Below are 69,693 nucleotides of genomic sequence, written 5' to 3' on the forward strand. Positions count from 1 at the left end.
GAGTTATGGCTTTATTTATGAGTTTCTGTTGTGCTGCTGGCTTTATTTCAGGGCTGCCCCGTCCAGCGAGGAGACAGCCTAGTCACTGTCTGCCTGCAGCAGCTTTGCTGAGCTGCTGTGGGCTCCACCCAGCTGCCGTGTGAACTTCCCTGCAGTCCTGTTTATAGGAATGTAGTTAGAATTGCCTTGGCAATGGTGGCCCACCTCTGTAATGGCAGACTCTCTGTAATGGCGGGCTGCCTGGGCAATGGCGGGCTGCCTTGGCAATGGTGGACTACCTCCGTAGTGGTGGACTGCCTTGGTAATTGCGGACGTCCCTCCCCCACAGAGCTGGACCTTCCTGGGTTCAGCTGTGCTTGCTGTGAAACTCAACCCAGAGCATTTCCAACTGCTGTTTTTTTGTTGGGGTGGAACCAGCCGAGCCTGATCACCTGGTTCCCTGAATCAGAGCTTTTTTTTCAGATGAAAGGTTGACTTTCTCCGAGGTGTTTCAGTCACCTGTTGAAAAGGCGCCGGGATCTGTGTGATTTCCCATGTGGCGACCCACTGCACTGGCTGAAACAGCGGTGCTGAGATTCATGGCGCTTTTTTGCCTGGGAATCTCCTGGCCTGGCTCCCTGTTTCAGTCCCTTTTTTAATCAGATGAATGGGTGACTGTGCCTTCTCAGAGCTCCAATCACCAGCTAAAATGGCACCCAGACCTGTGTATTTTGTACAGAGAACCTCCGCGCTGGGGCACTGGCAAAACAGCTGGGTCAGCCAAAACAGCCAGGCTGGCTCCTCTGGACCCGTGGGGCCCCTCTGCCTGGGAATCTCCTGGTCTGTGGGCAATCAAAATCCATCTGGAAATGTGGCGTCCACTCACCCTCTGCACTTTCACTGGGAGCTGCAATCCTGAGCTGCTCCTAATCGGCCATCTTCCAGATATCTAGTTTTTTTTTTTTTTTTTTTTTTTTTAAGAGAGAATCTCACTCTGTCACCCAGGCTGGAGTGCAGTGATGCATTCATAGCTTACTGTGGCTTCAAACTCCTAGGCTGAAGGGCTCCTCCTGCTTCAGCTTCCTGTGTAGTTGGGACTACAGGCACACAACACCTGACTAATTTTTTTAAAAAAAGAGATGGGATCTCACCACATTGCCCAGGCTGATCTGGAACTCTTGGGCTCAAGTAATTCTTCTGCCTTGGCCTCCCAAAACACTGGGAATACAGGGGTGTGCCACTGCACCCAGCTTAAACAGATGTGTTTGTTGAAATCATTGCCACTTACCCATAAATCATGTTTCCTTGAAATGATTCTGTCATCATAGTCACATGGAAAGAGAGGATAGAGCTTACTATAAGGGTAAGGTGGGAGGAGAATGCCTTTCTGGTACTAGAAGGAGAGAAGGTGAAGCTAGAAGTTGGGGAAGCAAGTGGTCAGGCACTGGAGCCCTAAAATACAGAAAAGGAAACAGTATGGCAGGGAACCTCTAAGATGCCTCCCAATGATCCCACCTCCTGGCACTCTTGACCTCATATAATTCCCTCTCCTTGAGTAACTTGCTTCTGACCAATAGAATATCAAAATGTTGAGTGGATATTGTTTCTATGATTCAGTAACAAAGATCCTGGCATCTCTCTTGGCAGCAAAATCTCTCTCTTGATGGCTTTGATGAAGCCAACAGCCTATTTGGAGAGGCAAGAAACTGAGCGTAGCCTATAGCCAACATCCAGTGAAGAACTGTGGCCCTTAGTCCAACAGTTTTCAAAGAACTGAATTCATGCTAAAACTACATAAGTAAACTAGGACAAGGGTCCTTACCCACTTGAGCCTTCAGATAAGACCTCAGCACTGTCCAACCTTTTGATTGCAACCTGTAAGTAGCTGCGCCCCAACTAAGATTCCTGATCTGTAGACACTTTGGGATGATAAACCTGTGTGGGTTTTTTTTTTTTTTTTTTTGAGATGGAGTCTCACCCATACTAGAGTGCAGTGACACAATCTTGGCTCAGTACAACCACCACCTCCTGCTTCAAGCAGTTCTTCTGCCTTAGCCTCCTGAGCAGCTGGGATTACAGGTGTGTGCCACCACATCCAGCTAACTTTTGTATTTTTAGTAAAGATGAGGTTTGATCAGAGGCTTCTGCTTTTCTGTCTTCCTCATTTTCTCTTGCCACCACCATGTAAGAAGTGCCTTTTGCTTCCCATCATGATTCTGAGGCCTCCCCAGCCATTGGAACTGTAAGTCCAATGAAACCTCTTTTTCTTCCCAGTCTCAGGTATGTATTTATCAACAGCATGAGAATGGACTAATGCAGGTGGCCTCTCAAAAAGTTAAACATAGATTTAGCATGTGATCTAGCAATTTTACTTCTGGGTGTACGTCCAAAAAACCTGAAAGCAAGTTCTTGAAGAGTTGTTTGTACACACACATTCAGAGAAACATTACTCACAATAGCCAAAAGTTGGAAGCAACCCAAATGCCCTGCAGTGGGTGAATGAATAAACAAAACACGGTAGAGCACATACTGCCATACAACGGAATATTATTCATTCTTTTTTCTTTTCTTTTTTTTAGAGAAGAGATTTCTCCATGTTGGTCAGGCTGGTCTTGAACTCCCAACCTCAGACAAGGGGCACAAGACATGGACATCTACAGCTCACAGATATCTGATAATAAATGACAATAAGAATGACAGCTTGGCTGGGCACGATGGCGCCCGTCTCGGCCTCCCAAAGTGCTGCCCAAAGTGCCCACCGCGGCCTCCCAAAGTGCTGGAATTACAGGCATGAGCCACCGTGCCCAGCCTTAATAATTCTTAAAAAGAAGGAAATTCTGGCACAACCTGGGTGAGCTTGGAGGATAGTATGCTAAGTGAGATAAGCCAATAAGAAAATGAGAAGTAGGCTGGGCGTGGTGGCTCATGCCGGTAATCCCAGCATTTTGGGAGGCCCAGGCAGGCAGATGTCAGGAGATTGAGGCCATCCTGGCTAACACGGTGAGACCCTGTCTCTACTAAAAATACAAAGAATTAGCCAGGTGTGGTGGCATGCGCCTGTAGTCCCAGCTACTGGGAAGGTTGAGGCAGGAGAATTGCTTGAACACGGTAGGCAGAGGTTGCAGTAAGCCGAGATCGTGCCACTGCACTTCAGCCTGGGTGACAGAGCTAGACTCTGTCTCAAAAAAAAAGAAAGAAAGAAAATAAGTACTACATAATTCTACTTCTGTAAGGTACCCAGAGCATTCAGATTCATAGAGGCAGAAAGTAGAACACTAGTTGCTATGGTCTGAGGGAGGTGAGAATGGGGGGGTGAATGTTTAATGGCTATGGAGTTTCACTTTTGCAAGATGGAAAAGTCCTGATAATGGGTGGCTGTCATGGTTACTCAACAGTGTGAAGGTACCTAATATACTGAGCTATGGACTTAAGAATGACTCTTCTGATAATGTTTATGTTATGTGAATTTTGCCACAATTAAAAATAAAAATTAAATTAAAAAAGATATGCAATGAAAGGCAGCCAGATAGCAACATTTAGTCGGCAAGAGAAGAGTTTATTTGTCTTGTAGTTATCTTGATTCTGAAATATCTGAATCACTTCCCTAAACAGGCAGAGCTAGATTAACTGACACCACTGCCAAAAGCGTCTTACAATGTACATGCAGCTCCTTTTTCTTATACACAGACATCCCTATCCAAGAGACATAGCCTAGTGACTCATCCACTCACTGGTCCAGTTTGAAATCTAAGATTCGTCCATTGAGCTCTTGTATGGTTTCTCATAGTCTGATGCCCTACAAACTTAAAAAGCTTCCTCCAGTCTACATGCAGTATAAATGGTAAAACCATAGTAAAACAAACAAACAAATCCCTACCCCCAATTTCCCAAAGAATAAAAAACCAAATTTTCCCAAACAATGAAAATTTCAATGGAACCATGGGAAACACACAAAAGCCAATCAACCACAATATGAAATTTTCATTATGCAGAAATTAACTAGGTGTGCAGTGGCTCAGGCATGTCATCCCAGCACTTTGGGAAACCGAGGTTGGAGTATTGCTTGAGGCTAGGAGTTTGTGACCAGCCTGGGCAACATAGTGAGACCCCATCTCTACAAAAGACCAAAATGTTATCTGGATGTGGTGGTGTGTGCCTGTGGTCCCAGCTACTCAGGAGGCTGAGAAGGGAGGATCGTTTGGGCCCTGGAGTTTGAGGCTGCAGTGAGCCCTAATCGTGCCGCTTCCCTGCAGCCTGGGCGACAGAGCAAGACCCAGTCTGTCAAAAACAAAACAAAACAAGAAATACAAATTTTATTTGGCAGATATTGTGAAGAGTCCTTGAAGGGCAGCCTGGCCAGAGAGTAAGTTCTTTGTCCATTGTCCTCCGTGGCCCTTGATTTTGCCCTCTCGTGGGGCCCTTCATTGTGTTCTATGCCCCAAGGGCATTTCTGAAGCGTTCTCATCTCCTTTTCTGCTGGTACAATTTTGAGGGGGCTCATTATATAAATTTGGGGATTTTTTTTTGAGACAGAGTCTTCCTCTGTCACCTAGGCTGGACCGCAGTGATGTGAACATGGCTCACTGCAGCCTCAACCTTGTGGGTTCAAGGGATCCTCCTACCTCAGACTCCCATGTAGCTGGGACCACAAGCATGCACCCCCATACTCGGCTAACTTTTTTATTTCTTGCAGAGATTTTTTATTTTCCCCAGTGGCAAGAGCTTATTGGTTTTCATTTATTTGCTTGAGTGGATGGAAATACCAGCTCCACCACCCCCTGTTATGCATTGCCTCATGCAGGTGTGGAGTCAGGAATGGCTCACCCTCATGAGTATAGTTGGAAGCCTACGTGATGCTGTCTTTGGCTCCGGGAGAGGAAAGCCAGGAATAGGGGCCTACATCAATTTCTAAGGAGCTCTGAGTGCCTTGGGATCCTTCTTAAAGGCTGTAGGAGTGTTTAGAAAGATAGGCATTTCATGCCCGCAAGAAGAAGTCAGGAGGTCTGGGAGTCAGATTAGTTCGGAATCACTTGCTGAGACTTGGAGAGATCACCCTCCTCTGTGTCTCACAAGTCATCAAAGAGAGGAATTGGCGTTGATGATCGCTTCCCTCTTTGACATTTCCAGACTCTATACCTACTTTGAAACTTATAAATGTAAGGATTGATGAGGATATGAGGGTGTGGTAAGTGCACTGTCTCCTCAGACTGGAAACACTGAACAGGAGCATTTCCTGCGTGTAACATCAAAGACACCTTTGAATTGCACAGGCAGAAACTGAGTCCCTTTTCCAGTTCTCTTTCAAACTTCTGGTGACTTTAAGGGATCACTTTGGTTTGGTGCCAGTGTGTCTTTAAACAATTCTATTTATGGACATTGTGTGTGTACATATAATGATCTATTTACACATAAATGTATAAAATTATATGTATGTAATTTTAGTTTTTAAAGGATCATGCAGTAAAATTGAACTTTTTTAGAGTTCAGTTTAATGAATTTTTTTTTTTCTTTTTGAGACGAAGTCTTGCTCTGTTGCTAGGCTGGAGTGCAGTGGTGTGATCTCAGCTCACTGCAACCTCTGCCTCTCAGGTTCAAGCAATTCTCCCACCTCAGCCTCCCAATAGCTGGGACTACAGACATGTACCACCACGCCCAGCTAATTTTTGTATTTTTAGTAGAGACAGGGTTTCACCCTGTTGGCCAGGATGGTGTCTATCTCTTGATCTTGTGATCCGCCCATGTTGGTCTCTCAAAGTGCTGGAATTACAGGCATGAGCCACTGTGCCAGGCCGAGTTCAATGTACTTTAATATAGGTAATCACTATCATAATTAGAATTTTAACACGTGCAACCACCATAATACAGAACAGTTCTATCACCCCAAAAACTTCCTTTTGATGCCCCCTTTATTCCAACACCCTTCCCTAACCTCTGGCAACACTGATCTCACCTCCCACAGTATGGTTTTGTCACTTGGAGAACAGCATATAAATGGATCATATGGTGTAACCTTTGAGACTGGCTTCTTTTTTTTTTTTTTTGAGATGGAGTTTGACGCTTGTTGCTCAGGCTCACTGCAACCTCTGTCTCCTGGGTTCAAGTGATTCTCCTGCCTCAGCCTCCTGAGTAGCTGGGATTATAGGAGCCCACCACCATACCCAGCTAATTTTTTATATTTTTAGTAGAGCCTGGGTTTTACCATGTTGGTCAGGCTGGTCTCAAACTTTCGACCTCAGGCAATTTGCCCATCTCAGCCTCCCAAAGTGCTGGGATTACAGGCGTGAGCCACCGTGCCCAGCCTATTTTGTTGTACTTTATGTTTTAAGCAAGACAGAGGGTCTTGCTCTGTCACCCATGTCACCCAGGCTGGAGTGCAGTTGCATAATCATGGCTCACTGCCACCTCGAACTCCTGGGCTCAAGGGATCTTCCCACCTCTGCCTCCAGTATCTGGGACTACAGCTGCATGCCACCGTGTATACATATATATATATATGTATATATATATATATATATATATATACACACACACACACACACACATATATATGTATATATATATATACACATAGATATGTGTGTGTGTGTATATATATATATATATATATACACACACATATATATATTTTGACATGGAGTCTTGCTCTGTCACCTAGGCTGGAGTGCAATGGCACGATCTTGGTTCACAGCAAACTCCGCCTCCTGGGTTCAGGTGATTCTCCTGCCTCAGCCTCCTGAGTAGCTGGGATTACAGGCGCCTGCCACCATGTCCAGCTAATTTTTATATTTTTAGTAGAGACGAGGTTTCACCATGTTGGCCAGTCTGGTCTCAAACTCCTGACCTCACGTAATCTACCCACTTTGGCCTCCCAAAGTGCTGGGATTACAAGCGTGAGCCACTGCACCTGGCCTGTCGAGTTTCAGTAGTTTGCCCTCTTTGTTGCTGAGCAGTGTTTCATGATGTGAGTGTCTCACAGTTTGTTTAACCATTCCTCTCTTAAGGGCTATTTCGTTTTTTTCCAGTTTTTGGCTATTGCAAATAAAGCTCCTATGAATAATCACATGCAGGTTGTGTGTGGTTGAATATTGTTCAAAATCCTCTCTGGCTTTCTAGTTCACTTAGAATAAAATTCGCAGTCCTCTTGCAGTCTGTAAAATCACACCTGCCTGTCCTTTGCCTACCCTTGGATGGGATCTCCTCCTTGCCTCCTCTTTCCTCTCTTTCTTCCAGCTATCCTGGCTTACCTGACTTTCTCTGCACATGCAAAGCCCATGCCATTTGTAATGAGTTGAATGGTGGACCCTAAAATGTCCATTCAGGACCTGCAAATGTGACCTTCCTTGGAAAATGTGCCTTTGAAGAAGTAGTTAAGTGAGGGGTCTCAAGATGAGACTCTCCTGGATTAGGGTGGTCCCTAAATGCAATGACAAGTGTAAGAGACAGAGGAGGAGGTGCAGGCACAGGCAATAAGGCTGTCTGAAGATGTAAGCAGAAACTGGAGTGATGCAGCCACATGCCAAAGGATGCCTGGATCCTCTCGTAGCTGGAGGAGGTAAGGATCGTCCCCTAGAGATCTTTAGAGATGTGTGGCCCAGTTGATGCCTTGGGGCTGAACTTCCAGCCTCCAGAAGTGTAAGAGAATTAATTCCTGTTGTTTCAAGCCAATAAGTTTGTGGTGTTGTGTTACGGCTGCTAAAGGAAATTAACAAACCACCTCAGGGCCTTTGCATGTGCCATTTCCTCTACCTGGATTACTCTTTCCCCAGATCCTTGTGGGGTCCATGCCCTCACTTTCTCCTGGTCTCTCTGATCAACTGTCACCTCCTTAGAGAGTCCTCCTGTTCATCCTAGCTAAGAAAGGCCCTTACTGTATCCCTCTAACTCTATAATTTGTTGCACTTCTCTTTAAATATCAATCAATTTAGATACTTGGTATTTGTTTCCTCCTCCCCCACCCCCTTTTTTGGAAAGAGACAGGGTCTTGTTCTGTTGTCCAAGCTGGAGTGCAATGGCATGATCACAGCTCACTATAACCTTGACCTCTTGGGTTCAAGCGATCCTTCCTCCTCAGCCTCCCAAACAGCTAATTTTTTTGCCTTTTTTTTTTTTTTTTGAGACATAGTCTCACTCTGTCACCAGGCGCCATGCTGGAGTGCAGTGGTGCGACCTCGGCTCACTGCAACCTCTGCTTCCTGGGTTCAAGCACTTCTCCTGCCTCAGCTTCCCAAGTACCTGGGACTATAGCTGCGCCCCACCATGCCCAGCTAATTTTTTTGTACTTTTAGTAGAGACTGGGTTTCATCATGTTGGCCAGGATGGTCTGGATCTCTTGACCTCATGATCCGCCCACCTCGGCCTCCCAAAGTGCTGGAATTACAGGCATGAGCCACTGCGCCCGGCCTCAGTTTTATTTATCTATTTTTTGAGAGACAGGATCTCAGTTTGTTGCCCAGGCTGGTCTCAAATTTGTGGCCTCAAGCAATCCTCCTGTCTTGGCCTCCCAAAGTGCTGGGATTACAGGCATGGACCACCATGCCAGGCTTGTTCCCCTCACCAACTTTTTAAAAAAATAACTTGTCCTTTATGTATATTTGTTTCAGGAACTGTGAATAGTCCGGATTCCGGCTGAGAAGCGTTTTGGACATTTGCCAAGTGACAATCTTTCTTCACCTGGAGAGAGAGAAGGCAGAGCCACCTTTCTATTAGTCTTGCAGTATGTTAAAGCATTCTCTCCCAAGAATCTACATCTATTACAACATCTTTCTCCTTCTCTCTGGAAACTTGTATCCTTGCTACTAAGACTTTTCTTTTTTCTTTTTTAGCCTTACAGAAAAGCTGCAAAGATAGGAAGATAATTTTTTTTTTTTTTTTTAAGACGGGGTTTCACTATGTTGGTCAGGCTGGTCTTGAACTCCCAACCTCAGGTGATCCACCCGCCTTGGCCTCCAAAGTGCTTGGATTACAGACGTGAGCCACTACACCCGGCCTGCAAGATAATTTTTGTCTACTCTTAAGCTTCCATGAATGTTAACACCTTATATAACCATGATACACTTACTGACACAAAAGATGAATGCTGGTTCATTACTATTAACTCAACTCCAGACTTTATTTGCATTTCACCAGCTTTATCCACAAATTTCTCCTTTTTTGATACCTGGATTCAGCCCAGGGTATTATATTAAACTTAGTTCTCACGTCTCCTTTCCCTCCTCTGGTCTGTGCCAGTTCCTCCGTCTTTCTTTGTTTTTCATGACCTTGACAGTTTTGGAGGTCTGGTCAGGCATTTTGTAGAATGTGCCTCAATTTGGGTTTCCTTTGCTGGCTACTATTTCTAAGCAATATACACACATACGCACACATATATACATGCATAAATATAGTGTGGAAATACACATAACATAAAATCTACCGTTTTAAGTATTATTATTATATTTTTTTGAGACAGTCTTGTTCTGTCGCCCAGGCTAGAGTGCAGTGGTCTGGCCCCACTGATGTGGAAAGCGAGCTGTGTTCGGAGGACCTGAACCTAGGGCTTGCAAACGTGGGGCCAATGGCAGGCTGTGGAAGGTGGGTCACCAAAGGTCTTCGCTCCCGAAGCCGCTGAGGGGCGTGGCCTCCTGGTTTAAAAAAAATAAAATAGCTTCGAGGCCTGCAGTGCGAGCCAATGAAAGGGGAGGGTAGGCGGGGCCTGCACTCGAGGCGGCCAGTAGAGGGAAGGCTCTTTCCGGTGGCCCCAGAGCGTGGTTCCGACTGTGCGCATGCACACCGGGCCGGACTACGGGACGCCGCTGAGCCAAGTGGGCGAAAGGGGCACGGCCGCGCGTCCGGGTCACGTGACACGGAGAAGGCCGAATCCTGCTGGAGGCAGCCCCCTATCCTGGAGGTGAAGGTGAATAACCTCGGGGGTCAAGCTGGTGACGGAGAACCGCATCCTGATGCGATGTGACCTCGACCCGTGGCCCCGGGTCGGGGGTCAGGCTTGGACTCTCCAAGAGAGAAGCGTGGCTTGCGCAGAGGGTCGTGCCTGCTAATTCAGGGGGCGTAACTGCGTGCCTCTTGGTGACGTAACGTGGGGCGGGCTCAGTACTGGGGCTGAGATTTGGGGTCCCGTTGTGAAACGAGAGGCGGGGCTTCCGCTTGTCCATTGACAAGTAGGTAAGTGGAAGATAACTCTGTTTAGTGGTGTTGTCACCGCCGTGACCTGTGCTGGCTAGTTTGGGTGGGAGTGGTGGTGACGTCAAGGACTGGGGTTAGCGCCGCGTGGGGCGTGACTTTGCCCCAGAGAGACGGGCTCACCCAGTGCCTAGGCGCACAAGGGGCGTGGCCTGCTAGGGTTGGGGGCGTGGCCGTGAATTCGGGTTCGGGGAGGGGGCGCGATTTCTTCCGGATAAGGTCCCTGTCGCGCCCCAGTCTGGGCCGTGCTCTTTCTCTATCAGGTGCCACCTCATGGAGATCCCCGAGGCTGCCACCCCTGTCGGGAGTTTCTTCCCCTTCTTTTTGCTCCTGGCCTGCGGGACGCTGGTGGCCGCCTTGCTGGGCGCCGCGCACCGCCTGGGGCTCTTCTATCAGCTGCTGCACAAGGTGCGGGGCAAGGAATGGGAGGTGGGCTGGGGGCAGCCAAAGAGGGAGGGGCCTCGTGGTGCTGCTTCCATTTCACTCCTCATTGTGCAGCGTGGGAAAGCGAGTCCCACTAGCCCAGGGGAACTGGTAAGAGGTTCTGTCCAGGACCCTATCTCCGTTGCCACGCTGCCTGCCTATGGGGGCCTGAACTTTGCCAATAGTGATAGAGAACACGGAAGCGGCCTCTGCCCCGCCTACCTCCTTCCCCAGTGGCTCTTTTCACAGACAGCACTCTGATTGTGCTCCCTAAACTGGATGGGAAAGATGGGGCTGAGGGCAGGCACCAGTGAGGGGGTGGCAGTGAGTTTTGTGACAGTTGCCCTTTGCTGAGTTCAGCACTTTAGACTTTCTTACCTACCCCTTACCTTTTCCTTGAAAGTAGGTGCTGTTCTTTCTGACCTCATTTTCTGCAGGAGGAAGCTAAGTCTCAGAGAGATTGTGTGGTAGTTTTCCCTAGGTGACCCCACATGCCTCCCCCTGAACTACTTGCACACCTGTTTGAAATTTACCCCTTCCACAGACCCCCTCCTCAACCCTTTCTCTCCTAGCAGGGACCAAGTTTGACCTCTCCCTCCCCAAACCCTTCTCTAGTCCTTCTGCTAGCCAGGAGTGATGCCACTGACCTTCGGGACTTTCGGAGATTTAAAGCAAGCCTTGGATGTGTGGAACTGTGAGGCCGCTGGGGTTGGGAGGCCTCAGTGCAGTGTGTTCCAGGAGCTAACTCCTGTGCCAGGCACATGGTGGCTGGTAGCCTGTCAACTAAGCCTGGGGCTGTTTAGCATCCATCAGGGAGGCTGGGATCAGCAGTCCAGCTGCCGGGCCCTGCAGCGATACTAGAGGGCAGGAAGGAGTCATAGCAAATGGCTCTCTGCCTTGTGCCCCTGCCAAACCTCCTGGGTTATGTAACCCTCACTTCTCTCCCTGATTGCCTTGCCATCCCCGAGGCAGGAAGTGTAACAGTAGGGCACTTGAGAGTGTGGGTTCTATTGGACTTTCAATCTTGCTTGGGCAAGTGTTGATGTCCTCAGCTATAAGAGATGTAATGACAAGGAGTTCTGATAATACGCTGTGCCTTCCTTTCAGCCTGGTGTGTAGTGTAATATATGCCTAACCAAGACCAAGCTTTCCTTGACCTCCCACCCTGTTCCTGCCCCCTTACCTGGGGCAGGGGGATTGCCCCCTCTCCCAGCTGTCATCTGGCGTGGCCTTTGACTCTATTGTTCCGCCCACTCCTTGGGCCCAGGTGGACAAGGCAAGCGTCCGGCATGGCGGAGAGAATGTGGCTGCTGTGCTGAGGGCCCATGGCGTGCGGTTCATCTTCACGCTGGTCGGTGGGCACATTTCCTCGCTGCTGGTGGCCTGTGAGAAACTGGGCATCCGTGTGGTGGACACACGCCATGAGGTCACGGCCGTCTTTGCTGCCGATGCTATGGCCCGCCTGTCTGGTGAGGGCATTGTAGAGAGGGCTGGGGACTGGTGGATAGAGTAGAGGTGGGAGGATGGCCAGGAGAGTGGGCGTGGCCGTGATGGGCTCTGTGTTCCAGGAACGGTGGGCGTGGCAGCAGTGACGGCTGGCCCTGGCCTCACCAACACAGTGACTGCAGTGAAGAATGCTCAGATGGCCCATTCCCCAGTCTTGCTTCTGGGTGGGGCTGCCAGCACTCTGCTGCAGGTACCCAGTCCATGGCAGCCAGTGGGGACCCAGGGGGTCTTAACGGGCTCATGTGGTAACCCTGCTGCACCTGTCTTTACCAGAACCGGGGTGCGCTCCAGGCTGTGGATCAGCTGTCCCTGTTCCGGCCGCTGTGTAAGTTCTGTGCGTCCGTGCGGAGGGTTCGGGACATTGTGCCCACCCTGAGGGCCGCGATGGCTGCTGCCCAGTCGGGCACCCCAGGTAGGTGGAGGATGATGGTGCTGAGCAGCACTGGGGCTGAGGGGCTGGGGATGCATGTTGCAGACTCAGTGTCATCCCTGTCCCCACAGGTCCGGTGTTTGTGGAGCTGCCCATTGACGTGCTGTACCCCTACTTCATGGTCCAGAAGGAGATGGTGCCAGCCAAGCCACCCAAGGGCCTTGTGGGCCGAGCGGTCTCCTGGTAAATAGCCCCACCCTGCCATTCCCTCCTCCATCCCCTGTCCTCTCCTGCAGCTTCCAGCTCGTGCCCATCCTCCTTTGATTCACATGTGGACTGGGAGGAGACTGCTGTGCGGAGAGCATTCCAGGTAGAAGGAACAGCATGTGCAAAGGTTCTGAGGCAGGAATGAATTGAGTGGATGGGGAAAGCAAGGTGGCCCTTGTGGAGGCAGCAGAGGGGAGAGGCTCAGAACAGCCCTCCTCCTCCTCTTCTTCCTTTTCTTCTTCTCCTCCTCCATCATCTCTTCTTCCTTTTCCTCCTCCCTCTTCCTCTTCTCCTCCCTTTCCTCCTCTCTTTCCCCTCATCCTCTCCATTTTCCTGTCCCTAAAGGATGATCCTTGAACCTCGGAAGGGAGGGTCACTTTTATATTTACAGTGGAGGAACCTCAAAACGGTGAAGTCTCTTGCCCAAAGTCACACAGCTAAGAAGTGACAGAGCCCAGACTCAAGCCCTCTCTTTCCTCCTTCTCTCCTTCCTTCACATCTTTGTCCTCCCACCTTTTTTTTTTTTTTTGAGACAGTCTTCTTCACCCAGGCTAGAGTGCAGTGGTGCCATCTCGGCTCACTGCAACCTTCATCTCCAAGGCTCAAGCAATTCTCCTGCCTCAGCCTCCCTAGTAGCTGAGACTACAGGCACACCACATGTGGCTAATTTTTGTATTTTAGTAGACTGGATTTCACCGTGTTGGCCAGGCTGGTCTTGAACTCTTGACCTCAAGTGATCCACCTTCCTTGGCCTCCCAAATTGTTGGGATTATGGATGTGAGCTACCACACCCAGCCTATTCTCTTTCTCCTTTGCTTCCTCCTTCTCTTCTTCCTCCTCCCTCCCTTCCCCTCAGTTCCTTCCCTTTGCCGGTCCTTGGCCCTTCCTTTCTGTATATTTAGTGAGTGGCAGCCATGTGCCAGGTCTCAGGACAGGTGTGGGGCATCATCAGTGGGCAAGGCAGTCAGGTTCCTGAGCTCCAGGTGTGTGTGAAGTGCCTGAGGGTCAGCTCAGGCAGTAGTGATTTTGTTGTATGGCCTCATTATTTTTTTTTGAGATGGAGTCTTGCTCTGTCGCCCAGGCTGGAGCGCAGTAGTGCAATCTTGGCTCACTGCAACCTCCACCTCCCAGGTTCAAGTGATTCTCCTGTCTCAGCCTCCCAAGTAGCTGGGACTACAGGCACGTGCCACCATGCTAATTTTTGTATTTTTAGTAGAGATGAGGTTTTGCCATTTTGGCCATATAGCCTCATTCTTAATGCACATTTCCCCCTGGCTTCCAGGTCACTCCCTTCCCTTGTCCTCCTCCTTGTCCTCCTCTCTCTTATCTTGCCCCCCCCTTTTTTTTTTTTTGAGACAGGGTCTCACTCTGTTACCCAGGCTAGAGTGCAGTGGTGCAATCATAGCTTACCACGGCCTTGAACTCCTGGCTTCCTGCCTCAGTTTCCCTTGCCTTTTCTTTATATGCGGGGTTTCCCACAGTTCCATCTTTAGCTGCTTCTCCTGTGCTATCTTGGCCTGTTTTTTTTTTTTTTTTTTTGAGATGGAGGCTCACTCTATCACCAGGCTGGAGTGCAGTGGCGCGATCTTGGCTCACTGCAAGCTCTGCCTCCCAGGTTCAAGCAATTCTCCTGCTTCAGCCTCCCGAGTAGCTGGGATTACAGGCACACGCCACCACACCCGGCTAATTTTTGTGTTTTAGTAGAGATGCGGTTTCACCATGTTGGCCAGTATGGTGTCCAACTGCTTGACCTTGTGATCCACCCGTCTCGGCCTCCCAAAGTGCTGGGATTACAGGTGTGAGCCACCATGCCCTGCCTTGCCCTGTCCTTAACAGCCAAAGCAGAGGCTTTTGGCTCTGGGCTCCGACTGCTTCTTGCCAATGCCCGTATGTCTGTCTTTGGCTGGACAGAGCGCTCCCTAAGAGCAGGGCTGGGCAGGATCTATCTTTGTGTCTCCAGGGCCCTGCACAGGCCCTTCAGCAAAGTTGGGGCCCTAGGACCCAATGGGTAAGGAGACCGAGAAGGCCCTGTTTGAAGCGAGAGAGGACAGTGTTCATAACTCCCATGGATCGAGTGTTATGCAAAGCGCCTCACGACCTAAATGGATAGATCCTTGAAGCTCAGGAGGGAGGTTCATATTTCCATTTACAGAGGCGGAAGCTTAGATGGGTGAAGTCACTTGCCCTAAGTTGCACAGCTGGGAGTTGACAGAGCCAGGACCTGAGCGCATATCTGTTGGACCCACAGGCTTACTCCTGGCATGCTGAGCCTGTGTTCCTTGCTTCCATGGGGCTAAGTGGAGTTGGGGTGGGCACCAGAGGCTACCGAGGGGAAACGGGCAGCTGGAGACTTGGCCACCAGGGTTCACCTGTCCTGCATGTCACTCATCCACCCCTGTCCCCATGCCACTTAACCCCTGGCTTTTTTCCTGGCCCCTTTCCTGCCCTCTCTCCTCCCTCAGATCCTGGAATCCTTGTAATTAATCCTGGTAACTTGGTTCTTTCCCCTCCCACTTGCAGGTATTTAGAAAATTACCTGGCCAACCTCTTTGCGGGGGCCTGGGAGCCTCAGCCTGAGGGACCGCTACCCCTGGACATCCCCCAGGCTGCCCCCCAGCAGGTGAATTGCCTCTCTTTTCTGTCTGAGGACCCCACCTGGCACGGCCCCCTGACCCTCTCCCTAAGTCAGTATTGGGGCCTTGATCTTGGGTGCTCATGGAGATTCAAGGACAGCCCTCTGGCCAGGCGTGGTGGCTTATGGTGGTAATCCCAACACTTAAGGAGGCTGAGGCGGGTGGATCACTTGAGGCCAGGAGTTCAAGACCAGCCTGGCCAACATGGTGAAACTGTCTCTACTAAAAATACAAAAATTAGCTGGGCATGGTCACGTGTGCCTGTAATCGCAGCTACTCCAGAGGCTCAGGCTGGAGGATTGCTTGAACCCGAGAGGTGGAGGCTTCAGTGAGCCGAGATCATGCCACTGCACTCCAGCCTGGGAAACAGAATGAAACTATGTCTCAAAAAATAAATAAAAAGACAGTCTTTAGAGCCCTGCCTCTCACCCTAGGTTCAGCGCTGCGTGGAGATCCTGAGCCGGGCCAAGAGGCCCCTGATGGTGCTAGGGAGTCAAGCCCTGCTCACTCCGACGCCCGCTGACAAGCTTCAGTGAGAAGCCCCAGCCCTGCCCTTGTTTTCACGTTCCCGGTCCGGGGTCCTCGGGTGCTCCTGGGGAAGGGCGGGGGCCCTGGCCACACTGACCTCTGCTCTGTCTGGACTCCCAGGGCTGCTGTGGAGACCCTTGGTGTTCCCTGCTTCCTCGGGGGGATGGCACGGGGGTTGTTAGGCCGAAACCACCCCCTTCACATACGGCAGAACCGCAGCGCGGCTCTGAAGAAGGCGGATGTCATTGTCCTAGCAGGTGGGCCTGAGCCTCTTCCTTTCCCTCCTTCCCCCAGGAACCCCCTCATCCTATCACCCAGCTGAGGATGAATGTCTAGTGGGCAGCTACAGTACTTGATACACATTTTTACATAAAGTGCTTTGAACCCCACCAGACGCATTATAGGTGTATCAGTTAGCTACTGCACTGTAACAACCATCCTCAAACCCAATGGCTGAAAATGCATTTCTGATTTCTTAAGACCCACCTGTAAGGTAGGTGGTAGCTGTGGTTTTGGTTGGGCTCATCCATGAGTCTGCACTTGGGTAGGCAGAAAGGCAGCTGTACTGATCTAGGCTGGGCTCGCTCACCTGTTTGGGGATTGGCCTGCAGCTGGTCTGGATGGCCTCAGCTGGGGTCACAGAGGTCTTCACCCCTGCCTCCATGCCGCCCACATTTCTCATCCTCCAGCAGGCCAGCCTGGGCCAGCCCACTTGGTGAAGGATGAGAAAACTTTAGGGCTGGGAGAGTGCGGTTATTCGAGAGAGAGAGAGTGGAGGCTGTATGGCTTCTTGAAGTTGAGTCTGCAGGAATGGGGCAGGGGGTCCTGAATCATCTGGAGGTGTCTTCACTCAGAGGTCTTGCAATTGACGCCAGCTGTTGCTGGAGCTGTAGACTAGGGCAACTATGCAGGCCTCTCCATGTGGCTTGGGTTTCCTTCCAACATGGCAGCCTTGGTTCTTAGACAGCCACCCAGGCCTGTAAAAGTAAACAAGGAAGAAACTGCATCTCTTCTGACCTAGCCTCAGGTGTCATGCTGCGTCACTTCTGCCACCAGACTCAAGGAAAAGGGATGCAGGCCGCACCTCTCCCCATGGGCGGCATGTCAAGGGGACCTAGTACAAGTGGAGGCAGGGTGGGAGATATTATGGCCATCTGGGAAAACAGAACCCACCTTTGCCCTGTCTTGTTTGGCAAAGCATATCATGAGGCCAACCCAGATTCAAGGGGTGTGGGGAGCTGTGAAGTCACTGCAGGTGGCACAGGTTCAGGGAGACTCCATGAGGAACAGGGACTCTTTTGCATTGAGTCCACCACATTGGATCAAGTAAGGAAGAAGACACGGGCCCTCTGTCCACTGCATCCCTATCCCCCACCCCAGGAACCGTGTGCGACTTCCGCCTATCCTATGGGCGTGTCTTCAGCCGCAGCAGCAAGATCATCATCGTCAATCGTAACCGGGAAGAAATGTTGCTCAACTCAGATATCTTCTGGAAGCCCCAGGAGGCTGTGCAGGGTGAGCCCCCAATCCCCCCTTAGACATATGCACTCCTGGTTCCTATCCTCCTGGCTTCTGCTGCAGGGGGCTTGAGCCTGGTATGATGATTGAGGCCCAGACCTTGTCCTAGAGGGCAACCAGTGAACCGGAGACAAATAGTTGGCACTCATACTGATGAATGGTTTTTTCTTTAAATTTACTTTATTTTATGGCTGGGCACAGTGGCTCATGACTGTAAACCCAGCACTTTGTGAGGCCGAGGCAGGCGGATCACAAGGTCAAGACATCGAGACCATGCTGGCCAACATGGCGAAAAACCCCGTCTCAAAAATAAAAAAAGAAAAAAAAATTTATTTTATTTTATTTTTGAGATGGAGTCTTGCTGTGTTGCCAGGTTGGAGTGCAGAAGTGTGATGGCTCACTGCAGCCTCCACCTCCCAGGTTCAAGCAATTCTCCTGCCTCAGCCTCCCGAGTAGCTGGGACTACAGGCGCCCACCACCATGCCCAGCTAATTTTTTTGTACTTTTAATAGAGATGGGGTTTCACAGTGTTGGCCAGGATGGTCTTGATCTCTTGACCTTGTGATCTGCCTGCCTCGGCCTGCCAAAGTGCTGGGATGACAGGCGTGTGCCACTGCACCTGACTTTTTTTTTTTTAAATTTTTTAGAGATGAGGTCTTACTCTGTTACCCAGGCTGGAATGCAGTAGTGCCATCCCAGCTCACTGCAGCCTCCAACTCCCAGGCTCAAGCAATCCTCCCACCTCAGCCTCCTGAGTAGCTGGGACTTACAAGTGTGCACCACCATGTCAAGCTAATTGTTTAATTTTTTTTTGTGGAATTGGTATCTCACTATGTTGCCCAGGCTGGTGGTGGTGAACTCCTGGTCTAAAGTGATCCTTCTGCCTTGGCCTCCCAAAGTGCTGGGATTACAGACCAGAGCCACTGCGGCCAACCTGACAGATGCTTCTGTAGGACAAATGGTGGGGTGGACACAGAGGGAGGCCTGGTAACGTGCATGTGATTATGTTCCCTCCCACCCTGCACACTGCCTTCAGGACAGAGAGCACACTCCTTGGCCCCTTAGCCTCTCTGTCTTCCCACCACATCTCTGCCTTTCCCTTACTTCAGTCCTCTTGGACTTGAACTTCGTTCATCGTTCTGAGGATGTTGCCTCCCCTGTAGCTTAGGCGACGAGACACTCTCGTGTTAAGCAGAGAAGTGGCACCATTGCACCAGGACAGAAACGAGGAGGCCTGGAGTGGAGATGAACAGCGAGAGAGCCTCACCTTGGAGCCTCCATGATCATTTCAAAAATGGGGTGGTAGGCCGGGCATGGTGACTCACACCTGTAATGCCAGCACTTTGGGAGGCTGAGGTGCGTGGATCACAAGATCGATACCATCTGGCCAATGTGGTGAAACCCTGTCTCTACTAAAAGTACAAAAATTAGCTGGGCATGGTGGTGCGAGCCTGTAGTTCCAGCTACTCGGGAGGCTGAGGCAGGAGAATCGTTTGAACCCAGGTTGCGGTGAGCCGAGATCATGCCACTATACTCTAGCCTGGCAACAGAGTAAGATTCCATCTCAAAAAGCAAAAATAAAAATGGGGTGGTGAAAAGTACATCATAGGGCTGCTTGTTGGTTCACTTCAGTAACGTCCGTCATGTGCTTCCATATGCCTGGATTTGAGGGATGTGCTTGGTGGATGTAGCTCTTCATTGAGTGTTTCCCAGGTAGAAGTGACATGACTTAGTGATCCGGGGTGGGAGGTAAAGGGAGGGGACCAGGCCAGCTTAGCTTGTCACCTGCCTTGTGCTTCCTAGGCTGTGTTTTTCGGGCCTTGCCCTCTCTTTCACCTGGGCTGCCCTTCCGTGGTTCTGGCAGGTTCTGGGGTGTTTCAGCTGTTTTTTCCTAGGAGCACCCCTGGCCTGCTTCCCATCTGTCTGCTCGGATGCTGCTGCTGGCTTCTTGGTGTTTTGAGGCCTCTAGTGCTGGAAGAACGGGAGGAAGCCAGCTCCCTACAACTGTGCCCTCTTCCTTCCCCAGGAGATGTGGGTTCCTTCGTGCTGAAGCTGGTGGAAGGCCTTCAGGGCCAGACGTGGGCCCCAGACTGGGTGGAGGAGCTGCGGGAAGCTGATCGGCAGAAGGAGCAGACATTTCGGTGGGGGCTGAGTGGAACAGAGGTAGGATGGGCATTCCCGGAAGACCCTGCTGCCAACCCTGGTGACCTTTGCTGTCCTGTCGCAGGGAGAAGGCAGCAGTACCTGTGGCTCAGCACCTCAACCCAGTGCGGGTGCTGCAGCTGGTGGAGGAAACGCTACCTGACAACTCGATTCTGGTGGTAGATGGTGGGGACTTCGTGGGCACTGCTGCCCATCTGGTACAGCCCCGTGGCCCCCTGTGCTGGCTCGATCCTGGTAAGGAAGGGCCCCTGCCTGGGGCAACGGGTACCCCATCCATCCAGACACCTTCATACCCACCTACTCTTGGTCCTCTTAGGGGCCTTTGGGACTCTGGGAGTTGGCGCAGGATTCGCACTTGGGGCCAAGCTGTGCCGGCCAGATGCCGAGGTGAGGCCCTGGATTTGGGAGACTGGCTGCTCTCTGGGCTCTGATCCACCCTAACCATCCTGGGTCCCCTCCCCACCAGGTCTGGTGCCTATTTGGGGATGGAGCCTTTGGCTACAGCCTCATCGAATTTGACACGTTTGTCAGACACAAGGTGACTGGGCCGCCCTGAGGGACGCTTAGGACCTGGGGTTCTGGGAGATGTCACCAGGGATGGGCTGAGGTGGGGAGGGAGCCTCCTGTCTGGCAGAGGCCCTGTCTGGTAGAGGTCTCTGTCCTCTGGCTGGCCAAGCCATGAGGCTGAAGGCTGCGGCCTGGTCCCATCTTCTTCCTGTAGATCCCAGTGATGGCCTTGGTAGGGAATGATGCTGGCTGGACGCAGATTTCCCGGGAGCAGGTGCCCTGCCTGGGCAGCAATGTGGCCTGTGGTCTGGCCTACACTGGTGAGGGGGCCTCAGCAAAGTGGGGGAAGGACAGGAGGCTGTTTGAGTTCCAGCTGGGCTTGTGTTCCTCTGCTGAGCTGGCTGCACATGTGGCAGGCTCAGTCCCTGCCACCGTCTAACTTAATCTCGTCTTTTAGATTATCACAAGGCAGCCGTGGGTCTGGGGGCCCGGGGCTTGCTGCTGTCACGGGAGAATGAGGATCAGGTGGTCGAGGTGCTGCACAACGCCCAGCAGCAGTGCCGAGACGGCCACCCAGTCGTGGTAAACATCCTCATCGGGAGGACGGACTTCCGTGATGGCTCCATTGCTGTCTAGGGCCTTGTGGGTCAGGACGCTTGGCAGCCTTCCTGCCCCTGGACTGTGTCCAGCTGGTTTGGAGTCTCATCATTGTTAGCCCTGGGCCTATCCCATGAGGCCGGATGACTCCTCAGTTTTCCTGAGGAGTGGATGGAGGGGTCAAAGCTCAGAGAGGCTCCCTGGTGATCTCTTGGGCCTTCCTCTCCGCAGACCCAGCTGTGCCCTTTGTCCTCTCTTATGGAGACAGAATAAACCACTCTGGCCCACGTGGGCGGAAGTACTCAGTCTTAGGACCTGTGCATATTGATTTATTATCCACAAAGATGGAGGTGCGGAAAAGAAGAGGGAGACAGGAGGGAACCATACCCTCCCAGTGGAACTCGGGCCCACTGAGGCACCATTACTGGGGATTTCAGGATGGCTGGGCACTGCAAACTGCTCCCTCCTCCATGGTCCCTGAAAGAGCCCCACACGCCTGCTCCAGACGTGTCCACGCACACCAGTCCTCACAGACACACACACATATGCACGGAGGCAATAAATATGTTCCGTACCAGACTGCCCCCAGCCTGACACTTCAGGGGGGCCCCCTCCAAAAGGGAGGGGCTTAAGTGCTCAATGTTTTTCACGGGTGGGGACAGGGGGATGGGGATGGGAAAGGCCAGACTGTGTTATCTCCATTTGCCGACTAGAGGCCAATCGTGGGGTCTTTTTGGAAAAAGGGTGGGGGAAACCACCTGTTTCTCTTAAGTCCCAGGCTGCCCCCGTATCCCTGCTGGAACCCAGGATAGGGGCTGCCCCCCACAAACAGTGCCTCATGCTAGTCCTTGGGTCGTCCAAGGGAGGGAGAAACAGAGTGCAGTGCTCAAAGCTAATACTGATTTGGTTGGCAGCAGCAAGAGGACCCACTAGAGGTGGCTCACCATGCCAGGGTGATGCTCACTGCAACTGGTGTTTCCCCAGCCAAGGGGAGGCAAGAGAGGCCAGCCTAGCAAGCGCAAGAACTGCCTTTTTTGGCAACAAAAAAGGTTTTCCTTGGTGCTTAGGAAAGATGGTCACACCTCTGGTCCCTAAAATCCCCAGTCCCCAGACTTTGCAACTAGTGTCCAAATACTGGGCCCTGGAAACCAGCAATGACTCTCGGCCATGCACGAGACTGGTCCCGCGGTAACTCCCTGGCAACCAGGAGCTCCACCTGAGCAACAGGTCTGGCTCTTCTCGGTCACCAGGGCACCGCCTTAGCAACTGGGCACCCGGTCCTTAGTAACCAGGGCCCCACCCCGTCCTCTGGCTCAGAGGCACACATTGATCTGCTTGGAGAGCTCCCTCTCCAGATCCAGGATGAGGGCGTCGAAGTCTTTGAGATTCAGGTGCGGGTTGAAGGGCGCATCGAAGTCGTCTTCGAAGTCCGCAGTGATCCTCGGCTCGCCGGCCTCCTCGTCCTCGTCCTCGCTGTCACTACCCGTCACGTGGTCGTAGTCCGGCCCGGACAGGAAGTCCCGCCCACATGGCAGGAAGTCCCGCCCGCAAACGCTCCAGTCGCCGGCATAGCGGTTGCTTGGGGGGCTCTCAGGGCCTCCTCGGCCCCGGGGCCGAGACACGACTTCGGGATCTGCCAGCGGCAAGTGCAGAGGTGGCTGCCGTTTGGGCCGCAAGTACGGTGCGACATCTGGAGCTTCTGGGGGCAGGTGGGGATCTGGAGAGAGAAAGGGTGGGTCATACACAGAGGTGACAACCGACCTGGTTGGTTGCTTAGGCAACTAGGCCTCTGATTGGCATGCCAAGAGGCAGGGCCTCTGACTGCATCAAAGCTGGATAGGGGCAGGTGCCCTGGATCATGCCTGTAATCCCAGCACTTTGGGAGGGCTGAAGTGGGTGGATCACCTGAGGTCAGGAGTTCAAAACCAGTGTGGCCAACATGGTGAAAACCCGTCTCTACTAAAAAATACAAAAATTAGCTGGGTCTGGTGGTGTGTGCCTGTAATCCCAGCTACTTGGGAGGTTAAGGCAGGAGAATCCCTTGAACCTGGGAGGTGGAGGTTGCAGTGAGCTTACATCACGTCACTGCACCCCAGCCTGGGCTACAGAGTGAGACTTCATCTCAAAAAAAAAAAAAAAAGAAAAAAGAAAAAAAGATGGATCGGCTCCATGGGGCAAGGTGATTTAGTTTATAATCCCAGTACTTTGGGAGGCTTAGGCAGGAGGATGGCTTGAGAGCATGAGTTTGAGACCGGCTTGGGCCACATTGGGAAACCCTGTCTTTACCAAAAAAAAAAAAAAAAATTGACAAAACAGATTGGTTGGATCTGAACTGGTTGCTGAGGCAACCAGGTACCAGTTTACCCCATGAAGGGGCGTAGGCTGCTTCAAGCCCAAGACACTGGTTGGTCCCCTACAGTGGCATCACTGCAGCAGCCTGGCTCAGATTGGTGGTGCAGGCCCTTGACATGAGCTCACCTGGCCAAGACTGCAGCAGGTAGTGCAGCACCTCGATGTGGCGCTTGAAATCCACTGCACTGGTGAGGCCTGGGCCAGAGCTGCGGGCACGAGACCGTGTGGGCGCCTGGCGTGCCGGCAGCAGCACAGGCCCGAAGCACACGGCCAGGTTCTGCGGGGTCATGCGGTTGTAGGCATGGAAGGAAGAGACGAGGCGCAGGTGGTCCAGGAGAAGCGTCAGCGTGGCCTGGGAGAGGATGTAAAGCAGACAGAGTCAGGACCCTTTGGCACCTACCTGGAGGAGACTAAGGTGGCTAGAGTAGGGAAACGGAGGTTCACGGTCTCATAGCGAGGATGTGGTCGGGTTAAGACTGTTAATCATCAGGTATTGGTATAATCCTATTTTGTTGGAGGGGATACTGAAGCCAAAGGGAGCTAAGCATTGAAAAGGCAGGGCTGGAACTCGAACCCACTCCTGTGTGTTAGGCAGAGCTGCCATGAATCCCATTTTACAGAGGAAAGTATTGAAGCACAGAGAGAGATGGGAATGGTCTAGTTTCCACAGCCAGGAACCTCCCTTGTAGGTGGAAAGACCAGTATTCAGCCTATATTTTAATTTTTTATTTTTGTTTATTTTTTGAGATGGAGTTTTACTCTTGTTGCCCAGGCTGGAGTGCAATGGCACAACCTAGGCTCACTGCAAGCGATTCTGCCTCGGCCTCCCAAGTAGCTGGGATTACAGGAATGCGCCACCACGACCAGGTAAGTTGGTATTTTTAGTAGAAATGGGGTTTCTCCATCCCTCCATGTTGGTCAGGCTGGTCTTGAATTCCTGACCTCTGGTGATCCGCCCACCTCAGCCTCCCAAAGTGCTGGGATTATAGGCGTGAGCCACCACCCCACCTGGTTCAGCATGCATTTTTGACACATCCTGGCTGTGTGACCTTGGGTGACTCACTCAACTGCTTTGGGCCTCAGTTTCCAAATCTATGAAGTGGGATGCTAATAGCACCTGTTTCCTGGGGATATGACGGTGCTGCAAGCTCATGCCCATCGCAGACCCAGACATGGGTGAAGCATTCTATTGGTATCAGCCCGCTCTCAATCCCACCACTCCCACCAGGCCCAACTCACCCTTTCCACATCTGGCAGGCAGCTGAGGAGACCTCGGGTGCCGTCAGTGGTGGGGGGAGCTCTGTTTGGGGGGTCACGGGCCATGGCTTCCAGCACCACCTGATACAAGGGCTGGGTGATGAGTGGGGTGGGCAACTCTCGTAGATAATCCTTGAGGATGCCTGTGAACACAGGGTCCCCTCTGGTCAGGGCACCGCTGGCTTCTGAGGCCAAGGAGGGGCACAGATGAGGGGGAAGAGGAGGTGGGTGAAAGCAAGGTCAGATAGGAGGAATGAGGTCCCAGAGGAGCCCCAAGGCCTTGAAGTGAGGCATTGAATGGGGTGAGCAGGCAGGGGTGAGGGGTCATGCTGACCAGTGATGACATTGATATCGGGGTAGAGGTCCTCAGATAGGCAGACTGCTGCACTGTCCCGCTCAAAGGCATCCCGAAGCTCTTTCTTCACTGCCGCTGAGCCGCAGAGACGGTACAGTCCCACTACCTGGGTGTGGGAAGAGAGAGAGGATGTCTTCTTGCTGGGGCCACAGACTAATCAGGGAGCAGCAGGTTGAGCATTGGAATTCTGGGCCAAGGCAGCAATAGGCACCATTGGCTGGGAGGCTGGAATTACCTGGACAACCTGGCCTTATATATCCTCTGCTCAGACTACTTGTCTTGGTTCTCACCTCCTCTGACTTAGGAAACTCTGACATTTCCTCCAGGAAAATTTCCATGACTACCCCAGGTTTTGTTTTAAACAATCCCAGACTCCAGGTACCCCCGCCCCCAACTCTAGTCCCAGTTACAGTTTTACATTTGGGGATTACTAGCGTCATAGTTTTTCCCCATCAGACCCTGAGCTCCAGGAGGGCTTGGGACTTGTTATTAAATGGATGGATGACCCACGGGTTCTGCCCAAGGTACTACAGTCAAGGGAGGCCCTTCTGCCTTTGTCTAGGCTGGGATTGGTGCTAGGAGCAGCTCAGGTCTGGGGGTAGGGGTCTGGCATCTGTACACTGGGTGTCCTGGAGTGGGGCTGAGGTCCGGGGGCCAGCCGGGGTGAGTGGGGTGGGGTGGGTGCTCACCCGTAGCCCTCGGCGCTCGATTTGTCCAACGCACTTCTGGATGATAAGGGGCACCTGGCCAGGTGGCCGCTCCCGCTCCACCAGCAGTGGCAGGGGCAACCCGAAGACGCGGGGCTCAGCTGTGACAGGGGCTTCCTGCTGCTCCGACAGGGTCAGCTTGGCATACAGCAGTCCCTGGGGCTCTAGGCGCACGGCCAGCTGTTGGGCCTGGCACCCTGAGGACACAAGGAGGCCTGACCTGGGTGTGCTCTGAAGGTTCTTGTACCCTGGCCTCCCCACTCCAGGTCACACCTTTCACCCGGAGCCCTGCCAGCCCAGCCCCCTAGGCACTCTGCAGGGGTGGCGATGGGGTTTGGGAGTCCCTGTCCCCCCTCCCCTGCAGCCACATGCCCTACCTCGGAAGACCGTGGGCAGCAGCACGGTGCCCTGGGCGCAGGGCCGGTGCCTTCTCACGCCGGGGTCCCATGCAAGCACCAGGGCCCGCAGGAGCCGAGCAGCCTCCAGCTCCAGGTGGAAGGTGTGGTCCAGCCTCAGGAAGTCCGGCCCCCCTCGCAGTGGCCCCGTTCGGGCCCGGGCCTCCCCATCCACTTGCAGTAGGCAGCAGAGGTCTCTGGGGGTGGCCCCTGGTGCTGGCCGCAGCCCCCTGAGACCGTACAGGTGCAGGCTGAGGCGGCCCCAGAGTGCGGCCGGGGGCGCCCGGGCTGTGGGACCCACCTCGTAGGGCCGGAAGGAGGTGGGCGACGGGGGCCCAGCTGGACGCTCCGGTGAGTCCCCATCGCTGAGGTAACCAATCCTCGGGCTCTGGGTGCCCCCGGGCCCTGCTGTCCGCCCAGGGCCCCCCACGCTGCTGTCTAGGTGGTAGCGGCTGATGACTGAGCCCGCAGGGGCCGCCCTCTCTCGCTCCCGGCCAGCTCGGGGGCCTCGCAGGCTCAGGCGGCGCCGCAGCTCTGGCAGTTTCTTCATCTTGATGGAGAGGCGCCTGGCAGGGCCTGGGGACTTGGTGCGGGACGCTTTGGTTGGGGGGCTGGCCGGGGCTGCACCTGTGCGGAGACCAGACCTCAGTGTCCAGGAACCTGGGCTTAGGGGAGGAGGGTGAGGCTGGTGCCTCCCTAGGGGAAGAGGGTGTGAAGCTTGTGGTCCCTGGAGGGAGGGGATGTGAGGCTGGTGCTCTGCTCCGGGGAGGGAGTGTGAGGCTGGTGCTTCTCTGGGAGGAGGGGTTATGAGGCTGGTGCTCCCCTGAAGGGAAAGGATGTGATGCTGGTGCTCCCCTGGGGGTAGGGGGTGTGAGGCTGGTGCTCCCCTGGGGGAAGGGGTTGTGGGGCTGGTGCTCCCCTGAAGGGAAGGAGAGTGAGGCTGCTGCTCCCCTGAAGGGAAGGGATGTGAGGCTGGTGCTCCCTTGGGGGAAGGGAGTGTGAGGCTGGTGCTCCCCTGAAGGGAAGGGATATGAGGCTGATGCTCCCCTAGAGGGATGGGAGTGCGAGGCCGGTGCTCCCTGGGGGTGAGGGGATGTGAGGCTGGAGCTCCCCTGAAGGGAGGGATGTGAGGCTGGTGCTTCCCTGGGGAGAGGGGGTGTGAGGCTAGTGTTCCCCTGCGGGGGAGGGGGTGTGAGGCTGGTACTCCCCTGGGGGGAGATGTGTGAGGCTGGTGCTCTCCTGGGGGGAGGACTGTGAGGCTGGTGCTCCCCTGAGGGGTGTGAAGCTTATTCTTACCTTGGGGGGCTGGGCCCTCTGGCTCAGCTGAATCTGGCTGTGGCCCAGGGGGCTCAGATGCTGGAAGTTTGGGGTCTTCTTCAGGGATAGGATTGTACCAGATCTCACCAGCGGGCTCCCCACTGCCAGGTGCCCCAGGCCCTAAAGATGTGTCCTCAGCTGGCTTCGCCCCACCTAGCACCCATCTTCGGCTGCTGGGTTCCAGACTTTGCAGGTAGGCTCCCCGTGCAGGGCTCCTTGATGCCTCGGGACTGGGGGACCCTTCTCCTCCGGTCTGGGACACTTCGGGAGCCCGGGGCTCTGGCTCTGGAGGGCTGGGCTCTGGGCGCTGGACTGGGCGGCCTGGCAGAGAGCAAGGGGAGTGAGACCCAGCCCCTCACTGCCTGCAGAGCAGCCCTGTGCAATTGATCAGTGGGTAGGGTGCTGTGTGTGGCCCTGACCTGCCCCTGGTAAGTCACTGCTCCTTGGGTCCTGCTGTTTTGTTTGGAATAGGCAGCCACAGGATATCGATTTCAGTTGCCAGCTTAAAGCACCCCCTACCCAGTCCCTGGCATCCCAAAAATAGACTCTGTCCCTGCAGCCTCAGGAGTCTAAGTCAGGTTTCCTGGGGCCCATAGTACTGCATTCCTGTCTCCAGTTCCTCTCCCCTCTCAATAACCCTGGCATGGAGCTCTGCACCTGGGTGGCCTTGGGCAGGTTGCTTCCCTCTCTGAGGCTCAGTGTCCTGTGAAATGGGGGGATGTGATTTCCATGTCCAGGGAGGCTTCCAGGAGCCTTTTGGAAAAGTTCACAGCCTACATCATATACTACTTGCTCAGGAGTCAGAAGCTGGGTTCTCTATTCCCTGGGATGGGCCGTGGTCCTTCAGCCCAGGGCAGACCCCACCACGGTCAATGCCTTCGGACTTCCCCTTCCCCCCTCCTCTCTCATGTCCTGGGCTGTTTCCTGTGTGTGTTTGTGTTTGGGCATCCCTGGCCCTTCTCCCTGCCCTGGGAACCTTGGGAATCTTTGGGAAGGCCTGGGGGTAGGGGGAGGGAGGATCTGACCTTCTTCTTTAACTCCTTCCTTCCTGGGTTCCCCTATCCCACGCAGCTGTTTCTCTAAGCTCTTTACTTGCCACCCTGCTGAACTCCTCCTCTGGTCACCTCTGATGTCCACCCACTAGAGTCTCTGTTGGTAGCATAGTCCAAAGAGCTGTTAAAGTCACTGGCCCTGTGCATGTTACCCAATTGTTCCATGTCTCAGTTTCCCCATCTGTATAAAGGGGACAGTTTCCTGGGGCTAAGACAGGCGCAGCTGCAGTCACTGGTTAGTAGGTGGCAGGCAGAGGGGGGCAGCTACTCTGATTGACGGGCCGCCCCCTCTCTCCTTTGCAGGAATACGCCCCCCATCTCCCATCCTGCGCCTCCAGGGCTCCCGATGCCCCTTGCCCAGCTTGACTGGGCCCCAGTGTCCCGGCCTCCCAGCCCCTCCTCTCCTCCACCCTCCAGGCGCTCAGTCACGGCCCCATTTCCTGTCGTGGGCGAGGCCCCCTCCCGGGCCTCCCAGGGAGCCTGCAGCGCTGGCACGCCTGGCCAGCTGCACATAACGGTCTGCGCCCCCTCCTTCCCAGCCCCTTCATTCCAGGACCCCTACCCTCCCCTGGCTCGAGGCACCCCCGTCTGCAGCAGGGTGCGGGGCGGGGGGAGTCCCCCTGATCTCCCCGCCGTCCGTCCTCGGGGCCCTGGGACCCCGCTTCTAGGCCGGGCGCCCCCTCTTCCCTCACTGATCCCCGCTCACCGCGCTCCTTGGCGTCCGACTTTTTCCGGGGAAGTTTCTCCCGGCCCCGCAGGCGGGAGAAAGTTTTCCTGAGTAGCGGCTCGGCCATGCTGTGGCCCGGGCCGGGCCGAGCCGAGTGCGAGTCCCGGGCTCCGGCCGAGCCGCCCCGCGCCCTCCCCGCCCCGCCCGGGCCTCTCCCCGCCTGCCCCCCGCCCCGCGCCAGCAGGAAGCACATTCCGGGAATGCTTTGCCCAAACTTTTTTTTTTTTTTTTTTTCCCTTTCCCTCGGCCCGAGCGGGCGATGCTGGGAGATGTAGTTGCCTGGGGCCGGGAGGGGATGGGATAGGGGCTCCGGGCTGCCCGGATCCGCTCCAGCTTCGATGGGACGTGACGATCGTGGCGCAGGCCGGAGCCCTGGTCTTCCCTGTCACCTACCCGCCCTGGATGGAGTCTCCCTAGATGATGGCATCCGGGAAATTCTCTTGGGTCTGTCTCCAAATCGCAACCTGAGCATATCCCCTCTCTCCCTCCCAAGTACTGCTTCAACCTGGTGCAAGCCGTAGTGTCATTCGTTTCAACGACGGTCCCCACTATCCACCCCACCCCGAGCCTCTTCCTGGCTCTGCCCATGCTACTGTTTCCCCACTAAAGTCTCACCTCCAAATTCCAACTACTATTGCTGTTTGACAAACCATCCCCAAAAGTAGTGATGTAAAACAACCATGTCGTGATTGTGAAAGAAAAATAAATCTTGAGACCCGCAAACCACTGAGCAAAAGGGAAAAAGTCAAACTGGGAACTGTGTAGGGCAAACCTGCCTCCCATTCTGTTCCTAAGTAAGATAGCTGTAAGGATAAAAAAGCTAGCCAGGCACGGTGGCTCACTTCTGTAATCCTAGTGCTTTGGGAGGCCAAGACGGTGGATCACTTGAGGTCAGGAGTTCAAAACCAGGCTGGCCAACATGGTGAAACTCTGTCTCTACCAAAAATACAAAAACAAAACAAAACAAAACAAAAACAAAACCTGGCATGGTTGGGGGGCGGGGGCGCCTGTAATCCCAGCTACTTGGGAAGCTGAGGCAGAAGAATTGCTTGAATAGGGAAGGTGGAGGTTGCAGTGAGTTGAGATTGTGCCACTGCACTCCAGCCTGGTCAACAAAGCAAGAATCTGTCTCAAAAAAAAAAAAAAAAAAAAAAAAAAAAAAGCTACATATCTCTCTCACAGTTTGCCCACAAGGAAATTCCTTATGAGCAAAGGACAGACAGAACTCAAAACTGTCCCTCTGCTCGCATGAGGCAAACACATATCTGATCGCTTCCTCACCTGTTTCACTAAGCCAGACTAAGGCATAAGTGACTATCTCTGTAAATTGCATATTCGAAAAGGCTAGTCAGAAACTCAGAAGAATGCAGCTGTTTGTCTCTTGTCTACCTATAACCTGGAAGCCCTCTCCCCACTTTGAGTTGTCCTGCCTTCCCAGACCAAACCAATGTACATCTTACTTACATATATATTGATTGCTCTCATGTCTCCCTAAAATATATAAAACCAGGCTGGGGGTGGTGGTTACCGCCTGTAATCCCAGCACTTTGGGAGGCTGAGGCAGGCAGATCACAAGGTCAAGAGATGGAGACCATCCTGGCCAACATGGTGAACCCGTTTCTACTAAAAATACAAAAATTAGCTGGGCATGGTGGTGTGTGCCTGTAGTCCCAGCTACTTAGGAGGCTGAGGCAGGAGAATTCCTTGAACCCAGGAGATGGAGGTTGCAGTAAGCTGAGATTGTGCAGCTGCACTCCAGCCTGGTCAACAGAGTGAGACTCCGTCTCAAAAAATACATATATATATGTATAAAACTGGACCAAGCTGGAGTGCAGTGGTGCCACCACAGCTCACTGCAGTCTCAACCTTTTGGGCTCAAGTGATGGTCCTGCCTCAGCCTCTCGAGCAAGTGGGACTTTGGGCATGTGTCACCATACCTGGCTATTTTTTTTTCTATTTTTGTAGAGCTGAAGTCTCATCATGTTATCCAGACTGGTCTCAAACTCCTGGGCTCAAGTGATCTGCACACCGTGGCCCCCCAAGTAGCTAAGATTATAGGTGTGAATCAAGGTAGTGGCCCTGACTACATTGGGCATAGGTTTTCAGGACCTTCTGAGGCTGTGTCACTGGCACTTCCTTAACCTTGGCAAAATAAACTTTCTAAATTGATTGAGACCTGTCGCAGATATCTTTTGGTTTACATGATGCTCACAGATGCTATGGTTCACTTTGGACAGGGCAGAGTTGAGAGTGCCTATCCCTACACCTCAGCTGGGAAGACTCTAAGGCTAGGGGTGACTCAAAAAATGGGGTGGGGGGGTCCTGAATCATCTGGAGGTGTTTTACTCAGAGGTCTTGCAATTGACGCCAGCTGTTGCTGGGGCTGTGGACTAGGGCAACCGCACAGGCCTCTTCGTGTGGCTTGGGCTTCCTTCCAGCATTGTGGCCTTGGGGTAGTCAGAATTCTTAGACAGCCACCCAGACCTCTAAAAGTGAACAGGAAGAAGTTGCATCTCTTCTGACCTAGCTTCGGGTGTTATGCTATGTCACTTCTGCCACCAGACTCAAGGAAAGGGGACACAGGCTGTACCTCTCTCCATGGGAGGCATGTCAAGGTGACCTTGTACAAGTGGATGCAGGGTGGGAGATATTGTGGCCATCTGGGAAAATATAACCTGCCTTAGCCCTACGTTTCATTCTCCATATATTATCCAGAGTGGACTTAAAACTGAAATCAGATTGTGGCATCATCCTGCTGAATAGTGTTCCTATGCCTGCTCACCCCACCTAGAATAAAATCCAGATTCCCACTATGGTCTAACAAGACTTCCAGCCTCATCTCTTTTGCTGTCCCATTCACTCACTGTGGTCTCCTTTCTGGTTCTCCTTCACATCAAGCTGTTTCTGCCTCAGGTCCTTTGCATGGTTCCTTTTGCCTGGGAAGCTGTGGTTCTTTGGAGGTCACCTCTCTCTCTCATCCTTTAGATCCAATAGCACCTTCTGGGGAGACCCTTTCTGCCTAGCACCTCTGTTTAGTCATTATCACATCACTCAGTTTCCTTTCTTTAACACTTGCCACAACTTGAATTTAATAGTCTCAGAGGTTTATTCTAGTTTATCTGCCTCCTTGTCCAGACTCAGGCTCCACCAAGTGATCAAGTGATGCTTGTCTATTCAGGTAGGAGATCAGGTGTCAGATTACGGAGGTCTGTATAGGAGGTGGTGTTCAGGAGGCCTGGACAGAGGAGGCTGTGTGTGTTTGGTTTTAATGTGTCTTGGTGTGGTTCTCTGTTTTTATTCCACTTGGAGTTTGTTGAGCTTCTTGGATATGTAGATTTATGTCTTTCATCAATTCCAGGAAGTTTTTGACCATTATTTCATCAAATGTTCTTTTTTGAGACAGAGTCTTACTCTGTCACCCAGGCTGGAGTGCAGAGGCATGATCATGGCTTACTGCTGCCTCTGCCTTCCGAATTCAAGTGATTCTCCTGCCTCAACCTCCCAAGTAGGTGGGATTACACATGCCCACCACCATACCTGGCTAATTTTTGTATTTTTAGTAGAGATGAGGTTTTAACATGTTGGCCAGGCTGGTCTGAAACTCCTGACCTCAGGTGATCTGCCCGCCTCAGCCTCCCAAAGTGCTGGGATTACAGGTGTCAGCCACCATACCCGGCCTCATCAAATATTCTTTCCGATCCTTTTACTTCTCTCCTTCTGGGTCTCTCATTATGCATATATTGGTATACTCATTATGCAACTATTGGTATACAGTTCTCGTAGGTGCTGTTCATTTTTCTTGGATATGTGTGTTTGAGGGGCATCAGTCTGTAAAAGGGTGGGGTGTGTCCTCCTCCCTATGAGATTCCTGCGAGAGTGCCTTTGAGGCAGCTATTGACAGTGGGGAAAGAAGTCAGGGGTCAAGACAATACCTCTTTGCAAGTTGAGGGCACAGGAAGCAGGGTCCCATTGGGGTACTTCAGAGTCTCAGAGGAGCTGAGGTCTGACATGGGGGTGAGAGCAGCTCTTAGCCCCACGCACATGATACCCATATGCCACATAAATATTTATTATGTTTTATAAATCTTTTTGAGTTTTTGTAACTTTCCTGTTGTCTTTATTTGCCTACATATAGCTTATTTAATTCACCATTGGCTATCATTCTTTCTTAGCAATCAGAAATCTTCATAAGTGAGAAAAGATTATCTACAAATTGTATATAATGGAATGATTATGAATTCCAAGCTTCACAATGATGTTCGTATGCTTATTCTCGTGGATTTTGCTAGTTGCTGTACAGATTCTGAAGCCTGTATATGTACATTTTCTTTTCTTTTTAAAAAATTTATTAATTTTCATGTTATTTTCATTTACTTTATTGTTATTATTTTATTTATTTTTCTTGCTCTGTTGCTCAGGCTAGAGTGCAGTGGCACTACCACAGCTCACTGCAGCCTCAACCTCCTGGGCTCAAGTGATGCTCCTGCCTCAGCCTCCCAAGCAACTGGAACTGCAGGCATGTCCATTATACCTGGATGATTTTTCTATTTATTTGTAGAGATAGGGTCTCATCATGTTGCCCAGACTATTCTCAAACTTCTGGGCTCAAGTGATCTTCCCACCTTGGGCCTCCCAAGTGGCTGTGATTACAGGTGTGAGCCACCATGCTTGGCCTTATTAGTTTTAGAGAAATGATCTCCCTCTGTCACCCAGGCTGAGGTAGATTGGTGTGATCATAGCTCACTGCAGCCTTGAACTTCTGTGTTCAAGCAATCCTCCTGCCTCAGCCTCCTGAGTAGCTAGGCCTGTATGCATGCACTGCCACACCCAGCTAGCTTTTAAATTTTTTTGTAGAGACAGGATCTTGCTGTGTTGCCTAGGGTAGTCTCAAACTCCTGGCCACAAGTGATCCTTCCTCCTTGGCCTCCCAAAGTGCTGGGATTATAGGTGTGAGCCACTGCACTTGGCCATGTGTGTATTTTCTTTCCCCTAAATGTTGTCATTGGCTGCAGGCCTGATGTGCTATGCTTTTGGTACCCAGTGGATTAACCAGCCTCAGACACACACAGACCAATTAGTTGAAAAACCAAATGCAGATGGAGGGGCTGGTCAGGTTTGGGCAGAGCTCAGCACCTCTGTGGCAGTCAAGGGGAGTTGATGGATAAATACCCCAGCTCTCTCACCTTTGTGTGGAATGATTGAGGTTTGTGCTCTAAACTGACCCCTAGTGTTCACCCAGGGGATTGAGCTCCCGCTGCCCACTGTGGAAACCTGCTTCTTAATAAACTCTTTGCTGACTTCCTTCCCTTCCCTCTCCCACATATCCACCCGCTTAGAGTATTTCCTGTTTATTTCCTAAAGACTTGAATCGTTGTCTCAGGGTTGGCTTCTGGTGGACTCCAAACACAGACATTCTGTCTAGGCCTGCGTTTCACGTGCAAAGGGAAGAATAAATTAGGCTGTTTTTGAGGCTATGGGCATGGGACATGTTTCCACATCCCCATTCTACCAGCTCCCTGGGGTACTCAGTTCCTAGGGGATGAGAGATAGAGAAGGTTTTGGGGAGCAGGCCCCAAGCTTCCTCTATCTCTTGTGGTCATTGCCATTTGTTTCCACACCTGAGGCTTGCTTCTGTTCTTTCTTTTTTTTTTTTTTTTTTTTTTTTTTTTTTTTGTAGAAAGTGATTTATTTAAAGAGAGAGAGAAACAGGAGAAGGAGAGAGAAAGAAACAGCTAACTCTCACACTGAGTGAGAGAATCCAGAAAGATGGAATCCAGGAGAGGAAAGCAGCTTCCACACTGAGTGGAAGGGAATAGAGAGAGAGATGGAGTTTAGGAGGGGAAGACAGGCTTCCACAAGAGCGTGTGGAAGGGGACCCCAGAGGGGAAATCCAGGAGAGAGAAAGATGGCTTCCACGAAGGGAGTATTTGTGGAAAGGGACCCAAACATGGAGTCCCCTGAGGCTTGCTTCTATCTGGCATCTTCCAGAGGAAGGTGGAGAGAAGCACAGAACAACCCTGCCAACGATCTTGAACTTGATCTTGAACTTCCAGCCTCTAGAACTGTGAGAAAATTAATTTCTGTTGTTGAAGCCTACCAGACCATGGTATTTTGTTATGGTAACCCCAGGACACTAATAATCATCCGTTATCTGCAGGGAACATGTTCCAAGACCCCTGGTAGATTCCTGAAACTGTGGGTGGTACTGAACCCCAGCTATACCATGTTTTGTTGATCTGACAGCTGCGATGGCTAGTAAGAGACTAACGGGTGGGGTGTTTACAGCGTAGAAGTGCCAAACAGAGGGATGATTGACATCCCAGGGGGGATGGATGCTCATGGGGCGAGATTTCATCACACGACTCAGAATGGCACACAGTTTAAAACGTACGAATTGTGGCCGGGTACAGTGGCTTACGTCTGTAATCCCAGCTCTTTGGGAGACCGAGGTGGGCAAATCAACTGAGGTCACGAGTTTGAGACCAGCCTGACCAACATGGTGAAATCCCATCTCTACTAAAAATGCAAACAATTTAGCTGGGTGTGTTATAGTCCCAGATACTTGGGAGGCTGAGGCAGGAGAATTGCTTGAACCCAGGAGGTGGAGGTTGCAGTGTGCTGAGATCACACCACTGCTTTCTACCCTGGGCGACAGAGTGAGACTCTGTTTCAGAAAAATAAAAATAAAAAATAAATTAAAAAAATAAAAAATATATATTTTTCTATGACAGAGTCTCTGTTGCCCAGGCTAGAGTGTAGTGGCACGGTCTCGGCTCACTGCAACCTCCACCTCCTGAGTTCAAGCAATTCTCCTGCCTCCGCCTCCCCAGTAGCTGGAATTACAGGCACCCACCACCACGCCTGGCTAATTTTTGTGTTTTCAGTAGAGACATGGTTTCATCATGTTGGCCATGGTTGGCCAGACTGATCTTGAACTCCTTGACCTCAGGTGATCACCTGCCTTGGCCTCCCAAAGTCCTGGGATTACAGGCGTGAGGCACCGTGCCCATCCAGAAAATAATACTTCGAGTGGCTACCGTACTAGTCATAGGGGCACAGAGTTGCACAAGATAAACAGGATAACACAATTTCAGTTCCCAGTTCCCAGCTGAGTCAGATAAGTGAAACAGACATTATCCAAGAATGACACAAACTAATATAAAACCACTGCAGTGGGCCAGGCATGGTGGCTCATGCCTGTAATCCAATCACTTTGGAGGCCAAGGCAGGTGGATCACCTGAGGTTGGGAGTTCAAGACCAGCCTGACCAACATGGTGAAACGTCTTTATAAAAAACAAATAAAAGCACCACTGCAGTGATGAGGCCGGGTGTGGTGGCTCATGCCTGTGATCTCAGCACTTTGGGAGGCTAGGCAGGCAGATCACTTGAGGCCAGGAGTTTGAGACCAGCCTGGCCAATATGGTAGACCCCGTTTCTACTAAAAATGCAAAAAATTAGCCAAGCATGGTGGTGCACGCCTGTAATCCCAGCTACTCGGGAGGCTGAGGCAGGAGAATCATTTGAACCCAGGAGGTGGGGGTTGCAATGAGCCAAGATCGTCCCGCCGCACTCCAGCCTGGGAGACAGAGCAAGACTGCCTCAAAATAAAACATACCCCCAAAACCACTGCAGTGATGAAGAGGTGAATGAGGGGATAGTGAGTGTGACATTAGGGCAACTGATGTAGCTGGGCAAGGGACAGGGGTTGGGGAGGCTTCCCTGAGGAGGTGGAGTCTGTGCTGTAATGTCAGTGCCAAGCAGGAATTTACTCGGGAGGGGGTGGGAAGAGGGAAGAGCATTTGCAAAGGTCCTGTGACACCAGCTCCTTTTCTTCTGATGGTTTTCAGCCCACTTCACCCTCATTTTTTGGTCTGCCTTGGTCCCCATAACTCTTGTCATTCCCATCCATCTATACCGGGATTGACAACCTACAGCCCATAGACTAAATTCAGCCCTCGAGGTAATACCAGTTTTGCATTTATTTATATTTATTATTATTTATTTATTTATTTATTTATTTTTGAGATGGAGTCTTGCTCTGTTGCCCAAGCTGGAGTGCAGTGGTGTGATCTCGGCTCATTGCAACCTCTGCCTCCCAGGTTGAAGCAATTCTGCTGCCTCAGCCTACCAAGTAGCTGGGACTACAGGTGCATGCCACCACACCCTGCTAATTCTTTGTATTTTTAGTAGAGACGGGGTTTCACCATATTGGTCAGTCTGGTCTTGAACTCTTGACCTTGTGATCCACCTGCCTCAGCCTCCCAAAGCGCTGGGATTACAGGCACCACCACGCCTGGCCTTATTATTTTTTAGTTTTTTAGAGACAGTGGTCTTACTCTGTCCCCCAGGCTGGAGTGCAGTGGTACAATCATAGCTCCCTGCAGCTTTGACCTCCTGGACTTAAGTGACCCTCCCTCCTCAGCCTCCTGAGTAACTGAGAATCCAGGCATGCACCACCATGCCCAGCTAATTTTAAAATGTTTGTAGAGATGGGGTCTCACTATGTTGCCCAGTCTGGTCTCGAACTCTTGGCTTCGAGCAATCCTCCTCCCTCAGCCTCTCAAAGTGCTGGGATTACAGGCATGAGCTAATGCACCTGGCCTAGAATAGGTGTAACATCTTAAAAGTGGTTGAAAACAAACCCAAAGGCTACATTGTGTGACATGTCCTATGATATGAAATGGAAGCTTCTGTGTTTATAAATAGTTTTATTGGGACACAGCCAAGCCATTCCTTGATGTCTCATCTATGGCTGCTTTCACCAGACAGCAGCCGAGTTCAGTCATTGCAGTGGAGATGGTAAGGTCCCTAAAGCTGACAATATTGACAACCTGGACCTTGACAGAAAAAATGTGCTGACTCCAAATCTATGGTGTGGCTCACCAGCGGGTTCGTTCTGAAGCACAGTCCCCCCATCCTCCTTAAACCTTGTCATGGTCACAATCCCTGTGGCCCGCAGACCGTGTGACTCCCAGTGCCCTCCACGGGCCCTCTGCAAACCAGCACCCCCGTCACTCTGGGCTCAGGCCACACCAGTCTCCATGATTTCTTTGAACAACAGAGGCTCCCTCTCATCATGGAAACTTTGAACTTCTTGTTCTCTTCCAGGGGGAGAGTACACCGAAGGCCCATGGAACTGGGCCAGCTTACCGCTAGAACACGAGTTTCTGGGGGGGAAAAAAAGAGGTTTTAAATTCAATTGGTGAAATGGTATGATGCCGCCTAGTGGCCACTTCTCCAACTGCAGTTTTCAGAGCTTTTAGAGCGGTTGGGAAGGTTTCCTCCCGGACTCGTCCATGGTAGGAGCTAGAGCAGCCTCCCAGATCTGGTTCTTCTGTATCTCTGAACCTAAAGCCTATTTGGGTCCCGGTTATCTACAGGACCCCCATCTAGCCCAGTGATGCTCAAACTTTTAAATTACAAGCTTGTTTGTTTGTTTGTTTGTTTGAGACGGAGTTTTGATTTTGTTGCCCAGGCTGGAGTGCAGTGGGGTGATCTTGGCTCACTGCAACCTCCACCTCCTGGGCTGAAGCAATTCTCCTGCCTCAGCCTCCTGAGTACCTGAGACTACAGGCATGTGCCACTAATTTTGTATTTTTAGTAGAGACGGGATTTTTCCATGTTGGTCAGGCTGGTCTCAAACTCCTGACCTTAGGTGATCTGCCTGCTTCGGCCTCCCAAAGTGCTGGGCTTTGTTTGTTTGTTTTTAGAGACAGGGGTCTCATTATTCTGCACAGGCTGGACTCGAACTCCTGGGCTTAAGTGATCCTCGTGCCTCAGCCTCTTGAATAGCTGGGGCTACAGGTGCACTTCATTGCTGCCTGCAGTGATGTTCAAACTTTAAAGATCATATGAATGCCTCGGGAAATTATGATTAGCAGGTGTGGGATAGAGTGGGAGCTTTCATTCTAACAAGCATGATTATTCTTCTGATTCATGTATCACTTTGTGTAGCAGGCTCTAGTTTTTCTGAAGAAAAGAAGTCATTAAACTTGCTTGGTAAAAGGACAAACTATTTTTTTTTTTTGAGACAGGGTTTCGCTCTACTGCTCAGGATAAAATGCGGTGGTGCAGTCACAGCTCACTGCAGCCTCGAACTCCTGGGTGTGTGATCCTCTAGCCTCAACCTCGTGTGTAGCTGGGACCACAGGTACACACCACCACACCTGGCTAATTTTTAAATTTTTGTAGGGATGGGATTTCACTGTGTTGCCCAGGCTGATCTCAAATTCCTGGCCTCAAGTGACCCTCCCCCTTCAGCCTTCCATAGCACTGGGATTATAGGCATGAGCCTCTACCCAGCCAGAATTTTATATACTTTTAATTGGTCATAGAATCTTCTTTTTCTCTTTTAAAATTAATTTTCTTCCTTTTTCTTTTTCTAGTATCCAGAATCTATTATAATCTGGCAGAAGATCTTCTTCATCTTCTTTTTCTTCTTCTTCTTTTTTTTTTGAGATGGAGTCTCACTGTCACCCAGGCCGGAGTGAAATGGCACTATCTCTGCTCACTGTAGCCTCCGCCTCCCAGGTTCAAGCGATTCTCCTACTCCTGCCTCAGCCTCCCAAGTAGCTGGGATTACTGGTGCCCACCAGCACTCCTGGCAAATTTTGTTTTTTTAGTAGAGACCGGGTTACATCATGCTGGCCAGGCTGGTCTCAAACTCCTGAGCTCAGGTGATCCGCACACCTTGGCCTCCCAAAGTGCTGGAATTACAGGCGTGAGCCACTGCACCCTGCAATATCATCTTTTATTTTTTTCCAACCATTTAAAAATGTTAACATTGTTAAACTCTGCAGGCCATGTAAGAAGAGATCACAGGCAGGATTTGGCCTTGGGCTATAATCTGCAGGCTTCTTCTCTAGACTCTGAATGCTAAGCTACATCTTGTTCTCCTCAAGGTCCGGCACTCTGGGATGGGTTCGCTGTTTGAACCTTGGCTACCACGTCTTGCCAGCTTTACTTTTGAAGCTTTAACTTTCCCCTCTGTGAAAAAAAGGTGTTTAACTAGTAGGTTGGTGCAGAAGTCATTGCTATTTGCCATTACTTTCAATGGCAGGAGAATTGCTTCAGCCCAGGAGGTGGAGGTTGCAGTGAGCCAAGATCACCCCACTGCACTCCAGCCTGGGCAACAAAATCAAAACTCCGTCTCAAACAAACAAACAAACAAACAAGCTTGTAATTTAAAAGTTTGAGCATCACTGGGCTAGATGGGGGTCCTGTAGATAACCGGGACCCAAATAGGCTTTAGGTTCAGAGATACAGAAGAACCAGATCTGGGAGGCTGCTCTAGCTCCTACCATGGACGAGTCCGGGAGGAAACCTTCCCAACCGCTCTAAAAGCTCTGAAAACTGCAGTTGGAGAAGTGGCCACTAGGCGGCATCATACCATTTCACCAATTGAATTTAAAACCTCTTTTTTTCCCCCCCAGAAACTCGTGTTCTAGCGGTAAGCTGGCCCAGTTCCATGGGCCTTCGGTGTACTCTCCCCCTGGAAGAGAACAAGAAGTTCAAAGTTTCCATGATGAGAGGGAGCCTCTGTTGTTCAAAGAAATCATGGAGACTGGTGTGGCCTGAGCCCAGAGTGACGGGGGTGCTGGTTTGCAGAGGGCCCGTGGAGGGCACTGGGAGTCACACGGTCTGCGGGCCACAGGGATTGTGACCATGACAAGGTTTAAGGAGGATGGGGGGACTGTGCTTCAGAACGAACCCGCTGGTGAGCCACACCATAGATTTGGAGTCAGCACATTTTTTCTGTCAAGGTCCAGGTTGTCAATATTGTCAGCTTTAGGGACCTTACCATCTCCACTGCAATGACTGAACTCGGCTGCTGTCTGGTGAAAGCAGCCATAGATGAGACATCAAGGAATGGCTTGGCTGTGTCCCAATAAAACTATTTATAAACACAGAAGCTTCCATTTCATATCATAGGACATGTCACACAATGTAGCCTTTGGGTTTGTTTTCAACCACTTTTAAGATGTTACACCTATTCTAGGCCAGGTGCATTAGCTCATGCCTGTAATCCCAGCACTTTGAGAGGCTGAGGGAGGAGGATTGCTCGAAGCCAAGAGTTCGAGACCAGACTGGGCAACATAGTGAGACCCCATCTCTACAAACATTTTAAAATTAGCTGGGCATGGTGGTGCATGCCTGGATTCTCAGTTACTCAGGAGGCTGAGGAGGGAGGGTCACTTAAGTCCAGGAGGTCAAAGCTGCAGGGAGCTATGATTGTACCACTGCACTCCAGCCTGGGGGACAGAGTAAGACCACTGTCTCTAAAAAACTAAAAAATAATAAGGCCAGGCGTGGTGGTGCCTGTAATCCCAGCGCTTTGGGAGGCTGAGGCAGGTGGATCACAAGGTCAAGAGTTCAAGACCAGACTGACCAATATGGTGAAACCCCGTCTCTACTAAAAATACAAAGAATTAGCAGGGTGTGGTGGCATGCACCTGTAGTCCCAGCTACTTGGTAGGCTGAGGCAGCAGAATTGCTTCAACCTGGGAGGCAGAGGTTGCAATGAGCCGAGATCACACCACTGCACTCCAGCTTGGGCAACAGAGCAAGACTCCATCTCAAAAATAAATAAATAAATAAATAAATAATAATAAATATAAATAAATGCAAAACTGGTATTACCTCGAGGGCTGAATTTAGTCTATGGGCTGTAGGTTGTCAATCCCGGTATAGATGGATGGGAATGACAAGAGTTATGGGGACCAAGGCAGACCAAAAAATGAGGGTGAAGTGGGCTGAAAACCATCAGAAGAAAAGGAGCTGGTGTCACAGGACCTTTGCAAATGCTCTTCCCTCTTCCCACCCCCTCCCGAGTAAATTCCTGCTTGGCACTGACATTACAGCACAGACTCCACCTCCTCAGGGAAGCCTCCCCAACCCCTGTCCCTTGCCCAGCTACATCAGTTGCCCTAATGTCACACTCACTATCCCCTCATTCACCTCTTCATCACTGCAGTGGTTTTGGGGGTATGTTTTATTTTGAGGCAGTCTTGCTCTGTCTCCCAGGCTGGAGTGCGGCGGGACGATCTTGGCTCATTGCAACCCCCACCTCCTGGGTTCAAATGATTCTCCTGCCTCAGCCTCCCGAGTAGCTGGGATTACAGGCGTGCACCACCATGCTTGGCTAATTTTTTGCATTTTTAGTAGAAACAGGGTCTACCATATTGGCCAGGCTGGTCTCAAACTCCTGGCCTCAAGTGATCTGCCTGCCTAGCCTCCCAAAGTGCTGAGATCACAGGCATGAGCCACCACACCCGGCCTCATCACTGCAGTGGTGCTTTTATTTTTTTTTTATAAAGACGTTTCACCATGTTGGTCAGGCTGGTCTTGAACTCCCAACCTCAGGTGATCCGCCTGCCTTGGCCATTGAAAGTAATGAATGAATGTTGCCCAGGCTGGTCTCAAACTCCTGGCCTCAAGCGATCGTTCCACCTTGGCCTCCCAAAATGCTGGGATTGCAGGCTTGAGCCACCACACCCATCCTTTGTCAATACTAAAATGAGTGTAGCCACATGTCTTGTTTTCAACTACTCTTATCCACCTAGCAACCCTAAATGCCCGATCCCCCAGAGGGGCTGATTTCAGGCCACTTTGATCTTTGCTATTCTGATCTTCATGGGGAAGATAAATCATGGGGAAAATACACGCCTTCCCTTTGGGGGCCCATGCACTTTGTTCATCTCTTTAAGACACATTTACCACGTTGTACTGGAAGGATTTATTCCTTGTCTGTATTCCCAGCTAGGGGATGGGATGCTCTCTGTGTCCCTAGCACCCAACAATGATCCTGGAACATGATAAGCATCCAATAACTGTTCTGCTGTAGGACAGGGGGACGGCCGCTTTGCCGATGAGCTTCCCTAGGGCCTCTTCATGTCCTTGTTCTGTAGGCTGTAGATAAAGGGTTCAGCATGGGGATGCTCACCCGACACATGAGGGCAGCTGCCTTGTCCTTCTGGGAGGAGCTGGGGGATGCGGGCTGTAAGTACACAGCAAAGATGGTCCCATAGAACAGGGACACCACAGTGAGGTGTGAGCCACAGGTGGATAAGGCTTTCCACTTGCCCCGAGCAGAAGGGATCTTAAAGACTGTCCAGAAAATGCAGATGTAGGAGAGAAGGATGCAGGAGAGTGGGCGATGCCCATGACGACACCAGAAGCCAAGATCACCAGCTCATTGGTGTGCGTGTCTGAGCAGGAGAGCTTCAGCAGGGGCATGAGGTCACAGAAGAAGTGGGAGACTTTGGAGCCGGCACAGAAGGTCAGTTGAGCCATGAGGCAGGTGTGTACGAGAGACTGGATGTTGGTGATCACCCACGGTGCCCCCAGCAGCAGGCCACAGACATGGGGCACATGAGGACCAAGTAACGGAGCGGGTGGACAATGCCACGAAGCAGTCAATGGCCATTACTGCCAGGAGAAAGCTGTCCATGGTCCTGAACAGGTGGAAGGGGTACATCTGGGTGGCAGCCCGCTAAGGAGATGGCTCTGCTCTGAGTTCTGATGGATGTTCACTAGCATCTTGGGGATGGTGGTGGAGGATCACAGGTTGGACAGGAAGAAGCACATGGGTGTGTGGAGGCGAAAGTCCGTGAGGATGGCCAGGATAATGAGGACATTTCCGATGATGGTGACCACATATGTGGAGAGGAACATTGTGAAGAGGAGGGTCTGATGCTCTGGCTTTTCTGAGAGTCCCTGGAGGAAGAATTCTGAGATTTCGGTTTGGTTTTCTGGTTCCATGTATGGTCTGTGTCTAGTGGGAACAAAAAGGGAGAGAAGCCATATAGGGCCAGGGTTCAGAGATGCCATTCTGGTCCCAGCTTCCCACGGAAACCTATACTGTTCTGTGAAAATTCCATCATATCCATCAAGTTCCTTTGTGTTCGGTTATCCTCAAGCCATTTTCAGGGGGCTTCTGTTGCCTCTCAAGCCAAGCCATTCATGCCTGAGGCAGTCAGTGTCTCAAGGACCTAACAGAGCTGCTGATAGTCAAACTTGGCTGTTCTCTATAAACACTTTTGCATCCCTCAGTGGAGCAAAGCTTCATAGAAAACAAAACCAAGTGGCTCATGTCTGTAATCCCTGCACTTGGGGAGGCCGAGGCAGGCAGGTCACCTGAGGTGAGGAGTTCGAGACCAGCCTGGCCAACGTGGTGGAACCTCGTCTGTAAGAAAAATACAAAAAAATTAGCCGGACGCAGTGGCGGGCACCTGTAATCCCAGCTACTCAGGAGGCTGAGGCAGGTGAATCACTTGAACTTGGGAGGTGGAGGTTGCAGTGAGCCAAGATCGCACCACTGTACTCTAGCCTGGGTGACAGAGCAAGACTCCATCTCAAATAAACAAACAAATGAAAATCAAGCAGAATCAAACCCGATGAAAACCCTATGCAGTAAAGGAAACCTTACCATCTTCTGTTTTTCCTTCTCTTCCCTTCCTGTTATCTTTCCCTTTTCTTTTTTCTTTTTCTGTTTTTGAGACAGAGTCTTGCTCTGTCACTAGGCTGGAGTGCAGTGGTGCCATCTCAGCTCACTGCAACCTCCGCCTCCTGGGTTCAAGTGATTCTTGTGCCTCAGCCTCCTGAGTAGCAGAGATTATAGGCACGCACCACCACACCTGGCTAATTTTTGTATTTTCCTAGAGATGGGGTCTCACCATGTTGGCCAGGCTGGTCTTGAACTCCTGACCTCAAGTGATCCACTCACCTTGGCCTCCCATAGTGCTGGGATTACTGGTGTGAGCCACAATGGCCGGCCAGCTTCCTCTTTTCTTTCCTCCCACCACCCTCTTTCCCCTTCATCCTTTCACCAACAATATGTAATTTAAACATCAGTTTTGTGTTAAAAACAGATGAGTGGATAAAGAAAATGTGGTAGGAATACACAGTGGAGTACTCTTTATTCAGCCATTGAGAAAAGAGGAAATTCTACCATTTGCGACCATATAGACAAAGCTGGAAGACATTATGTAACATGAAATAGCCAGGTACAGAAGGGCAGACCCCACATGTTCTCACTTATATGTGGAATTTAAAATGGTCAGTCTCATAGGAGCATAGAGTAGAATGGTGATTACCAGAGGATGGGGGAGGGAGATGGGTGTGAGGGAGATATTGGTGAAAGAATACAAAATTTCAATTAGATGGGAGGTATACGTTCAAGAGATCTACTTGTACAGCATAGTGACTATAGTTAATAACAATGGGTTGTATACTTGAGAAACTCTGAGAGTCAATTTTTTGTGTTCTCATCACCAAGAAATTATAGGCACAGATGTTCTGAGGCTGATAATGGGGTCATACATTGAAAATATCATGTCAGGTTGGGTGCAGTAGCTCACACCTGTAATCTCAGCACTTCGGGAGGCTGAGGTGGGTGGATCACCTGAGGTCAGGAGTTCGAGACCAGCCTGGCCAACATGGTAACACCCGGTCTCTACTGAAATATAAAATTTGCCTGGTGTTGTGGCTCATGCCTGTAATCCCAGCTACTTATGAGGCTGAGGCAGGAGAGTCACTTGAACCTTTGAGGCAGAGGTTGCAGTGAGCCGAGATTGTGCCACCGCACTGCAGCCTGGGCAACAAGAGTGAAACACTGTCTCAAAAAAAATAAAATATTGTAAGTAAAAAATGCATTGAACATACCTACCAAACATTACAGCTTAGCCTAGCCCACAGTAAACGTGCTCAGAACACTTACATTAGCCTATAGTTAGGCAAAACCGTCTAATACAAAGTCTATTTTATTCTATTTAATTTATTTTGAGACAGGGTCTCACTCTGTCATCCTGGCTGCAGTGCAGTGGCACAGTCACAGCTCACTGCAGCCTGTACCTCCTGGGCCCAGGTGCTTCCCCCACCTCAACCGGCCTTGTAGCTGGCACAGGTGTTTTTATTTTGTCCTCAGCAATGATGATATCCGTAATGGGTTAAACCTACTTAGGAGCCAGTTTCTTTCTTTTTTCCCCCAGCTATTGGCTGCTCAGCATGATTTTTATCTTTTTTAATTTTTATAATTTTATTTTAAGTTCTGGAATACATGTGCAGGATGTGCAGGTTTGTTACATAATTAAATGTGTGCCATGGTGGTTGGTTTGCCTCACCTATCAACCCGGCACCTAGATATTCAGCCCCACATGCTGCATTATCCTGATGAGGAGCCAGCTTCTTTTCTTTCTTTTCCTTCCCTTCCCTTCCCTTCCTTCCTTCCTTTTTCTTTCTTTCTTCTTTCTTTCTTTCTCTTTCTTTCTTTCTTTCTTCCTTTCTTTTCTTCGTTCTTTCTTTCTTTCTCTTTCTTTTCTTTTCTTTCTTTTTTTCTTTCTTTCTCTTTCTCTTTCCTTTTTTTTTTGAGATGGAGTCTCACTCTGGCACCCAGGCTGGAGTGCAGTGGTGTGATCTCAGTTCATTGCAACCTCTGCCTCCCAGGTTCAAGCGATTCTCCTGCCTCAGCCTCATGAGTAGCTGGGATGACAGGCGTGCACCACCATGCCCAGCTAATTTTTGTATTTTTATTAGAGATGGGGTTTCATGATATTGGCCAGGCTGGTCTTGAACTCCTGACCTTCCAATCCACCCGCTTCAGCCTCCCAAAGTGCTGGGATTATAGGTGTGAGCCACCACGCCTGGCCAGGAGCCAGTTTCTTAATGCATAGGTCTCACCATAACTCCGACTGGGAGACTGTGTTAGCTACAATTTACAATGAGCAGACTGGGCTGAGAGAGCTACCAGGAGCACTCGGCTTGCAAGTGCCTGATCTTGCCTTTGAATTTAGATTTATTTTCACTCTCTCATACTCCATTGCCTCACTACGAATGGTCACTCTCACCTCTTTGTGAGGCATTTTGAAGCTAAACTCTGTGCTGTCAACATGTGCAAGGGAAAAATACTCAATTGCAAGCATTTACACGTTTCTTTTTGAGACAGTCTCACTCTGCCACCCAGGCTAGAGTACACTGGCACAATCTCAGCTTACTGCAACCTCCGTCTCCTGGGTTCAAGTGATTCTTGTGCTTCAGTCACCCGAATAGTTGGGATTACAGGCGTGCACCACCACACCTGATTAATTTTTTTTTTTTTTTTGAGATGGAGTCTCGCTCTGTTGCCCAGGCTGGAGTCCAGTGGCACAATCTTGGCTCACTGCAACCTTCCCCTCCCAGGTTCAAGATATTCTCCTGCCTCAGTCTCCCGAGTAGCTGGGACGACAGGTGCTCACCACCACATCCAGTTAATTTTTTGAATTTTTAGTAGAGACGGAGTTTCACTGTGTTAGCCAGGATGGTCTCGATCTTGTGACCTCGTGATCCTCCCGCCTCGGCCTCCCAAAGTGCTGGGATTACAGGCGTGAGCCACCGCGCTGGGGAAATTTTTGTATTTTTAAAAGAGATGAGGTTTTGCCATGTTGGCCAGGCTGGTCCTGAACTCCTGACCTCATGCCATCAGCCTGCCTCAGCCTCCCAAAGTGCTGGGATTACAGGTGTGACCCACCCTGCATGGCCATGAGCATTTACAATTCTTATCTCCCTTAAATCTTCAGCAAGATTTAAGGCTTGCTGAAGCGGGATCAGAATGTAAATGGAGAACACAGCCTATAGATAGGTCTGTACAAGACAGGATATGAACGACCCCAAGGTGTTGTGAGAGTCACGGAAAAATAAAAATAGCTGCCACAAGAAGCAGGGCACTTCGAGGTCGATGAAATGATGAAAAAGGTTTTTAAGGAAGGTTAGCATCATAATCTCCTTGGTAACCCCGAGAGACCTTCAGCAAAGCCCTGTGTTACTTTTCAAGGCTTTTTAGCGTTGGATCTGAGGTTTTTGCAATGCAATGCTTGGTTTTCTCTAAGTTGCAAAGAATACTGTGATTCCCATCCTGCCAATGTATTTGTAACAGTCCTCACTTGTTGACTGGGGTTGCGTAGAGCAGTGGTTCTCAACCTTGAACGTGCTTCAAGGTCTCTTGGAGGGCTTATTAAGACACAGAAAGCTGGCCAGCATGGTGGCTCACACTTGTGAGCCAGCACTTTTGGAGGCTGAAGTGGGGAAATTGCTTGAGACCAGGAGTTCAAGACCAGCCTGGCCAACAAAGTGAGACCACCCCTCTCCACCCCACCCCGGATCTACAAAAAAAAATTTTTTTTTCTGGGCATGGTGGCCTGCACCCATAGTCTCAGCCACTCGGAAGGCTGAAGTGGGAGGATCCCTCGAGTCTGTGAGTTCCAGACCAGCCTGTGCAACATAGTGAGACCCCCATCTCTACAAAATCAAAAATTGGCTGGGCATGGTGGCATACATCTGTTAGTCCTAGCTATTTGGGAAGCCAAGGCAGGAGGGTCGCTTGAGCCCAGGTGTGGGAGACCATCTTGGGCAACGTAGAGAGACCCCTGTCTCTACAAAAATAAAATTAGCCAGGCACGGTGGTATGTGCCTGTTATCCCAGGTACTCGAGAGGCTGAGGTGGGAGGATCACTTGAGCTTGGGAGGTCGAGGCTCCAATGAACTGTGATCATGCCACTGCACTTTAGGCTGGGCAACAGAGCAAGACCCTGTCTCAAAAACGAAAGCAAAAACCAAAACAAAAAACTCCCTCCAAACCCATCGCACACAAAAAGCTAAGCCCTTTCTCTGAAGTGTCTGGTATAAGAACCAGCATATAGATAGGCCTGTACAAGAAAGGAGATGAATGACCCCAAGGGCACTTCTAGACAGTTCCCAGAGGATGCCGGTGCTTCTAGCCCAGGGACCACAGCTGGGGAGCTGCTGCATTGGAGACACCTGTTTTTCAAGGCTTCTCCTATCTGTGCAAATGTCTTGCAACTGGAGACCCTCAGTAGTTTTCCTCCACACGTCCTGCCACAGAGGGTCTGCCCTCTGCGTGCTTTGTCCACTCAGAGAGTCTAGAATTGGTCTCAGTCTCTTCCCTCTCTCTTTCGGCATCCAAGAAGGAGACAGATTCCTCTCCTCCACTCCTCCACCCCCACCCCCAGCTCAATCCCTTCCCCATCTCTCATTTGCTCACCAGGATGGCATCACCAAGGGGAGGGTCTCAGGAAGCCGCCTTCTCCATCAACTGCTAGAGGATCCCGAGGTCAGCAGTAAACCCCCAGGAAGGGCATGAGAAGCTACTCACCTGTGATCGCTGGGGTGAGCCTGATGTCTATGGGAAGGACTCATGTGTGTGTCCCCCTAAGTCTGGGAAGGTGAATGGGGGGCCAGGGGCACAGCAGGGTATTTATATTCTGGGGACTCTAGGAGACTTTATTCCCACAGCTCCTTGTTAAGGAAGAGGATGCTAATTATTTTGTTTCTCCTCTTTGCCACACGTTCTTTTGGACGTTGGTATGCATTGGGATCATGGGGTGGGTAAGAAGAGGAAACAGTCTCCAGGGATTCACTCTCACTAGGACATCTCTCTAGGGTCTCCTTCCAGCTCAGACTGCACGTCATGGAAGCAGGGAGGTCTGGGAGGTCCCCGCCCTCAGTAGGGCACTCAGATGCCTGAAGCTCAGAGGTCCTCTCATTCAATGCATCATGGAAGAAACTCTTTGGTTCATTAAGGAAAGCTCCAGAAAACTATGAAACTATCAATAAATAGACATTGAATAAATACATTTATCAAACACTTTTTTTTTGAGATGGAGTTTCACTCTTGTTTCCCAAGCTGGAGTGCAATGGCACAATCTTGGCTCACTGCAACCCCTACTCCCTGGTTTCAAGCGATTCTCCTGCCTCAGCCTCCCGAGTAGCTGGGATTACATCCATGTGCCACCACGCCCGGCTAATTTTCTATTTTTAGTAGAGACAGGGTTTCTCCATGTAGATCAGGTTGGTCTTGAACTCCTGACCTCAGGTGCTGGGATTACAGGCTTGAGCCACCGCGCCCTGCCTTTTTTTTTTTGGGGGGGGGGGTTTGAGTCTCACTCCGTCACCAAGGCTGTAGTGCAGTGGCGCAATCTTGGCTCACTGCAGCCTCCACCTCTCAGGTTCAAGTGATTCTCCCACCTCAGCCTTTTGAGTAGCGGGGATTACAGGCGCCCACTACCATGCCCAGCTAATCTTTGTATTTTCAGTAGAGATGGGGTTTCACCGTGTTGGCCTGCCTGGTCTCAAACTCCTGACCGCAAGTGATCTGCCTTCCTCAGCCTCCCAAAGTGTTGGGATTACAGGCGTGAGCCATTGCGCCCGGCCCATAAATCATTTTTTAAAAATAGTTATTTAATTTAAAACATAGTTTTGCACATAAAAAGTTTTGCACAGGTTGAACACAAAGTGCCTGAAGGTGGTGGTGGGAAGATCAGGTCATAGGAGGGTGGCTCAGGTGCCCCAAGCGTTAGCCAGGGGTGATGTGGATTGTGTCAGAAATATCAAGTGATAATGACGGAAAAGGGAAAAAGGATGGCAACTGGTTGCCATCCCAGAGGGAGGGGCTGAGGGCTCACCCAGCCATCCACAGTGGGATCCGTGCTACGGGTTCCTGACAACGGCTCCGCTCACTCACTCCCGTTGGGGCCCCGCCCCTCACCCCGGGCCCCGCCCTTCACGCCAGCGACCCAGCCAATGGGGCGCGGCGGCTACTGAGGTGGAGGCGGAAGCAGGTGGAAGGAGGCGGTGGCGGCGGAGGAGCAGTATGGCGGGGCCCGTCCTCCTGAGTGTGGGTGCCGCAGTGGGACCTGGTGGCCGGAAACCCGTGTGCGCCGCCGGGATCCTGCTCTCCATCTGCGCCTACTACGTGGAGCGGGAGAAGGAGCGGGACCCCGAGCACCGGGCCTTCTGTGACCTGGGACCCTGGGTGAAGTGCTTCGCCGCCTTTGCCTCCAGGTAGCCACTGGGGCGAGGGCGGAGGCTCGGGGAGGGGAGCACGCGGCGGGAGCTCGGGCCTGGGCCGGCGGGGAACGGGCTGCGGGGGAATGGACGGGGTCGGGGCCGGGGCCGGGGCCGGGGCCAGGCGGGGGGAGGCGGCTTGGCTCTCCTGCCCCAGGGGCGGCCCGAATCCAGGCTGCGCGGTGGAGGTGGCGGGGCCGCGAGGCCGCCAGGGCGGGATGAGGTGATTGAGTGCAGCTGGGAGGCCGGGGCGGTCGGGCGGGCTGGGGCTGCGCTGGGCTGGAGCCGAGGGTCTGAGGAGGGCGGGTCCCGGCCAGCCTGACAGGTTTCCTGGTTCTGGGAAGGCGGGCCGGGGGTGTGGGACCCTGTCCGCCGCCCCCGCGAGACCAGCGGCCACCTTTTGTCCCCCCATCGCTGCAGCCAAAGCTTTGGGGCCGGCGCGGACTCAGGGGGCTTGCGTTTCCCAGTGTCTTCCTGGTGCTAGGACAGGTGTTTCCGTGGTCAGGCCTCTTTGTACTCCAGCGCTAGTGAGAATTTGCAGACTTAATGGGACAGTGACATTTGCAGGCAAGCACGAGTTTGACTCTACTCTGGAAGAAGATACCGGCACTTAACATATCTGATTTCTTGGATTTCCTTCGTATATTTCAGTGTGCCAGGAGGGGGAAATGGTCTGAGTTTAAGCCTCATTGGCGTAAAGGACCACTACGTTATGTGTATGGTGGTGGTTTAGGCATTGGGATAAGTTTTAAACGTTGTTATCAGTGTAATAGGATAGGTACCCACAGCAGATTAAAAACACACGCTTTGCTAAAGTTGAGATTGGTTTGTGTTACTGATCATTTCATTTTTTTTTTTTAATGTAATTGGTTTGTCTGTTACGTTTTATTTTAACGCATTAAATTTTTCTAGGCAAGTTACTTTGAAAAAGGGAGCAATTTACATTTTAAAGGTGGCTGCTGGTTTTTGTTTTTGTTTTTCTTTTTTGGAGGGGATTAAAAACATAACAGTAGTTGATGGAATGATTTCAGAATTGATAATTACTGTTTTAATAGAGACTATTTAGATGTTTGTTAACGTGTTTCTTAACAGTAGTCACATTTGAGCAATTTCTTCCCCTCCTGTTGATTGGTAAATTGGTATGTAGACAGAAATGTATAGCTCACTAGTTTATTTCGACTCATATATTGTTGATTACATGAACAAGTTAGCATTGGAGTTTGTTATTGGTTACAAGCTGCAGGGTGCGGATCTTTCCATTTAGCCTTCTCATGGACGAGATGCTCTATCTCATCTGCTCTTAAACCAAAATCCTGTAGCTTTTTACAGGGGAAATAATTATCACATGGCCAAATGAAACATTTTGAAAATGCATTTAAAATGTAGGTATTAGTTTACGGGGGAAAATACATAGATGTGACAAAAAACTCACATTTGTTGTTGGTGGTTATTCCAAACCAAGGTAATAGGCTGATTAGACTCTCAGATACACTTTAAGAAACACCGAGTGTCTTTTATGCAAAACTTTTGTGTTATTTTCACTTTGGGAAAGGACTTTTAATTTCTTTTTTTTTTTTTTTTTTTTTTTTTTTTTTTTTTTTGTGGATGGTTTTTTTTGCTTTTTTTTCCCAGGCTGGGGTGCAATGGCGCGATCTCGGCTCACCGCAACCTCCGCCTCCTGGGTTCAGGCAATTCTCCTGCCTCAGCCTCCTGAGTAGCTGGGACTACAGGCACGCGCCACCATGCCCAGCTAATTTTTTGTAGTTTTAGTAGAGACGGGGTTTCACCATGTTGACCAGGATGGTCTCGATCTCTTGACCTCGTGATCCACCGGCCTCGGCCTCCCAAAGTGCTGGGATTACAGGCTTGAGCCACCGCGCCCGGCCTAGGACTTTTAATTTCTTAAGTACCTTCCACCTGAAGTTAGTTAACTGAATAAATTAGGAATAAATTGAGTAAATAAGGAAAACATGCAGCAGCACATTTCCAGTATTTAAGAAACGAGAATAACTAAAAATAACTTGATCCTAGGTTAATATGGAATTTAAGCAGAATTATTACCAATTTTGGATTTTTTTAATTGCATTTTAGGATTTGGGGTACATGTGAAGAACATGCAAGATTGTTGCATAGGTACACACATGGCAGTGTGATTTGCTGCCTTCCTCCCCATCACCTATGTCTGGCATTTCTCCCCATGCTATCTCTCCCCAACTCCCCACCCCCCACTGTCCCTCCCCTGTTACCCCCCAACAGACCCCAGGGTGTGATGCTCCCCTCCCTGTGTCCATGTGTTCTCATTGTTCAACACCCACCAGTGAGTGAGAACATGCGGTGTTTGATTTTCTGTTCTTGTGTCAGCTTGCTGAGAATGATGGTTTCCAGGTTCATCCATGTCCCTACAAAGGACACAAACTCATCGTTTTTGATGGATGTGTAGTATTCCATGGTGTATATGTGCCACATTTTCCCTGTCCAGTCTATCATCGATGGGCATTTGGGTTTGTTCCAGGTCTTTGCTATTGTAAACAGTGCTGCAATGAACATTTGTGTGCATGTGTCCTTATAATACAACTATTTATAATCCTTTGGATATATACCCAGTAATGGGATTGCTGGGTCAAATGGAATTTCTATTTCTATTTCTATTTGAGTAATTGCCACACTGTCTTCCACAATGGTTGAACTAATTTACACTCCCATCAACAGTGTAAAAGTGTTCCTATTTCTCCACATCCTCTCCAGCATCTGTTGTCTCCAGATTTTTTAATGATCGCCATTCTAACTGGCGTGAGATGGTATCTCAATGTAGTTTTGATTTGCATTTCTCTAATGACCAGTGATGATGAGCATTTTTTCATATGTTTGTTGTCCTCATGTGTGTCTTCTTTTGTAAAGTGTCTGTTCATGTCCTTCACCCACTTTTGGATGGGCTTGTTAATTTTTTTCTTGTAAATCTGTTTTAGTTCTTTGTAGATTCTGGATATCAGCCCTTTGTCAGGTGGGTAGGTTGCAAAATTTTTTTCCCATTCTTTTGGTTGCTGATTCACTCTAATGATGGTTTCTTTTGCTGTGCAGAAGCTGTGGAGTTTAATTAAGTCCCATTTTGTCTATTTTGGCTTTTGTTGCCAATGCTTTTGGTGTTTTGGTCATGAAGTCCTTGCCTACGCCTATGTCCTGAATGGTTTTGCCTAGGCTTTCTTCTAGGGTTTTTATGGTGTTAAGTCTTATGTTTAAGTCTTTAATCCACCTGGAGTTAATTTTAGTGTAAGGTGTCAGGAAGGTGTCCAGTTTCTGCTTTCTGCACATGGCTAGCCAGTTTTCCCAACACCATTTATTAAACAGGGAATCCTTTCCCCATTGCTTGTTTTTCTCAGGTTTGTCAAAGTTTGGATGGTTGTAGATGTGTGGTGAGGCCTCTGTCCTATTCCATTGGTCTATATCTCTGTTTTGGTACCAGTACCATGTTGTTTTGATTACTGTAGCCTTGTAGTATAGTTTGAAGTCCAGTAGTGTGATGCCCCCCGCTTTGTTTTTTTTGCTTAGAATTGACTTGGCTATGCGGGCTCTTTTTTGGTTCCATATGAAGTTTAAGGTGTTTTTTCCCAGTTCTGCGAAGAAGGTCATTGGTAGCTTGATGGGGATAGCATTGAATCTGTAAATTACTTTGGGCAGTATGGCCATTTTCATGATATTGATTCTTCCTAACCATGAACATGGAATGTTTCTCCATCTGTTTGTGTCCTCCCTTATGTCATTGAGCAGTGTTTTGTAGTTCTCCTTGAAGAGGTCCTTTACATCCTTTGTTAGTTGTATTCCTAGGTATTTTATTCTCTTTGTAGCAATTGTGAATGGCAGTTCATTCTTGATTTGGCTCTCTTTAAGTCTGTTATTGGTGTATAGGAATGTCTGTGATTTTTGCACATTAATTTTGTATCCTGAGACTTTGCTGAAGTTGCTTATCAGTTTCAGGAGATTTTTGGTTGAGACGATGGGGTCTTCTAGATACACAATCATGTCGTATGCAAATAGAGGCAATTTGACTTCCTCCTTTCCTATTTGAATACCCTTTATTTCTTTTTCTTGCCTGATTGCTCTGGCTAGAACTTCCAGTACTATATTGAATAGGAGTGGTGAGAGAGGGCATCCTTGTCTAGGGCCAGATTTCAAAGGGAATGCTTCCAGTTTTTGCTCAGTCAGTATGATATTGGCTGTTGGTTTGTCATAAATAGCTTTTATTATTTTGAGATACGTTCCATCAATACCTAGTTTATTGAGGGTTTTTAGCATAAAGGGCTGTTGAATTTTGTCAAAGGCCTTCTCTGCATCAGTTGAGATAATCATCTGGTTTTTGTCTTTGGTTCTGTTTATGTGGTGAATTACGTTTATAGACTTGCGTATGTTGAACCAGCCTTGCATCCCCGGGATGAAGCCTACTTGATCATGGTGGATAAGCTTTTTGATGTGCTGTTGCAATCGGTTTGCCAGTATTTTATTGAAGATTTTTGCATCTATGTTCATCATGGATATTGGCCTGAAGTTTTCTTTTCTTGCTGAGTCTCTGCTGGGTTTTGGTATCAGGATGATGTTGCCCTCATAAAATGATTCGGGAAGGATTCCCTCTTTTTGGATTGTTTAGAATAGTTTCAGAAGGAATGGTACCAGCTCCTCTTGGTATGTCTGGTAGAATTTGGCTGTGAACCCGTCTGGACCTGTGCTTTTTTTGGGTGGTAGGCTCTTAATTGCTGCCTCAACTTCAGACCTTGTTATTGGTCTATTCAGGGTTTCAGTTTCTTCCTGGTTTAGGCTTGGGAGGATGCAAGTGTCCAGGAATTTATCCATTTCTTCCGGGTTTACTAGTTTATATGCATAGAGATGTTTGTAATAATCTCTGATGATGGTTTGAATTTCTGTGGAATCTGTGGTGATATCCCCTTTATCGGTTTTTATTGCATGTATTTGATTATTCTCTCTTTTCTGTTTTATTAATCTGGCTAGTGGTCTATTTTGTTGATCTTTTCGAAAAACCAGCTCCTGGTTTTATTGATTTTTTGAAGTTTTTTTTTTTTGTCTCTGTCTCCTTCAGTTCTGCTCTGATCTTAGTTATTTCTTGTTTTCTGCTAGGTTTTGAGTTTTTTTGGTCTTACTCCTCTAGCTCTTTCAATTTTGATGATAGGGTATCGATTTTAGATCTTTCCTTGCTTCTCATGTGGGCGTTTATTGCTATATATTTTCCTCTAGAGACTGATTTAAATGTGTCCCAGAGATTCTGGTATGTTGTGTCTTCGTTCTCGTTGGTTTCGAAGAACGTCTTTATTTCTGCCTTCATTTCATTGTTTATCCAGTCAACATTCAAGAGCCAGTTGTTCAATTTCCATGAAGCTGTGTGGTTCTGAGTTAGTTTCTGAATTCTGAGTTCTAACTTGATTGCACTGTGGTCTGAAAGACTGTTTGTTATGATTTCCGTTCTTTTGCATTTGCTGAGGAGTGATTTACTTCCAATTATATGGTCAGTTTTGGAGTAGGTGTGATGTGGTGCTGAGAAGAATGTATATTCTGTGGATTTGGGGTGGAGAGTTCTGTAAATGTCTATTAGGTTTGCTTGGTGCAGGTCTGAGTTCAAGTCCTGGATATCCTTGTTAATTTTCTATCTCATTGATCTTTCTTTTTTTTTTTTTTTTTGAGATGGAGTTTCGCTCTTGTTACCCAGGCTGGAGTGCAATGGCGCGATCTCGGCTCACCGCAACCTCCGCCTCCTGGGTTCAGGCAATTCTCCTGCCTCAGCCTCCTGAGTAGCTGGGATTACAGGCACACGCCACCATGCCCAGCTAATTTTTTGTAATTTTAGTAGAGACGGGGTTTCACCATGTTGACCAGGATGGTCTCGATCTCTTGACCTCGTGATCCACCCACCTCGGCCTCCCAAAGTGCTGGGATTACAGGCTTGAGCCACCGCGCCCGGCCTTCTCATTGATCTTTCTAATATTGACAATGGGGTGTTAAAGTTTCCCACTATTATTGTGTGAGAGTCTGAGTCTCTTTGTAAGTTATTAAGAACTTGCTTTATGTATGTGGGTGCTCTTGTATTGGGCGTGTATATATTTAGGATCGTTAGCTCTTCTTGTTACATTGATCCTTTTACCATTATGTAATATCTTTCTTTGCCTCTTTTGATCTTTGTTGGTTTAAGGTCTGTTTTATCAGAGATGAGAATTGCAACTCCTGCTTTTTTTTTTTTGCTCTCCATTTGCTTGGTAAATCTTCCTCCATCCCTTTATTTTGAGCATTTGTGTATCCTTGCATGTGAGATGGGTTTCCTGGATACAGCACACCGATGGGTTTTGGCTTTTTATCCAGTTTGCCAGTCTGTGTCCTTTGATTGGGGCATTTAGTCCATTTTCATTTAGGGTTAATATTGTTATACGTGAATTTGATCCTGCCGTTTTGATGCTAGCTGGCTGTTTTGTCCGTTAGTTGATGCAGATTCTTCATTGTGTTGATGCTCTTTACTATTTAGTATGTTTTTGGAGTGGCTGGTACTGGTTGTTCCTGTCTATGTTTAGTGCCTCTTTCAGGAGCTCTTGTAAAGCAGGACTGGTGGTGATGAAATCTCTGAGTACTTGCTTGTTCACAAAGGATTTTATTTTTCCTTCACTTATAAAGCTTAGTTTGGCTGGATATGAAATTCTGGGTTGAAAGTTCTTTTTTTTAATGATGTCGAATATTGGCCCGCACTCTCTTCTGGCTTGTAGGGTTTCTGCTGAGAGGTCTACTGTGAGTCTGATGGGCTTCCCTTTGTGGGTAACCTGACCTTTCTCTCTGGCTGCCCTTAGCATTTTCTCCTTCATTTCAACCCTAGGTGAATCTGAAAAGTATATGCTTTGGGGTTGCTCTTCTCGAGGAGTATCTTTGTGGTGTTCTCTGTATTTCCTGGACTTGAATATTGGCCTGCCTTGCTAGGTTGGGGAAGTTTTCCTGGTTAATACCCTGAAGAGTGTTTTCCAGCTTGGATTGATTTTCTCTGTCACATTCAGGTACACCTATTAAACGTAGATTAGGTCTTTTCACATAGTCCCATATTTCTTGGAGACTTTGTTCATTCCTTTTTACCCTTTTCTCTCTAATCTTGCCTTCTCATTTTATTTCATTGAGTTGATCTTCAACCTCAGATATCCTTTTTTCTGCGTGGTCAATTCGGCTGTTGAAACTTGTGTATGCTTTGCGAAGTTCTCATGTTGTGTTTTTCAGCTCCATCCATTCACTTATATTCCTCTCTAAGTTGTCTATTCTTGTTAGCATTTTGTCAAATCTTTTTTCAAGGTTCTTAGTTTCTTTGCATTGGGTTAGAACATGTTCTTTTAGCTCACAGAAGTTTATTATTACCCACCTTCTAAAGCCTGATTCTGTCAATTCATCACACTGATTCTCCATCTAGCCTTGTTCCCTTGCTGGTGTGGAGTTGTGATCCCTTGTAGGAGTAGAGGTGTTCTGATTTTGGGTGTTTTCATCCTTTTTGTGCTGGTTTCTTCCCATCTTTGTGGATTTATCCACCTGTCGTCTTTGTAGTTGTTGACTTTCAGATTGGGTCTCTGAGTCAACGTCCAGTTTGTTGATGATGAAGTTATTTCTTTCTGTTTCTTAGTTTTCCTTCTACTCGTCAGGCCCCTCTGCTGTAGGACTGCTGAGGTCCACTCCAGGCCCTGCTTTCCTGGGGATCACCTGTAGCGGCTGCGGAACAGTAAGGATTACTGCCAGTTTCTTCTTCTGCTATCTTTGTCCCTGAAGGATACCCGCCTGATGTGAGTCTGAGCTCTCCTTTATGAGGTCACTCATTGGATATATGGGGGTCAGGTAGCTGGTTGAGGAGACAGTCTGTCCTTTATAGGAGCTCAAGTGCTGAGCTGTGAGCTCTGTTCATTCAGTTGCTGGGCAGGTACGTTTAAGTCTGCTGCAATAGAGCTCATAACCACCCCCCCCCGCCTTGTTTTTTCCCAGGCGCTCTGTCCCAGTGATTTACAGCTTTATTTATGAATTTGTGTTGTGCTGCTGTTTTTTTTCAGGGCTGCCCTGCCCAGCGAGGAGGCAGTCTAGTCACTGTCTGCCTGCAGAGGCTTTGCTGTGCTGCTGTGGGCTCCGCTCAGCTGCCGTGTGAACTTCCCTGCAGTCCTCTTTATAAGGGTGTAGTTAGAGCTACCTCAGCAATGGCGGCTCCCCCCTGTAATTGCAGACTCTCTCTGTAATGGCGGGCTGCCTCGGCAACTGTGGGCCGCCTCAGCAATGGCAGACTACCTCTGTTGTGGTGGAGTGCCTCAGTAATGGTGGACGCCCCTCCCCCACAGAGCTGGACCGTCCTGGGTTCAGCTGTGCTTGCTGTGAAACTCTCAATCCAGAGCGTTTCAGATTGCTGTTTTTTTTGTGGGGGTGGGACCAGCCGAGCCTGATCACTTGGCTGCCTGCCTCAGAGCCTTTTTTTTTTTTTTTTTTTTTTGTCTCCCAGGTGTTCCAGTTGCCTGTTGAAGAGGTGCTGGGAACTGTGTGACTTCCTGTGCAGCGACCCACTGCGCTGACTGCAACAGCCGTGCTGGGATTCATGGCGCTTTTTTGCCTGGCAATTCCTGGCCTTGCTTTCTGTTCCAGTCTGCTTTTCTATCAGTTGAGTGGGCGACTCTGTCTTCCCCGAGCTCCAATCGCCAGCTAAAACGGTGCTTGGACTGTGTATTTTGTATGGAGAACTGCTGCACTGGGCGCTGGGCAAAATAGCCGTGCCAGCCGAAACAGCTGCACTAGCCAAAACAGCCGCGCTGGTGACCCATGGGGCTCCTCCGCCTGGGAATCTCCTGGTCTCTGGGCAATAAAAATCCGTCTGGAAATGTGGGGTCCACTCACCCTACGCGCTTTCACTGGGAGCTGCAATCCTGATCTGCTCCTTATCTGCCATCTTGGATTCCAATTTTAGATTTTTTTTCAAACAAGTAGTCTAAAATAAATGGGCCTTTTAACATTAGGGCATGGAAGGAGTACTTTACTGTATGCTTAAGTTCTTGAAATTGACTTTTTTTTAAAAAAGAATTTTGAACCATGTAATAAGCACACACTCTAAAGATTCTCATAGTTATATATCCTGCAAGAGCTGTGTGTTTGTGCATCATAAAACGTCAAGAAGTATATTAAAAGTGTATATAAGTACATGTAAGACTGAAGGTAACTGTATCTCTTTATAGGTTAAATTTGAATTTAATATGTTGTGACTGAAAGTGTTTTAGTGTTTAGCTGTGGACGTAAAACAGTGTAATGTAGATGCTTGTTGGAAGATATATTAATGAGAACAGTAAGATATGTTCATGAGAACAGTAAATAACTTACTTGCTATCTATACAGTGAAATTATTTTAAGAAATTTGTTCAGTTCGATCAACCTGTGTATAAACTACTTGCAAAAATCAAGTAGTTTATAAACTACTCATTTAATAAATGAATTTACAGGTCAACTTATTTTGGAAATAGTTTATAAACCGGCTGATCAAAATCACATATGTATATATACATATATAGACTAATTTTCATTTGTAAGGTTGACAAAACATTGAAAGTTTTTGTTTTGTCAAGCTGAAAGAGACTTTAAATGAAAGCTGATTATTGGACACCTCAAGTTAGCGTCTTTTGAGTAGTGATCGCCATGTAGCAGTACTACTCAAAGATGGGACTCTTAGGAAAAGATAGTTTGAGCCCAGGCCGGGAGTGGTGGTTCACACCTGTAATACCAGCACTTTGGGAGGCCGAGGCAGGGGGATCATCCGAGGTCGGGAGTTCGAGACCAGCTTGACCAACATGGAGAAACCCCATCTCTACTAAAAATACAAAATTAGGTGGGTGGGTGTGGTGGTGCACACCTATCATCCCAGCTGCTCGGGAGGCTGAGGCAGGAGAATTACTTGAACCGCTGGAGATGGAGGTTGCGGTGAGCTGAGATCACACCATTGCACTCTAGTCTGGACAACAAGAGCAAAATTCCATCTCAAATAAATAAGAAAGTTTGAAGCCACTTGGCTCATGCCTGTAATCCCAGCACTTTGTGAGGCCGAGATGGGTGGATCATCCGAGGTCAGGAGTTTGAGACCAGCCTGACCAACATGGAGAAATCCCGTCTCTACTAAAAATACAAAATTAGCTGGGTGTGGTGGTGCATACATGTAATCTGAGCTACTCAGGAAGCTGATGCAGAGGAATCACTTGAACCTGGGAGGCAGAGGTTGTGGTGAGCTGAGTTCGCACCACTGCACTTCAGCCTGGGCAAGAATAGCGAAACTCTGTCTCAAAACACAGGAAAAAAGTTTGAGCCCAGAGTAAAGTTAACAGATGAAAAAGATTCTGAAGAAAGTCCTCTTCAAGGATCCAGCATCAGCACATGGTTTTGGATTGCTTATACTCAATTTTATTCTCATTTCACAATCCTCAAATGTCCTAATCCAAACAGAATAAGGTGGAGGTTAAAGAGAGAATCTTGAGGGGGCATGTGTTATCTGTGTGTAAAGTCCCATATTATTTTAGGGCCATAATGATGTAAAGGGCCAGACTTTCTAAAGAAATATGTTTCCAAAATTAGGGGGCTACAATAGAAATGCTGATTTTTTTTTTTTTTTTTGAAATGGAGTCTTACTCTGTCGCCAGGCTGGAGTGCAGTGGCGTGATCTCAGCTCACTGCAGGCTCTGCCTCCTGGGTTCAAGTGATTCTCCTGTGTCAGCTTCGTGAATAGCTGGGATTACAGGTACGTGCCACCACACCCAGCTAATTTTTGTATTTTTAGTAGAGACAGTGTTTTACCATGTTGTGCCACCACGCCCAGCTAATTTTTGTATTTGTAGCAGGGACGGGGTTTCACCATGTTGGCCAGGATGGTCTTGATCTCTTGACCTTGTGATCTCCTCGGCCTCCCAAGGTGCTGGGATTACAGGCATGAGCCACTGCACCCGGCCAAAATAAAAGATCTTTAAATGGAATCATTTAGTTATATTAAAAAGTTTACTTTCAGACCAGCCTGGCTAACATGGTGAAACCCTGTCACTACTAAAAATATCAAATTAGCTGGGCGTGGTGGTGTGCACCTGTAATTCTAGCTACTCCGAAGGCTGAGACAGGAGAATCACTTGAACCCGGGAGACAAAGGTTGCAGTAAGCGGAAATGGTGCCATTGCAGTCCAGCTGGGCTACAGGAGTGAAACTCTGTCCAAAAAAAAAAAAAAAAAAAAGTTTACTTTTGTGTCCTTTCTTTTCCCCATTTTCCAATAAATCAAAGAAAATTCTGCTGCAAACTGATACCAGCCTGCGAGCTAACATTAAGTTAGCCCTCCCTGCCACCTTGGCTTGGTGTACTGAGCTCAAATCTGAGGGATCTGAGGAGCTTCCAGCTCTCCCAGTTCTTAGACTTGTGGCCTTTCATGGTGCCTCAATTTCTTATGTTAAATAAGGATTTTTACACCTACTTAGGGCCTGGCTCACACTTGTAATCCCAGCACTTTGGGAGGCTGACACCTGGCAGATCTCTTGAGCTCAGGAGTTTCAGACCAGCCTGGGCAACAGGGCAAAACCCTATTTCTACAAAAAATACAAAAATTAACTGGGGCATGGTGGCACATGACTTTAGTTCCTGCTTCTTGGAAGGCCGAAGTGTGAGGATCACTTGAGCCCAGGAGGCTGAGGTCACTGTGGAGTGAGCCATGATGGTGCCACTGTACTCCAGCCTGGGTGGTAGAGAGAGATCCTGTCTCAAAAAACAAATAAACAAACAAACGTACTTTGCCAGATGAATGTTAGGATGGAAAGTGATTACATATGTGTTATAAAGTCTGTCCTCAGTTACAGCTGTTACCAACTGATTGGAGATGTTACCTTTTTTTTCAGTGTTTGATAATAAATGCCTTTAAATATAGTAAGTCCTTGTAGATAATTGTTTATATATTTAAACATTAATTGTTTTATTGTATTTTATTGCTGACTTCATGGCATATCATATAGATGTGTTCATTTAAAACACTTTCGAAGTTGTGCAAGAGAAACTAATATGGAGAATATTCTTTTTTTTTTTTTTTTTTTTTTTTTTTTTTTTTTTTTTTTTTTTTTTGAGATGGAGTCTTGCTCTGTCACCCAGGCTGGAGTGCAGTGGTACAATCTCTGCTCACTGGAACCTCCGCCTCCCGGGTTCAAGTGATTCTCTTGCCCCAGCTTCCCAAGTAGCTGGGATTATAGGCACCCACTACCATATGCAGCTAATTTTTGTAATTTTAGTAGAGACGGGGCCTCACCTTGTTGACCAGGCTGGTCTTGAACTCCTGACCTCAGATGATCTGCCCGCCTCAGCCTCCCAAAATGCTGAGATTACTGGCATCAGCCTCCACGCCCAGCCCTAATATGCAGAATATTGTATGTAGGTATTTCTTATATATTAGACTCCCTCTCAGAGGGGTTTCTATGTAAGAATAGTGCAAATGATCTGGAAATCTTAATAGTCTTGACAGATTTATGTTTCTTAACACTGTAAAAATAGTCCGGTTGTCCTATGGTATATGCATAGGGCATATACCATAGGGGGTTGGTTTCAGGGCCCCTATTTCTACCAAAATCCTGGCATACTCAAGTCCCCACTGTGGGCCCTGCAGATCCTGCGCATGTGAAAAGTTGGGCCTCCGTATATGCAGGTGTGCATTTGGTTGAAAAAGATCCACATATAAATGGGCCCATGCAGCTCAAACTCGTGTTGTTCAAGGGTCCAGTGTATTTGAAAATCAAGTCCACAAAAAGAGTTGCTTTGTTTTACAAAATGTTGGATTACTACCTCTCCCATATCTTTTTTTTTTTTTTTTTTGAGACAGAGTTTCGCTCTTGTTACCCAGGCTGGAGTGCAATGGCGCGATCTCGGCTCACCGCAACCTCCGCCTCCTGGGTTCAGGCAATTCTCCTGCCTCAGCCTCCTGAGTAGCTGGGATTACAGGCACACGCCACCATGCCCAGCTGATTTTTTGTATTTTTAGTAGAGACGGGGTTTCACCATGTTGACCAGGATGGTCTTGATCTCTTGACCTCGTGATCCACCCACCTCGGCCTCCCAAAGTGCTGGGATTACAGGCTTGAGCCACTGTGCCCGGCCTAGCTCTCCCATATCTTAAAAGAAAGTGCCATCTATTTACTACCCCATTGAGATAATAAAACTTTTAGAGTAGAACCTAGGGCCAGATGTGGTGGTTCACATCTGTAATCCCAGCACTTTGGGAGGCTGAGGTGGGCAGATCACCTGAGGCCAGGAGTTTGAGACCAGCCTGGCCAACATGGTGAAACCCCCATCTCTACTAAAAATATAAAAAATTACCTGGGTGTGGTGTTGTATACCTGTAATTCCAGCTACTCCTGAGGCTGAGGCAGGAGAATCGCTTGAACCCTGGAGGTGGAGGTTGCAGGGAGCCGAGTTCATGCCACTGCAGTCCAGCCTGGGCAAGGAGCGAAACTCCATCACCAAAAAAAAAAAAAAAAAAAAAAAAAGACCCTAGAAGTATTTTTTGCTTCTTGCTTTGTCTGAGACTCAGAGGTTAAGGGACTTGCCCAAGATAACACAGGTCATAGCAAATTGAGACTTGGCACCTGGCTTCCAGAGTACTTATTTAGAGTCACCTTTGCACCCCCATTTTAAAAATTAAATCTTGTCTAGGTAATGCATTTGCTGCTTCAGATTTGAAAGATAACAAGGCATGTACGGTGAAAAGTCTTCTTATCCCTTCCCACAAACAGCCAGTTCTCCCTGTCAGTAGGCCGCTGTGAAACCTTTCAGAGCCATTTGATGCATAGACAAACATCCATATGACCATATTATTCCTACCTTTTTTTTTTTTTTCATATGGGAGTGTCGTGTATATGTTCTGATAGATAGCCTGCTTTTGGCTTGGCATTTGTTCCGTTATTCCCGTACTTTAAATGCTTGTATTTATATATAGTGAAATGTTAATAACTGCTAGGATGTAAGAGAATTTATTCTAGTAGTTTTGACTAATCAAGATGAATTTAAGAAATAAAATTCTTAACATTGTCATTGTTTCTTGGTTTGGAAGTTTTAGAAGCAGGTTGAACTGCAGAGAGTCCAAGAGGAATAGAGAAATATCACAAAGAAGTTAATCTGGACTTTAGTAGAGATAAATGTTAATACTTACAGATAATACTTAACTGTGTGGTAGGCAGTGGCCTAAATGCTTTCCATATATTACTGAAGTCTCATGACAGTCCCATGAGGCAGGTAGCTTTTATTGCCATTTTACAGATGAGTAAACTGAGCTACACAAACTGACTAACACTTGATCCAGGTAGTATAGTGGCAGGGGCCTGATTGTAACCCAGGCAGTCTGGCTCAAGAGTCCAAGCTCTTTACCACTGCTCTTTCTTTCTGTCTTCCCTTCTTTTTTTCTTCCTTTCCCTCCCTCTCTCCGTCCTTCCCTCTCCTTCCTTTTCATTTCCTTCCCTCCCCTCTCCTCCTATCCTCTGCTTTTTCCTGCCTTCCCTTCCTTCCCTTCTTTCCCTTCTTTCCCTTCCTTTTCTTTTTTCTTTTCTTTCCTTTCTTTATTTTTTGAGACATTGTCTTACTCTGTCTCCCCAGGCTGAGTGCAGTGGTGCAGTCATGGCTCACTGCAGCCTCAACCTCCCCACATCAAGTAATCCCCCCACCTCAGCTTCCCAAGTAGCTGGGTCTACAGGTGCACACCCCAGCATGCCTGGCTCATTTTTTCTATTTTTCGTAGTGACAAGGTCTCACTTTGTTGCCTGGGCTGGTCTCAAACTTCTGGCCTCAAGCAATCCTCCCACCTTGGCCTCCCAAAGTGCTGGGATTACAGGTGTGAGCCACCACAACCAGCCTTTTACCACGACTTCAAATTCCATTTAGATCTAATATTGTTAGAGCGATAACCGTATCAACCAGATTTTTAAAATTGAAACAAAAATGCTGCCATTTTTGGTATCTGTATAACAAAAATATATAGAGTTTGTATTATAGCTTTTACCTGTTTAGAGCACTCTTTGGAAAGGCAGAGAAATTACTGTGAAGGTATTGGTATTGAGAAGTAAGTTGCTGGAGTGTTTGCCTTCTAAACCTAAAGGTGTGAGAACTTGGTTTGTCACACCCAGTTAGCTAAGAGATAGGCAGTGGGGGTGAGCTATCTGGAAGACTTAGCTAGTTAGCCTAGGGAGGAAGGAGATAGGGGATCTAGGCACCTAGAGGGAGGGAGAGGGAGAAGAGTTTGTTTGAATGTCCTAGGCTGGGGTAGCCCTTTCTGAGGGAGGCCTTGTCATGTGGACCTGCTGCACATAGAGACGGGAGAATTGGACCTGAGGTGTGCTAGCTAAAGCACCACACAGATCTGGAAATTTAAGAGGAGTTCATTTCCTTGATCATTAGGAAGAACTTGAAAGAGTAGCAAACCTGTGGTCATTTGAGAAGAAGAGCAAGTGGTCATATCTGAATATAACATATTCAACTGGGTTGGGAAAGAACCGAAATCTAGAGCTTGGCCAGAAAAAGTGCAAAACCAGGTGTTCTTGTAAACCATGTACTCTTGTAAACACTGATAAGGCATGGCACTGAGCCCTGGGTCTTTCTTCTGTAAAGTGCTTGTACAGGCTGAGGATCCCTAATCCAAAAATCCAAACTCTGAAATGCCCGGTGAGCATTTCCTTTGAGTGTCATATTGGCATTCACAGTTTTGGCATTTTGGAATTTTGAATTTTGCACTTTCAGATTTGGGATGCTCAACCGGTATATAGTGCACGTATTCCTGAATCTGAAAAAATTCCAAATCCAAAGTATTTCTGCTCCAAAGCATTCAGATAAGGAATACTGAATCTGTAATGGATTGTACTAGGCTTGTATTAGTTTACCAGTTTTCAAAATTTATATCTCAGAATCCTTGTTCTATGTCAGTGAAACAGGGATTTCATACGCCTTTGATTCACATTTTAATGTTTTAAACTTTTAAAATATTATAAATGTTTATATACACTCAAGTGCATATCATGCTAAATTTTAATATATTAGGACAACTGATTTGTGCTGCTGGGTTATGTCAAGAGAGTTATACTGAGTGAAGGCTGGGCATGGTGGCTTATGCCTGTAATCCCAGCACTTTGTGAGGCAAAGGTGAGTGGATCACCTGAGGTCAGGAGTTCAAGACCAGCCTGACCAACATGGTGAAACTGCGTCTCTACAACAGATACAAAAATTAGCCAGGCGTGGTGGCGCACGCCTGTAATCCCAGCTACTCGAGAGGCTGAGGCAGGAGAATCACTTGAATGTGGGAGGTGGAGATTGCAGTGAGCCAAGATTGCACCGCTACATACCAGCCTGGGTGACAGAGCAAGACTTCGTTTCAAAAAAAAAGAGTTAAAGGTTACATACAGTATGATTGCATTTATGTAACATTATTGAAATAACAAACTGTAGAGATGGAGAACAGATTTAGTGGTTGCTAGGAGTTAGGAGTGGGAGGTGAGGGGTGGTGCACTTTAAAGTGGTGGCATGAGGGAGCTGTGTAGGGATGGAACAGTTCTGTATCTCAGGTGTGATTATACAAAGCTGCAAATGTAATAAAATTTCATACAGCCACACAAACGCATACTGCATACAAATTCTAGCATTCTCAAGTCCCATTTTGATACAAAACTGGTGAAACCTGAATAAATTTGGGATTGTGCCAAAGTCAGTTTCCCGATGGTGACAGCGTACTAGAGTCACATAAGTTACAACGTTGGAGAAATTTGGGCGAGCGTACTTTGGACCTCCCTGTGTACTTTTTTGCAAATCCCTGTGGTTTGTAATTATAGTACTTTGAAAATAAAAAGTTGTCCAGGCATGGTGGCTCACACCTGTAATCCCAGCACTTTGGGAGGCTGAGGCAGGTAGATCACCTGAGGTCAGGAGTTTGAGACCACCCTGGCCAACATAGTGAAACCCCATCTCTACTAAAAATACAAAAATAAATCCCAGCTACTTGGGAGACTGAGGCAGGAGAACTGCTTGAACCAGGGAGGTGGAGGTTGCAGTGAGCCAGGATTGTGCCATTGTACTCTAGCATGGGTGACAGAGTGAGACTCTGTCCCAAAAAAAAAAAAAAAAAAGAAAACATATCACAACTGTTTTCTCATGTTGTTAAAAATTCCACCAGTAATGTAAGGGAATATTGGGTGCCCTGTCCCCTTGCCAATGTTGGGCATTCTCACTTTTTAGATGTTTGCCAATATGATATATGAAAACTGTCATGTCATTGTTTTGATTTGCATTTTCCGGAAGCATCAGCAAGGTTTAATGGTTTTCACATTTAAAAAAAGTATTTTTTAATTTATGATCACCTTGTTTGATAATGAGGTTTTTGAGTTTTTATTAACTGTGTTTCTTCTCCTGCCTAGATAAATCTTAGAATTTTTCATATTGATTTAGACATATGCTAGTACAGAGGTCTTTTTAAGTCTATGAAAATTTTAATGATTTTTCTTGGTAATTTTTGTCTGTAGATTCAAGTTTAAAAGGGCATTTCCCATTCTGATATCATATAAATATGTGTAATTTGTTAGTTTTAAAAAACATGACTTTTTTAATTCCCTAGATTGTAGTATAACTATAATTTTAGTAATTGTAATTTACAAATTTAGTAATTACAGTTGTAGTAATGTAACTAGGTGTTACATTAGTCTTCGAGATATTGCCTGTTCATACCTTTGCCCACTTTCTCCCCTTTTGGGTTGTTTATCTCTTCTTCTTACAGCTTTATAGGAGTTCTTTAGATATCACAATGGTTAATCTTCTGTTATATGTTGTACATGTATTTTCTCATTTGTTACTTGTCTTTTAATTTTGTTTATGATGTCTTTATACAGAAGTTTTAACTTATGTGGTCAGATCTTTCACTTAAAAAAATTTATTATTCAGCTTGAAAATCATTCACTTCTTTAAAGCTTTTGGGCTCTTTTTTTCTTGTTCAGCAAGATCTCTACCATCCCAAGATTATCTTTTAAAAATTTTCATATATTAACTGAGCTCATGTAGTTTGTATGGAATTTCCTTTTGTGTCTAGTGTGAGGGTAGGAATCTAACTTTTTCCCGAATGGATAGGCTTTTGCATCTCTCAGTTCACTAACTTGTTCATATTTCAAATGCCACAAGGTCTTCCTGCATAAGGCGGCCTCTTTCTGGATTCTCAGTTCTGTTCCAGTGACATGTCTGTCTGTGTTTATTCCATTGCCTCCCCTCCCCTGTGGCTTTTTATAGAAATTTGATATCTGATAGGGCAAATATGCTCGTTTTCAAATTTTTCTTAGCTATTCTCATGAATTTACTGTTTCCGGTGAATTTTAGAATTATCTTGATGAGTTTTAAGACAAATCCCATTGAGATTTTGATTAGAATTGTGCTAAATTTATCGATGAATATGGGAAGGAGTTAGTTCTCACTATCAGGTCTTTCTATCAAGGAGCATACTGTATATGTCTATTCTGGAGTTGCCTCTCTGATAACAGTTTTCACCTAGATGCTCATTGTAGCATGGCTTTGTTCTAAACACATGTATTACAAAGATAGGATTAGAGCAAATTAGTTGAGGGAAAAGCCTTATATCATCTCTCCCTGTTTTCATTTCTCTTTTCACCTTTAATTTTGGGTCTAAAGAGACTTTATCATGATATATGGTATATGTATACTCAGGCTCTTGTAACAATTGGCAGTACAGTATGATCTGTTTTTCTTACTGTCATTAATGTAATAAGGACTAATCAAGTTGATAACTATATTTAACTCTTATGTTAGATATGAAGGATGTTTCCAGTTTCTGAGAGTACACATTAAGATAGTGCTTTTACTCTTGTTTTATTTGAAAAATGTTTCAGGAGGGGTGGTTTTATTTTTTTTGAAAAAACTCTTTGAGGTAATATGTAATTGTTGTGAAAATTTCCGACAATATTGCAGCTTATAAAGAAGAAAGTGCCTTTTGAGAAGGTGAGAGTTTTGTT

The 69,693-nt window shown here is 48.6% G+C and overlaps 2 protein-coding genes and 1 pseudogene across 5 annotated transcripts; 1 reads left to right on the forward strand and 2 right to left on the reverse strand.

Annotated features, from left to right (window-relative positions):
• The first annotated feature begins 9,729 nt into the window (after nt 1-9,729).
• On the forward strand, nt 9,730-21,244 carry ILVBL (ilvB acetolactate synthase like). Of its 2 annotated transcripts, none has more exons than XM_032271565.1 (16): nt 9,730-9,871; nt 10,419-10,563; nt 11,846-12,047; nt 12,147-12,274; nt 12,358-12,496; nt 12,586-12,697; nt 15,242-15,341; nt 15,789-15,886; nt 16,003-16,139; nt 17,263-17,397; nt 19,427-19,541; nt 19,628-19,797; nt 19,880-19,950; nt 20,030-20,101; nt 20,285-20,390; nt 20,528-21,244. In XM_032271565.1, exons 2-16 carry the CDS (start codon nt 10,429-10,431, stop codon nt 20,704-20,706), a joined length of 1,899 nt encoding a protein of 632 aa, XP_032127456.1. In that variant the 5' UTR covers nt 9,730-9,871; nt 10,419-10,428; the 3' UTR covers nt 20,707-21,244. The 2 variants fall into 2 exon arrangements, with proteins under 2 accessions (XP_032127456.1, XP_032127455.1); XM_032271564.1 differs by having other exon boundaries at nt 9,732-10,137.
• Nucleotides 20,970-29,383, reverse strand: SYDE1 (synapse defective Rho GTPase homolog 1). 3 transcript variants are annotated; one of them, XM_032271563.1, is made up of 8 exons: nt 28,809-28,960; nt 27,030-27,371; nt 25,716-26,360; nt 25,321-25,535; nt 24,611-24,737; nt 24,259-24,419; nt 23,146-23,371; nt 20,970-22,384 (listed from the first exon to the last, which is right to left on the reverse strand). In XM_032271563.1, the coding sequence occupies exons 1-8, from the start codon at nt 28,894-28,896 to the stop codon at nt 21,981-21,983; spliced, it is 2,208 nt and encodes a 735-aa protein (XP_032127454.1). In that variant the 5' UTR covers nt 28,897-28,960; the 3' UTR covers nt 20,970-21,980. The 3 variants fall into 3 exon arrangements, with proteins under 3 accessions (XP_032127454.1, XP_032127453.1, XP_032127452.1); XM_032271562.1 differs by lacking the exon at nt 28,809-28,960 and adding an exon at nt 29,223-29,383 and having other exon boundaries at nt 20,978-22,384; nt 24,259-24,461; XM_032271561.1 differs by having other exon boundaries at nt 20,978-22,384; nt 24,259-24,461.
• A 13,228-nt stretch (nt 29,384-42,611) lies between these two features.
• LOC116544936 lies at nt 42,612-43,590 on the reverse strand (annotated as a pseudogene).
• Between the last annotated feature and the right edge of the window lie 26,103 nt (nt 43,591-69,693).

The sequence above is a fragment of the Sapajus apella genome, unplaced genomic scaffold (genome assembly GCF_009761245.1).
Source record: "Sapajus apella isolate SASKATOON/1434 unplaced genomic scaffold, GSC_monkey_1.0 scaffold237, whole genome shotgun sequence".
NCBI classification, from domain to species: Eukaryota; Metazoa; Chordata; class Mammalia; order Primates; family Cebidae; genus Sapajus; species Sapajus apella.

Excerpts from the sequence above, each read along its gene's own strand:
- ILVBL (XM_032271565.1), top strand. The coding sequence starts at position 10,429 with ATGGAGATCCCCGAGGCTGCCACCCCTGTCGGGAGTTTCTTCCCCTTC. Across the intron at positions 10,564-11,845 it reads TCTATCAGCTGCTGCACAAG|GTGGACAAGGCAAGCGTCCG; the intron begins GTGCGGGGCAAG and ends CCTTGGGCCCAG. Across the intron at positions 19,951-20,029 it reads TGTGCCGGCCAGATGCCGAG|GTCTGGTGCCTATTTGGGGA; the intron begins GTGAGGCCCTGG and ends CCTCCCCACCAG.
- SYDE1 (XM_032271561.1), bottom strand. The coding sequence starts at position 28,896 with ATGGCCGAGCCGCTACTCAGGAAAACTTTCTCCCGCCTGCGGGGCCGG. Across the intron at positions 24,462-24,610 it reads CGATATCAATGTCATCACTG|AAGCCAGCGGTGCCCTGACC; the intron begins GTCAGCATGACC and ends CCTTGGCCTCAG. Across the intron at positions 22,385-23,145 it reads CCTGCTGCAGTCTTGGCCAG|ATCCCCACCTGCCCCCAGAA; the intron begins GTGAGCTCATGT and ends TTCTCTCTCCAG.